The sequence below is a fragment of the Pleurodeles waltl genome, chromosome 3_1, assembly GCF_031143425.1.
Source record: "Pleurodeles waltl isolate 20211129_DDA chromosome 3_1, aPleWal1.hap1.20221129, whole genome shotgun sequence".
Taxonomy (NCBI): Eukaryota; Metazoa; Chordata; class Amphibia; order Caudata; family Salamandridae; genus Pleurodeles; species Pleurodeles waltl.
The window spans coordinates 1,079,599,506-1,079,671,594 of NC_090440.1; the positions used below are offsets into that span (position 1 = coordinate 1,079,599,506).

The 72,089-nt window shown below is 45.4% G+C and overlaps 1 long non-coding RNA gene across 1 annotated transcript; it reads left to right on the plus strand.

Moving 5' to 3' along the window:
• Nucleotides 1-452: 452 nt before the first annotated feature.
• Nucleotides 453-59,069, plus strand: LOC138283312 (uncharacterized). Its single transcript, XR_011201182.1, has 4 exons — nucleotides 453-516; nucleotides 46,370-46,418; nucleotides 46,808-46,911; nucleotides 58,901-59,069. It is a non-coding gene; the product is annotated as an uncharacterized lncRNA (long non-coding RNA).
• The last annotated feature ends 13,020 nt before the right edge of the window (nucleotides 59,070-72,089 follow it).

Consider the following 72,089-nt stretch of genomic DNA (forward strand, 5'->3'; position numbering starts at 1 on the left):
CTTTAAGAGAAATTATGACATACTTAGATATACACTACAAACGGGGGCTTAGAAGTGTGGATTATTCTGTAATTGAAGCTCTGCAACACAGATAGATGTGCATTCACTTAGACTGTGCCATTCACACCAACACACTTACTTATGCAAATACACACAAGGACTTCTGTGCTGTTTGAGCTGACAGTTCCAAAACCACACCTGCTTGGATACAAGCATATGCTGAACAGTGGACCAGTACTTTTAATGGGATGGAAAAATGTTGGGTGTACTAGAAGTGGTGGTGTTGTGATTTACAAAGTTTGTCTAACTGATCTCCATGGGAGACATGGCTTCTGTAACTACGGAAATGTCCTAAGACAAGTGAAATGGACTCCTGGGCTTGACAAAGTTTCAACAGGTTCTTATTGACAAAGAATTATGAAAAACAGCTAACAGTAAGCAATCTATTTAACAGATGATATCGCACCATTGTTCTGGCCTGTAAGCAAGCAAGAAATAGAAAAGGTAAAGTTAACGGTAAGTGGCATCTTGACTGCTTGCTACCACCATGCTCAGAATGTCAAGTGTAAAGAGGGGGTAAAGTGATTATTCTATTGGAATGAAATAGTATCTTAGCCTCCGTGGTATCAACGTTAAATGATAGAAGCTACCACATCACTCCTATCCCAAGTCCCAAAGAGGGCTGCTGATGTCGATGTGCAGATTTGGGCATGTGACAGTCAGGTTAGGACACTTTCTAATGTTTACAGCTGGTGAAGAACTGAAATAGATGATAAAAGGGGCCCTTGTTCAGAGTCAATTTTTTTTTTTTTGTTGCTCTTCCAGGCTTCAATCATTGCAAACTCTGGTCCACTTAAAGCACTGCAGATAACCAAAATACATAGTCCTGCATTACAACACTCACTTGAATGTCTGTACAATCATAAAGGCCTCAATTCACCATTGACTAGCACTGACATTTGAACAATGCTAAGGCACTCTTCACAATGCAAGGCAGCACAAATTAAAGTGGGGATCCATTTTCAGGCACAAGTGGAATTTGTGAAGCCGAAAGTTGATACAACCACAGTACGTAGTGGACCAAACTCTTAATGATCTATTCAAAATGGACATAACAGAGCAGGAAAAGTGCAAATACCACTGAATTAAAGGCAGATCGACAAGCAACTATAACATGAACAGGTTTTGCATGGAATCATAGCACCAATGGAAATCAGTTGAAAACAACTGGAAAGCTGAATTTGGTGTGAAATTTCCATGTGTAACTTATACAATTTCTGAAAGATAACACATCTTACGTGGCTTACCCTTGGGCGATTGACTGTGGGTACACATTTGTAGTGAAGAGAGTCACGCAAGGTACTGCTCGCTCCCATTTGCACTGTGGGAATATATGATGGAACAACTAATTCTGGAACCATGCATGCCTGAACATGTTGTTACCATGAATGCCTTTACCACGCATGCCTTTACAACAAGTATTCTTTGTAACAGCATGCCTAGTAAAGGCATGTTTCTGAACGCCATGCGTGGTTCTAGCATGCAACCCCCCCCCCTCCTACCCTAAGGTCCAGAAGTACCCCACCCCTAATACTAAAACTACCCCCACCCCTAAAACAAAACTGCCTTGGATACCTCCCACCCACCCTGAGTCCTAAACCCTTCCTGACCTCCCACACCTGCCCTGAAAACAACTGACCCCCCCACCGACCCCTAAAAACAAAAGTATCCTGATCCCCAACCCCGCCCCTAAAGCCCTAACTACCTAATCCCCCACCCCCAAAAACCAAACTACCCTGACCCTCACCCCACCCGAAAAACCAAACTACCTCGATATCCCCACCCCAACCCAAAAACCAAACTACCCTGACTCCCACACCCGAAAACAAAAGTACCCCAATCACCCCACCCAACCCCAAAAACCAAACTACACCCATCCCCCCACCTCCATCTCCAAAAACAAAATTATCTTGCACAAAAGTACTCAACTCCCCTACCCCCAAAAACCTAACTACCTCAATCTCCCCACCCCCAAAAGCCAAATTACTGTGTCCCACCCCTAAAACAGAACTGCCCCCATCCCCCACCCCTAAAAGCCATAACTACCCTGATCCCCCACCCCTGCCCCTAAAAAAACAAACTACCCTAAACCACCCCTCCCCAAGCCCTTAACCCACCCCACCCCCAAAAACTACTCCCCCACCCCTAAAAACTATCCCCAACCCTGCCCTAGCCCCACTTACCTGACCGCGTCCTTTCCCGATGCGCTCTCCCTTTTTCTCTGCCTTAACCACGCATGTACGCTGTTCAGGACATAAGTGGTTAAGGCAGAGAAAAAGGGGGTGTTTGTTAATGCAATCATGGTTCAACTTGCGTTTGCAACGTAATTGTTGTTCCAGAGTCGTTGTTCCAGACGTTTCCCACTGTTGGAAAATGGGTTATTGGTAGGGCAGGTAGGTACCTACACCTAGCAACAAGCCACTAACCTCCACCTAGGTACAGTTAGGTCTCAGTAAATTAATCCCAGCTCAACCCTTGGTAGCTTGGCAACGAGCGTCAAGGCTTAACTTAGGAGACAAAGTGTAAAGCATTCAAATATCACAAAACAGTAATTAAATAAAACACAGGAAACAGTTTAAAAATCCAAAACCAATTTATAAAAATAGTTTATATTTTTATCTTTAAAATGACACAAAAACGATTAAAATCGGTTCAGGGGAACCGGAGATATGAATTTTTAAAGAATTATTACTTTTCTAGCGCTTAGAAACAAAAAGCGCCAATCGGGTCATCTGGTTGCACCTCGACCGGGGCAAAGTCAAACTTTCAGGCCGACCGCGATGGAGCCCTGCTCGGCTACAGGTCGCGGGAGGCCTCGGTTAAAAAGTTACCTTCTGACTTAGTCTTTATTTTGAAGTTTTTCTTCACCGGGACGAACCTGCCAGTTGAATCCGACCTCCTGGAGCCCTTGTCCGGATACGCGATGTGGCTTTCCTCAGTGGAGACTTTTACCTTCGGACTTAGTCATTTTTTCGAGATGAAAATCCTTCGACCGGGGTAAACCTGGATCTTGATCCGACGTCCATGGAGCCCTTCTCGGATACGATGGCTGGGAGGTCCCGGTCAACTTTTTACCTTCGGACTTAGTCTCTTTTTTGGATGTTTTTCTTTACCGGGACGAACCACGAAGTCAGGCCGGGTCGCGGTTGAGGCAAGCCGGCTAGAATTTCCGCGGCGGGTCGGTCCCTCTCTGGAGCTTTTTTCCAAAAATTCTCAAATCTTTTCCAAACTTCTGGGGCTTCACCCAGATGTTCTTTTAAGGTTCTTTTGGGGTCCACAGCTCACCCCAAGGGTCCAGAAGTTCTGTGATGGTCCTTGGGGGGTGCGGACTTCAACTCCCAGAATGCACCTGGCGCAAACTCCTTTTTGGCCACTGGACAGTGGGCAGCTGGTCGCTTTCTTCAGGAGTTGGTGCAGGGGACTCTGGTTAGCAATTTTTCACCTGTAGCAAACAGGGAGTCCCTCCTTGAACCAGTTGAAGCCAGGCAAAGTCCTTCTTGTGGTGAAGCCCAAGTGTGCAGCTGGTGCAGTCCTTCTGACTGCAGGGTCCAGGTGCAGGCCAGGGGTCCAGCAGGGCAGTCCTTCTTCTCCTTAAGTTCTTTCTTCTTGAAATTTGGTGGGGATCTGAGGTGTGGGGGCAGGTCTGCCAGTTTTATCCTTGCTCCTGGGTGAAAAGCAGGGGGGCCCTGGTTCTCCAATCAGGGACAGGGTCGTCCCCCTGTGATGACCACTTCCTGGGAAGTGTGGCAAAAATCCATCCCAGAAGGCAACAGTCTCTAAAAATCCAACATGGATGAATCTGATTTTTGGAGGTTACATCTGGCTGAGCCCACACACTGGTGTGGCTAAAAATCATAAACACACCCCTCTCCTGCCCTCTCCTAATCTAATCAAGGGGGCACCTAATTGTCTGGGGTTGCAGGATGTGGGGGTGTTGCTGGGTGCTCCAAATGTCCTTCTCTGCCTTTGAAGACCGGTTTGGCAGCCCTCCCCCTTCCTGCCTCACCATCTGCTGAGGGGAGATTCTCTCCCCCAAGCACATTCCTTTGTGTGAAGCCAGGCCACTTCACACCTCATCAAGGCAGCCTGGCAGAAGCTGCTGCAGGCTGGCCAATCAGAGCACAGCAGCAAAAACAATGCAGAGCTGAAATTGGCAACTTTTTAGGTAAAGTCTAAACTTTTTACCTGAACAAGTTATATTAAATCCAACAACTGGAAGTTGTGGGATTTATTACAACAATTAATTTGATACCAAATTCTTGGTATGTAACATTTAAGGAGACTTTAAAATTTAAAATAAAGTCTGCCCATTCTAGCCTATGAAGGCCATTTACTTCAATGAGAGAAAAACGAATTTGGCTGTTTTTACCTCACCAGGGCTAATAAATCTATTTTTATAAAGTCCCTGCTTATAGTTACATGGCACCCAGCCCTAGGGGCACATAGGGCACACCTTAAGGGTGACTTATATGTAAAAATAAGGTAGTTTAAGACTTTGGAAGTACCTTTAATTCCAAAGTCGAATTTGCATATAACTCTAATTTAAAAGCAGCCAGCAAGGCAGGCTTGCTTTTAAAATGACACTGGGCACCTCAGCAGTGCACCTAGGTGTGCACCACCTATGCTGTGGTCCCTAAACCTACATGCCCTACCATATACTAGGGACTTATAGGTAGGTTAACTTAGCCAATTATAATTAGCCTAATTTGCATATCCATTTTACACAGAGCACAGGCCCTGGGACTGGTTAGCAGTACCCAGGGCACCATCAAAGTCACGAAAACACCAGCAAAAAGAGGAGAATGGGGGCAAAAAGTTATGGGGCCTCTGCAATCAGCCCTGTTTTCTCACACCCACACTGTGTTATTTTAAGTGTGAGCAAGGAACAAGATATCATTTTTGCATGATTCTGTTACGACAGATGTGTGCATTTTTTTATTATTGTAAAGCAACACCGTGAACATCTGTGGAGTGTTACCACTATTGATTTTTGTTAAGTTTGAGCAAGAGAGGATTTTCAGGTCAGGCCTTTGTGGTACTTTTGCTTCTCATTTAAATGTTGTTTTTCTGGTTCAATAAGATTTTAGGATCAACATGGTGACTGGTCAGAGATGACTTAAGGGATGTGGAAAGTGGGCAATTGGCCATAGCCTTTATCTTCAAAGGGGACCCTTGGTAAAGTAATCTTTTTCATTTTCTCACCAATCTATTTCTTTACCATGGCAACTCTCCTCTTGCTGTCTACTTCTAACTCTCACACTTTCTCTCTCTGCTCAGTGTCATCCTAATGAGTTAAGGCCTCTGAGCAAGACATATTACAGCTTTGCAATCTCATTCTTGAAAGTTAAAGTATAATTCAATATTGTTTGGGATCAGGGAGGCTGAAGATGTGTACTAAAAATTCAAAGTTGCCCTGAGCAGCGGGACTTCAGGAATATCTTGCCCAAAATCATAAAAAATCCTTACGATTAAACTGATATCTCCATGGCGTATAGATAGTGGATGAAAACTACAGATGAACAGCCACAGACTAGCCAAATGACATATAAATGAATCATGAAAGTAAGGCTTTCAACTGCACTGAATGATAGGCCATGCATACCAGATATTTGTTAATGCTAGACATTGCCACTTGCTCCACAACTGCAATTCAACTAGGTTATGTCAGTTCCAGTTATGAGGAAGTGCATGGGTCAAAGGGTAAGAAGAATACAAGCACAAAAACTGAAATATTAGATCAATAATCCTATTTGATGTACTATTTTATTTCTGGTGACCTCAATAAAGGAGTTTGTACTATAGTTTTTTGCATCTGTATTGTAGAGAGGAATAACATATCTTTCCTGTTAAAGTCAACTGTTTTAATAACATTACATTTTTCACAAGTTAGGTAATAATTTAAATTATTTTAGATGCTGTACTATGTTCGTGGGTGTACCTCGAGTGATATTAGCAAAATTGGCCCGGGAGCAGCCTTTTTTACCAATCTTTTTTAAGTGAGTATTGAGTTGCCATCCTGTATACATCTTGCAGGGAATGAAATTTAGCACTTATGCACGATTGGATTAGTTCAGGAAATAGGCTGGGCACCAAAATGGAAGTGGCCTTCATTAGTGAGTCCGATAGCTAAAATAAAGAAGTCCACATTTGCAAATCAGGGCAGTTTTGAACTTTGTAGTAAAACATCTCACCAGGCCATAAAACAGGCCTATAAACAGCCAAAATACCAGGCCCAAACTGAACTGTCAGACCATCCCTTCGAGCACTGCTAGATTGGCCTTTAGGGCAATCAAACATGCATCTACAAAATTACCCTATCCATGTGAAGTAGTACCTTTGCACAGGTGCATTCTCCATAATACTAAAACTTTTGCATGAATATGAATATCCCATTGGGACTCTTGAATTATGTACCTCATGGAAAGTGCATAGTTAGAGCACTTCACCTGGGTTTCTTTTGATGTTGAGCCTATGATAAAACATGCTTTACATGGGCTCTCATTTGGAGGCAAATTGTTTATAGTAAAGGGTTTGGTGCCCTTCCTTTGCTTACCATTCGCTGGCTTCATTGTCAATCGTCTTTGCTGACTCCTAATTGACCAGCGCATGCCAAGCTTTATTTCTTTTCCTTTCTCTGGAGCATGGAACAAGCACAGATTAAGTTAACTTAATTTGTGATCATTTGCTGCTTGTGCTGTGATTGATATACTATTGCTTCCCCTGCCACTCATCTTTGTGTGTGGTGCTTGTTTCCCCTCCCACGCACCCCTTATCAGTGTTGTTACCCCGATCTATTGCTTCCTTCCTCCTCTTCCCCTCCTCCCTTGTTTTGTTTTTTTCCCCACACTCTCTCCTTCCGCTGTCCAGTGTTGATGCTACCCCTTCTCCACCGCACTCTAGGGGCACCATAGCCATAGGGTGGAAAATGTCCTGCCCATGGGGTTGAGTCACTCTACAGAACTGGCTGGTGTACTGCTCTAAGGAAACTAGCCTTTCCATAACCATGATATGGCTAGTCCTGTTGTCCCTCAGAGCAGTGACTGGGACCCTATTCACTGTCACCTGGTGGAAGTGATGGCTCCCACCATCAGTGATCAACCATCCACCCTCTGAGACCAGCTCCCAACTAAGGGTGATTACAGATGGTCCTTGACCTGCCCCTGGGGACTACCTCCCCCTAAGGCCTCATTGGCCACCCCTGTAGAGGGGCCACCAGTGGCGTTTTTCTTAGGACAGACAGAGTCCCCTTTCTTCATCCTACGGGAGAACACTTAAAGCAATGGAGTTGAAAATGGGGTGTCCTGGGCCACTACTCATGAGAACCTCCCTCCTTTTTGTCAGATGGAACATGGGAACCTTGTTCTTCCCCCCTTATCATAGGCCCTGTCTGTGCCTCCCTTGACCTCTTTTGTTGGGACCCCTGTCCACCCTTGGCTGAGTCTCCCACATACAACTACTGTTGAATCCTGGTGCTGAGCCAGGGGTCCGCCTTCTTGGCAAGCTCCCTGGGGTCAGTAAGCTTGCTGTAAATTAAGTGCTGGTATAGCTCTAGAAAACAATCACTAGATAAGTGCTCCAATGCAATCAAATTGTACAGCCCCTGACAGTCTGTTACCTTACTGACCTTTACCAACCATCCAGTGCATTCAGTGAATGGGTCTCCAACCTCTCCTGCTCATACACCAGCTCTGCAGCTTCAACTGATGGCTCACAAGACTGAGACATGATTGTGAATCAAACTCAAAAGTTGCAAAAAGGGAAAAATCAAACTAGACTGTTGAGGTGTAATGTCCTGCGATATGGATGTAGTGTACACCAATCACTGTATGTAAAGTACAAATACAAGTTCTATCCTCACCGCTGATCACCGGTGTTAGAAATGGGGTCTCTAGTTTGCAGTGGTGTGTACCCTGTCCAAGTAGGCATCTAGTAAGGGTAAGGCAGACATGCAGCTAAGATAACCCTTGCTCACCCCCTTGGTAGCTTGGTACAAGCAGTCAGGCTTTTCTCAGAGGCAATGTAGAAAGTATTTGTAAACACTGAAAACACTATAAAAGGACTCCAGACCAGTTAAAAAAAATAGCCAATATTTATCTGAATAAAACAAGACCAAATTGGCAAAAATCTAACATACACAAGTAATGATTTCACTTCTTAAAAGTTTCAATGAGACTTAATCCATAGGAATCAATGGTTGTATTTTTTTAGCACAAAGTACCTGGGATGCATCGAAAACAAAGACAATGTAGGCTGCAGGGGATGTGAGGCACCGAAAAGCAAAGCAATGCATCAGTTGATGCAGCAATTTTTTTCTCGCAGGAAGGGTGATGTGCCCTTTCCTAACTGACAAGGGAGGTGATGGGTCGATTCTTTCCTTGCAGGAAAGGCGTAGCATTGATTTCTGGACATGCAGCCTTGGATCCTTACTGCGGTGCGGGATCAATGAGAAATTGATGCCCCAGGGACGATGTGCGGAAAACCCAGACTCTCTGTGTTGATGGCGCTACGGGGAAACAGGCGGTGCAATAATTCTGCTGCCACAAGACAGGTGCTGCATTGATTTTTGTGTTGCTGTGTATCAGTGCATGGATTTTCTCCTTCAGGTCACCAGCTTACACTTCCAAGAGCCCGGGGACTGAAGGTGGCACCACTTGCAAAGTCAGGACTCTTAGCAGTAGAGCCCAGACACTGGCATTTGAAGTAATTGATGTCCCTGACACTTCTTAGCAGGAGGCAAGCTCAGTCCAAGCCCATGGACAACCTTGGAAATCAGGATGTAGAAATCAAAATCCAGTCCTTTCACTACCAGGACAGAAGCAGCAAGCAGCAGGCAAACACAAATAAGCAACAAGCAGAGTGGCAGTCCCTCTTATGGCATCCAGTCCAGTAGTGTTCTAACTTTGTGAGGTCAGAGGTCCAGTACTAATACTGATGTCTGCCTTTGAAATAGGCAAACTTCAAATAAAAGTCTTTGTAGTACCCAAGACCCTGCCTTTCCTGCCTTGGCCCCAGACACACTCCAGGGGGTTGGATACTGCTTTGTGTAAAGACAGGCACAGGTGCAAGTGTCAGCTCCTCCCACCACTCTCACTCAGGAAGACCCCTCAGGATGTGCAGGACACACCTCAGCTCCCTTTGTGTGACTGTCTAGAGGGATTCACAAACAACCGGACTGTCATCCTAACCCAGATAGGTATTCCGCTGACAGACAGAGGCACAGAATGGTTAGGCAAGACAATGCCCACTGTCTAGAATGGCATTTGCAAATTTACAATTTGAAAACCTACTTCACCAAAAAATGAATTTTTTTAAATTGTGACTTCAGGGACCCCAAACTCCATATTTCCATCTTCTCCCAATGGGAAATTATACTTAAAAGATATTTCAAGGCTATCCCCATGTTACCCTGTGGGAGAAATAGGTCTTGCAATAGTGAAAAACAAATTTAGCAATATTTCACCATCAGGACATAGTCCTACCTTCTAAATATACTGCACCCTTCCCATGGGGATGTCTACCTTATGGGTGACTTACATATTGTAAAAGGGAACGTTTGGGCCTGGCAAGTGGGTGCACTTGCCAGTTGAAAATGGCAGTTTAAATCTTCACACACCGGCACTGCAATGACAGGCCTGAGACATGTTTGCAGGGCCTCTCATGTGGGTCACACAATCAGTGCTGCAGGCCCACTTGTATTGTTTGATTTGCAGGCCCTGGGCACACCTGGTTCACTATACTAGGGAGTTACTGGTAAATCAAATATACCAATCATGGATAAACCAATCAATAATACCAATTGGACAGAGAGCATTTGCACTTTAGCACTGGGAAGAGTCCTAAAGCCAGCAAAAACAAAATTCAACACTAAATCAAAATGGGAGGTCAGAGGCAAAAGGTTTATGGATAACGCTGCAAAAAGGGCCATTTTCAATGGAGGACTAAAGAGGCTTGAGTTCAAATTAAGAATAAGCAGCCTTGGCAATAGGTACCCCAACATCCAATAGTGCTTGCATTGGGCTTCGGTGTAAAACCTTGGGTCTCAACACTTTGGGCCTGGTTTAGAACTTGGCAGATGGGTTACTCCGTCACAATGGTGATGGATGTCCCAACTGCCGAAATCTAAAACCCATTATAATCATCCATCACCATTGTGACATAGTAACCCATCCGCCAATTTCTAAATCAGGCCCTTAATCTTTTACAAATTAAGCTCTAGGTAAATAGTAGCATTAACAGAAACAATAGGAAGATAGCTCCACTGTTGGCCTCGAACCACAAATTATAAATCAATGTATCATCACCTTCAAATGATAGACAACATTGCACAATAAACATAGAACTTGTTCTCTGATGTGCAACTTGCTAAACACTGTAGATGCAACATTGACATTGAAAGTAAGGGTAAAGATGTGTTTCAGTACACCCAGAATGACCACTTTGGACTTCCCAAAGACAATGAACATTAAAGATTATGTTAATTATTTTTTTATCTTGGTGCATTTGCTGTGCATTTAAAGACAGAGGTCAAAGGACAGACAATCTTATGGCAAATTGTTGCTTATTCATTTAACACCTAGACTGGTGTTTATTTTTCTTTCTCTTACTGCAAAAAGTTAGGATTTTGTTAAGTGAAATATGTGGCAATTGTGCCTGTGTGAAAGTAAGGGCTAAGGGATGTTGTTTCCTTCTAACACTCAACAAAATCTAAATACCTGATAAAGAACTGTAAACATATTTCAAAATAAATAAACAACTAAGCGCAAATGAAGTGTTTTTTTTCTAATTCTTAAGTGTGATGAAAACAAAGATTTTAAAGGATCAAAACAAATCGAGGCACTTTACTTGGTAATGTGCAAATTGCAAATATTTGCTGAAATACAATTTCCACACATTATCATTCGTGTGTTATTTAGTTTTATCATAAACCTGTATGTCTATGCAGATTTAGTGGTCATTTCAATGGAAAATGTGCCCTCTATCAAAGAAAGTGGCTTCAATATTATGTTTTAGTAATGTATTTTTGATAGTGTGCTCCAAAATGCAACACCAGCTACGTATTATGCCGTTGCCACTCTCCTGCAGAAAGGTTGTGGGTCATCATCATCATCATACTTTATTCGACCATAGGTCATAAAAGTTACATATTAAATTGTACAAAAAAGGTACGTTTTCTTCATTATACTTTTAAACTGGCTGAAAATAGTAAGGTTTAGAATAGGAAAAGCTTCTGTAGGCAATGGCCTACTATAATCCACCATTGATCCCGATACATAACTTAACATTTAGATACCAGGGTTTCTGAGACAATTGCTTCATAACGTTAAAATAGTACAAATATTTAAAACTCTTAAAACAATATGGGGTGATTTCAAAATACATATTTCCCAGATGGTATCATCATCAAGATAAATACAAACTATCCGACCCAAGATGTAAAAATTTAAAGTGCTGATTTGATGTTACATAATAATATAATTCCTTAATAATTTAGAAGGCATACTTTAACAAAAAGAGCCTACTACCGGCGCAATCATTTGGCAAATTTAAGCACTGTCAAGTCGTTAAGACACAAGCACAGTGTGATAAAAAGCTTATATATTAGCTTAAAATGGTTATCGGATTCATGTTAAAATGGCACGAGTACCAGACAGATGCATAAAAAATAGCTCTTTATGGCTAAAACTAGTGTTAAAATGGCAGAAACACATAATGATTACCTAGATAATGTCTGAAAAATCTATTCCAAGCCCTATCCAACCCACTTCATCCAGAACATCTTCATCATCAACTTAGTTCATCAATGACCATAAAAGCACATAAAACAGAATATAATAATTCTTAAGTAAATAAATAAATACATGTCTGTAAATAGGTGTAAAATATTAAAACAATAACTTGATTTGCACATATGGCTCTAAATCTTACCTATATACAGATAAGACCTTAAATAACTTTTTGAAGATGGCAACGTATGCGCCAAGCTGTTGCTAAATACTTACTTACTGAAAGAATTACGTCAGCTGAATTATGGCTTTTTAGAACCCGTAGAGCCAAGGAGCAATTCTTGAATCCCATGTCCCTGCAAATCTTGCGGATCCATTTTGTTCGCGGAATCGCATAGGCTGGGCAGAAGAACATAAAATGCTCAATGGTTTCAAAAATACTGCCACAGGCAGGGCATGTATCGGGAAGATTAATCGACCCCCACCTATGAATAAATGACATCAGGGGCAGTGAGCCAAAACGAAACCTTGCGTATAAGCTCTTGCCTTGCAAGTCCGGTATCACATCCAAATAGGATTCAAACTTTGGGGACCATTTAATATCAGTAAAGGAATTAGTTAAGCGACCATGGGATTTATGGATTATGTAGTTGTCCTTAACATAAGACCAATAGGTTAACTTTAAAACATTTTTGTGCCGTCTCTCTAATTTGTGGGGATTTTCCCAATAGTCGCCCAAGCCCAAAAGCCTAAGCCAATGGGCCACATGGCGAATCCAGGGAAGAGTATTAGCATTTTAGCATTTCAGTAAATCGAGTAATGCGGTCTTATATATATCTAGTTCGGGGGTTGTCCATAATCTAATCCAATAAAGGAGAGGTCTTAGAGTAGCTAGATCTGCTACTCGGCTTAACCCCAGATCTAGAAATAATGGAAGCAAGGGTATAGTGCGTGGACATGCAATTAAAGCCCTTGCAAAGTTGTTTTCCCCCACACTGATCTTATTGCAGTTAGCGTAACCCCATACCTCCGCTCCGTACAGGGCTGCACTTTGAGCCTTAGCCGTGTAAATTTTTATTGCTGGGGAAACAACCTTTGTAAAGGAGCTTTGATAAAAACGCAATATGGATGAGGCTCTATGTTGAAGGAGCCCTGCACTTTTCGTAATCTGCTCTTCCCATAGTAGTTTACTGGTTAACCTAACTCCCAAGTAATCTATAGAGCTTACTTCCTTCAGCGGTACTCCCTCAATGTGGATGGAACATCTTTTCCTAGGTCCCTTGGATAAGACCATCAATTTTGTTTTGTTAATGTTAACCTCCAGCCCATAATCGCTACAGAATTGGTTAAACCGGTCAACAAGGGTCTGCAACCCCATTGGTGTCTTAGAAATGAGGAGTGAATCATCGGCAAAGAGCAGGATAGGGATTTTTTGTGTATTCAGGGAAGGGGCATCATTCTGGCCTGTGGACACAGCCTTTACTACTTCGTTGATAAATATAGTAAACAGTAGGGGGGCTAACACGCAACCTTGGCGAACTCCTCTTCTGATTGGAATCCGTTCTGTCAGTTCGCCTTGTTCACCCCACCTCACTTGGGCATAAGTGTTCTCATGCAGTCGTTTTAACAGGAGTAATAGATCCTCTGGGATTCCCAATCTACCCAGCACTTCCCACAGTTTGGCTCTTGGGACCAAATCAAAAGCCGATCGCAGGTCTATAAATACCACATACAGGCATTGTTTGGCCACAAGTACATATTTCCAATGCAATATGGCCAATCGAAAAACCTGGTCTATCGTGCTTGTTTTTGCACGAAACCCTGCCTGTAGATGGGAAAGGATTTGGTACTCCTCAACCCAATTGATTAACCTCTGTAAAATTTGTTTTGCAAAGATCTTTTGTAGGTTGTCTATAAGGCTAATTGGCCTGTAGTTGGCTGGGAGATTAGCATTCCCTTTTTTATAAATGGGTATGATCTCTGCCCCCTTCCATGTACCTGGAATTTGCCCCCCTGCCGCTATACTATTTGAGATGGCATTTATATACCAGGACCAGATATGTGGTTCTGATCTATAAAGATCTCCAGGAAGCTTATCTGGTCCAGGTGCTTTGCCAGGTTTTAGGCTATTTATAGCCTCAAGGGTCTCTTCTATTTTAAAAATGAGGCAACGCTCAGGGACACACTGAGACTCCACTTGGGGGGCCATACGGGAATTTGGTTCCAACAATTCTGTTGGAGAGTGGACCACATTGGTGTCCATTGGGCCCTCTGGTAGGGCATAGAGAGTAGTAAAATGCTCTACCCAGCTTTCTGGTTGGATATGGTTGCTGGGACAACTCCTACCTCCATTTTCCCTTTTAGACAGAAGCTCCCAGAAACGCTTATTGTTCTTCTCTCTGGAAGCATCTAATAATTCCTGCCACAGGGAATCCTCCCACTGCTTTTTAGCATAAGACAAAGTTGCTTTGTATAGGGACCTGGCTTGTTTAATTTCCCCCTGGGAACCAGACATTACTGCAACTCTTAACCCAGACTTAGCCTTTGAGCACCTCTCATCAAACCATCCCTTGCTTGCCCCTTTCCCTTCATGTGTCTTTGACCGCCTTGTTTTATAAAAAAAAGACCGTAGTTGGGTATACATGTTGTCATGTATTTTGAGAATCGGAATATTCCCCACTGCCTGGTCTTCATACTCTGCCAAATTATTTTAAAAAAATCTGATATATTGCTCTGATATGATGAGGGTTGGACACCACTTTTGGCCATGTAATCTTGGTGAATTTGTTATTCCAACAAGATGGCGGAATGATTGTGACATGGTTATTAAGTGTTCTCCTGAACGTTTCTCCAGAAAGAGTAAGGAGCAAGGGGAAATGGTCACTGTCACATCTTACTTCTATTTTCATATCTACCAATTGGGGCCACAACCTAACATCGACCAAGAAGTAATCAATAGTGCTTGTCGACATGCCCCTTTTAAAAGTAGGTGCGCTGTTCATATCAGATGGAGTTCTACCGTTACAGGCCCTAAGGCCATGATTTAAACATAATGTGTCTAATTGCATGGCCACCCGAGATTTTTTGCAAGGCTGGGTAATAGATAGTTGTGGGATCCCCCACTGCTCATCTTCTTCATCAGTTAAACCACTTGTGAGAATAGAAGGCTCGAAGGTACAGTTAAAATCTCCAGCTATGATTAGAATAGTTGAGGGGTGGAGGCTGCCTACAAATTCAGACAGAATAGCCAGGGTATGGGACTCGGAGCCATTTGGGACCGATCGTATATAAGCATTTACAATAACAATTGATAATCTTCTGTTAAACGTAATACACATGGCTTTTAGATCTACAGAATCAATTCCCAAAAGCTTGTAGTCACACTGCAAATTCTTGTTAACAAGTAATAAGAGCCCACCTTTTGCCCGGCCCCTCCCCTTCTCTGGAGGTATAGCAGGTGCACTAAATGAGAGAAATCCATCTATGTTGGTGGCATCCTCCGCCCAAGTTTCCTGAAACAAACATATGTCTGTTTTTTTTATAAAAGAGGCCCATTCACCATCATCTAGTTTCTTTGCCAGGCCGGCAACAGTCCATGACATAAGTTCTAATGTACATTTATCTTGGTTTGTCACCACGGGTGTGCATCCAGCATCTACCACACTCGAGTCAGTACTACAAGTGTTTGGTGATAATGTTTTGTCATCCCCCTTAAAATGTAAGGCCTTGGAGCAGGCCGTCACATTAGTTACTAGTTCAGTAGTCAGTCATACAGGATTGGGCAACAGCCTGGGATTAACTTCCTTTCGTGCAGCACCTCCGCGGGAATTAGTTAAACCATCAGATCCTGCCAGTCCCATGGCTTGTCCAGTATTTTGTGGGTGTAACATGAGTCTAATTCCCTCCCTGGTTGTTGCATATTCCAAGTGGGTACGACGATCAAAATCCATTAATTGTGTCACCATATACTTGTCTTCAAAATAGATAGTTATTATGTCAAGATTGGTCCCTGTGATGCTGCTTCTCTTGGTCGATATTATGTCAGAACGAATAACAGAGAGACAACTTCGTCGGGAACGTATCCAATGTATGACTTTGTTGATCAAGGAAGCTTGATTCTCAGCTAACCCTGGCGATAGTTTTGGAACATTAGTCAAATAGATTTTATTTGTTCCCTGACTTATAAACAGGTCCTGTTCTTTATTAACTATACTCTCAGTATTGTATCGGGAGAGAGTGATGTTGTTAGAGGGAGTCTTATGTGACTTGTTGGGGGGTTGTGTAAGGCTGGAATCTTGGACAGTTTCCGGTGGGTCGGATTTGCTAGTCCTACCTCTGGCTCTGTCACTAATAAGATTACTTGACCAACTACCTTGACGGTCTCTGTGCCTGGGTACATTTGTAGACCTCCTGGGTCTCATGTTGTCGATATTGGGATCACAACGGTAGTCTTCCCTCCCTAGAAGAGCTGCCCCCCTTCTAGTGGGGAGACAACAATTGTCCCTTAGCTCCGTCCCCATTGGTGGGGCAGATAATGGGAAGGCTTCTTCCCCCCTGACCTCCCCACAGACTTTACAAAGTCCAGCACAAGCACGGTTGCTCTTCATAAGATCTATTAATACTAAAACCAGTCCCTTAACTTCATCAACTCTCTGGAGAACTGTAGCCAGGTTGTCTCTACTAGCTGCTGGTTCTTTGCCTTCTGGCTCGAGCTGGGGGATCGGTGAAATAACACTAGGGTTGGGTTTTCCAACTACTGACTTGCACTTGGGCACACTCGTGGGCACAGGCGAGTCCTCTATTACCAATAGAGGTTCAAAACGATTAGTACAGAATAGGCTAGGGACCACCTTGATCACCGGAGTCAATGGTAGAAGGGTTGGTGTATGTGGTACGTGTGGGAGACCCAGCTGGGATACTGGAGAACTCGCTATGTTATAAGTGGGTAGCGGTAGGGGGCCCTTGCAATTATGCGGGCCCCCGTCTCCATCTACCCCTATTATAGTATCTGTAGGATCCCTTGACCCCTTCTTTTTAAATAACTCTGGGATTTTCCTATCGTTAGGGGGGCCTCTCTTTAAATTAGTTGCCCCTAGAGTTGTTTGTGTACCTAACATAGACTCATCTTCTTTAACTAGGAGATCTATTTCATCCAATGGGTTTAACCCATTGGGTATAGCTGGATTCAAAGGTCTACTTGGGCGTTTTTTTGCGATTTTAGTACCCTTGGATTGTGCTGGTAAATCTATAGCCTTCCTTTTCCCCATATTGGGAAGATGCCCGCAATGGGGTAGCTTAGAGGAGGAATTAATGGGGGAAGGGCTGAGTGAAGAATAGGCTTCTCAATTTAGGAATAGTAGGATGGTGCTATAATCTGTACTCTCTTAAACAACTCTTAGATAACAAGTAATTCTCTTACTACAGGTGAAAGAGATGGGGCCCAGCCCAGCCTCCTCCGGTCTCTGACGGGCTAAGGACGGGCCCGCCCTTGGCCCGGGCTTCGCCCGGGCGCCGCCCGCGCGCGTCCCGCGCTGCGGGAGCGCGAAGATAGTTTAAAGGGCTCCTGCCCTGTTGCGTGACTCTCCTCCCGGCCTCCCGGCTGTGACAGCGCTACCCGCGACGGCGGGAGCGCGAAGATAGTTTAAAGGGCTCCTGCCCTGTTGCGTGACTCTCCTCCCGGCCTCCCGGCTGTGACAGCGCTACCCGCGACAGCGGGAGCGCGAAGATAGTTTAAAGGGCTCCTGCCCTGTTGCGTGACTCTCCTCCCGGCCTCCTGGCTGTGACAGCGCTACCCGCGACGGCGGGAGCGCGAAGATAGTTTAAAGGGCTCCTGCCCTGTTGCGTGACTCTCCTTCCGGCCTCCCGGCTGTGACAGCGCTACCCGCCAGGTTGTGGGTCATTTGCAACACTTGTTCTTTGTATGATGCTTGGATTCCTATGAGTCTAGTGTTATACATGATGGCAGAACCCCCAGTCTGCAAATTGTTCCAGCACCACTAAGTTCCAGATTACACAAGACAGTTTAATTGGAGAAGCAAATGTGATTTGAAAGACTGTAGTTAAAGGTGCCTATTGTTAAAATAGAGCTATCAACTTTTTTATTCAAAATGAAACGCATAAAAATGTAGCCCATATTTAAGAAAAAGTGGTGCATCAGAGCTTATGCGCCACTTTTTCTGCACTCCCCTACTGGCATCTAATGACACTATGGTCATGCCATATTTATGATGCAGCGCACCATGGAGGTCATTAGCACAATAGCGTTACCATTGTTTACGCTATTGTTGTGCTGTGCTACACTATTGTCAAAAATTTTGATGCTAGCATAGGAAAGTGCAAAGAGGTCCATAGCTTTCTATGGGAGCGTCATTTTAATGCCTGCTCTGAGCAGGTGTTAAAAATGATGCCAAAAATGATGCAATGAAATCTGTTAAATTTCACTGCGCCATTTTTGCAGGCCTCCTAGCGCCGGAACACCCCCCCTTGCATACATTATGCCTGGCGCAGGCATAATATGGCGCAAGAGTTTACAAAGTGGCGCAATGCATGCATTGCTAATCTTTATAAATATGTTACGAGGAAAAAGCAACTTTAGGACCGTCTTTGTGTCAAAAAAATTACTCTAAGGCAGCTCTAAGGTGGAGCTTGGGTCTCTTCAATATGGCACTTAGGGGGTGATTCTAACCCTGGCGGTCGGTGTTAAAGCGGCGGCCAACCCGCCAACAGGCTGGCGGTAAAAAATATGGAATTCTGACCCTGGCGGGAACCGCCAACACAGACAGCCACTTTAACACTCCGCCCGCCACGGCGGTACAAACAAACAGCGCGGCGGTCACCGCCAACAGCCAGGCGGCAGACAATGTACCGCCCACCCTATCACAACTCACCAATCCGCCACCTTTTCCGGGGCGGGAGCACCGCCGATAAAAACACGGCGGAAACAGACTACGAACGGGAAAACGACCTCTACGCACTCCACGAGGAAAGAGGACAGCATGGAACCCGAATTAAACATCCTACCTGCTCTCGTCTACCTTCTCATCTACCACGAGTACGAAGTCCGGCGCAGACGACAACGGTGAATACTGCACCTACGACACACGGGAGGGGGGAGGACGAAAGGTTACGGGCACACACATATGCGACCCCCCCCCCCCCAACTATGTACACACCAATGCAGAGCAACAAGTCACAGTGACACCACCCAAACACCCCAGAAAAATGCTAGGACATAATCAAATTTGGAATAAATATTTATGTACCAAAAAGGTCCTGAAAAATATCGTACAACCATGAAAGATATTCACAAGAAAAACAAATGACATACACATCAGTGTATAACTGAAGTAACAAGTCCTGCACATCCTACGAATTCATCATGTCCGTGGGCCAAAGTTTTGAGAAACAAGGGCAAAGCCCACACAGGAGACCTGAGTCCTTTGGAGAGAACACTGCAGGGGCATCAGATGTAAAAACTACAGGCACCTCAGGGGGAAGGGAAGGGGGGGGCACCACAGCCACATGAGTCCACGACGCCAGATCCACGAGGAGCCACCATGCCCACTGGACCATCCTGGGGAGTGCAAAGCCACAGTCTCTCAATGTCTCTACAGTGGGTGGGCTGCCCACTGGACCATCCTGGGGAGTGCAAAGCCACAGTCTCTCAATGTCTCTACAGTGGGTGGGCTGCCCACTGGACCATCCTGGGGAGTGCAAAGCCACAGTCTCTCAATGTCTCTACAGTGGGTGGGCTGCCCACTGGACCATCCTGGGGAGTGCAAAGCCACAGTCCATCAGGTGGATGACAGTCTCCACTGGTCAAGGAGGAGGCATGGTGGGCACAGTGAACCATAAACAGTGATTGAGACGGCGGTGCCCAGCGGAGCGGTGCTTGAGAAGAAGGGCCCAGCGGAGCGGTGCTTGAGAAGAAGGGCCCAGCGCAGCGGTGCTTGAGAGGAAGGGCCCAGCGGAGAGGTGGAGAGACAGCGGTGCCCAGCGGAGCGGTGCTTGAGATGAAGGGCCCAGCGGAGCGGTGTTTGAGACGGCGGTGCCCAGCGGAGCGGTGCTTGAGAAGAAGGGCCCAGCGGAGCGGTACTTGAGAAGAAGGGCCCAGCGGAGCGGTGCTTGACAGGAAGGGCCCAGCGGAGAGGTGGAGAGACAGCGGGGTCCAGCGGAGCGGTGCTTGAGAGGAAGGGCCCAGCGGAGCGGTGCTTGAGAGGAAGGGCCCAGCGGAGCGGTGCTTGAGAGGAAGGGCCCAGCGGAGCGGTGCTTGAGAAGAAGGGCCGAGCGGTGCTTGAGAGGAAGGGCCCAGCGGAGAGGTGGAGAGACAGCGGTGCCCAGCGGAGCGGTGCTTGAGATGAAGGGCCCAGCGGAGCGGTGTTTGAGACGGCGGTGCCCAGCGGAGCGGTGCTTGAGAAGAAGGGCCCAGCGGAGCGGTGCTTGAGAAGAAGGGCCCAGCGGAGCAGTGCTTGAGAGGAAGGGCCCAGCGGAGAGGTGGAGAGACAGCGGTGCCCAGCGGAGCGGTGCTTGAGAAGAAGGGCACAGCGGAGCGGTGCTTGAGAAGAAGGGCCCAGCGGAGCGGTGCTTGAGAGGAAGGGCCCAGCGGAGAGGTGGAGAGACAGCGGTGCCCAGCGGAGCGGTGCTTGAGATGAAGGGCCCAGCGGATCGGTGCTTGAGAAGAAGGGCCCAGCGGAGCGGTGCTTGAGACGGCGGGGCCCTGTTCAGCGGTGCATTTCTGCACCGCGGGCCCTGTTCAGCGGTGCTCTTCTCCACGGCGGGCCCTGTTCAGCGGTGCTCTTCTCCACGGCGGGCCCTGTTCAGCGGTGCTCATCCAGCAGGTCAAGGGAGCCAGACCTGGCCTGGACTCCCTGCTCAGTCGCCCTCGGACCGTGACGTTTCTGGACCCTTCGGGGACGGACTCCTGGCCTCCTTAGTGTCCTCCTTCCCAGCTGGGATGTGGCATGTGGGGTCCACCTTCTCCGCGCTCCTGCTGCCCTTCCGCTCCTTTGATGGGGCTCTCGGGCCCTTGCCTCCCCTAGATGGTGTGGGTGGTGAAGTGGCCGCACATTGCTCCTTGGGGGCAGCCCTGTCGGTCCTCGCACAGCGGCCCTTGTTTTTGCGGGTCCTCTTGCCGGGGGGGGGGGGCTGGACGTGTCCTTGCTGCTGATCGATGTGTCACTGCTGGCAAAGGGTGGGCTCCAGAACCCATGCACAACAGTGACACCCGAAGCTGGGCTGGTGGTGGCTGCGGTGCTCTTGGGACTCTTTGAAGATGGATGGGGGAGCTCATCGGGGTGAAAGAGGTCAAGGTTAGCCATGAAAAGTTTTTTAGGGCCAAGGTAAAGGGTAGGAGAAGTGGAGATGGAAGTGGAGGTAGAGGAGGTGGTTGTAGGAGAGTCAGGTGTGCTGTCATTGGGTGAAGGTGCTGGTGCTGGTGCTGTAGGCTGTCGTGAGGTGGATGGCTGTTGGGTGGGTGGCTGCCTGCGTTTGTGTATCTTGGAAGAGGGGGTGACAGACACAGTGGGAGAGGACACAGGGGACGTGTAAATGGCAGTGGGGGTGGTGACTGCACGAGTGTGGACTGTACTGGAGGGTGAGGTGGTGATGGAAGCACTGGCTGATGTTGGGGTGCATGCAGGTGTGAGTGTAGACGTCACAGGGAGGGAGGAGGGAGACGAGGAGGAGGGGGACACAGGGGTGGCAGTGGCTGTTGGCATGTCTGCATCTGGGTGTTGCTTGGGTGAGTGTTTGTGGGATCTGTGGTGCTTGTGTTTGGATGAGCTGCTCTTGGGTGTTGAGGTGTGTGCAGGCTGGTCTGATGGTGTGGATGGGATAGGCTGAGGAACAGGAGACAGAGAAAGGCTGGAGGCAGTAAGAAGAGGGAGGCTGGAAACAGGGACAATGGCTGCCGTCAGTGCTGAGGCCAGAGCAGTGAACGCTCGTTGATGGGCAGCCTGACCCGAATGAATGCCCTCCAGGTACGCATTGCTCTGTTGCACCTCCCTTTGCACACCCTGGATGGCATTCAAAAGGGTCGTCTGCCCAACAATGAGTGTCCTTACCAGGTCAATGAGCTCCGCACTGAGGGCAGCAGGGGCAACAGGGGCAGGGGCTGAGGTGCCTGGGGTGAAGGAGACGCGCGCCTTCCTGGGCGAACGGGCACGGAGCGAAGACTGAGGGGCTGCTGGGAGGGCGGGGCTGGTGCGCTGGGTGGCGGCTGTACCTGTAGAGGCGGGGGGCACGGATGTTGCCGCCACCGCTAGGGAGCTCCCATCAGAGGACGTGTCGCTTTCGCTGCTCTCACCAGCGGTCCCCGTCGTGGTGCTCCCCTCGCCCTCCGGATCACTGGTGCCCTCGGTGTCTGTTCCTGGGCCCACCGGGGCCTTGTGTCCTGCAGCTCCCTCGTGCTCCGATGCCAAATCTCCTACGCCTGATGATGCTAATGCACACATGCACAAGAAGATGAAGAGAAAGGGTGGGGGGAGAAAAAAGAAGACCAGGTTGAGTGCATGCAATGTCAACACCGTTGGCGGAGAGGACAGACACAGGAGCCTAATGCACTAAGCCGCGCATTCGGGGTACACTACTCAGTACTACTGACTAGGACAACAGGCCAAGAGACGTCAAACGCGCACATGGGAGATGCTGGACCTTCAATGGCTGTACTTGTCACCCTACCGAGGTGGGGGCTGGGGGCACAGGGCCATGCCTAAGGGAGAGGACTACACTACAGAAAGCGCCCTGGCCTAATGTCACCCACAGCCCTCCTCCCCCACCCAGACGCCTCCACTGTGCAGAAAGATAGGAGAATGTGCTGATACTCACCCCCTTGTGTCTGCTGTGATGTCTTAAAGCGCCCATCCAATTCTGGGTAGGCCACCGCCAGGATCCGGGACATCAGGGGGTCATGGTGCGACTGGCACCCCTCCTAGGTTGGGAGGCCATCCCCAGCAGTGTTTCTGCGGTCTTCCTTGTTCCGCGGCGGATGTCCTCCCACCTCTTGCGGCAGTGGGTGCCCCGTCTGTTGTGGACCCCCAAGTTCCGGACTTCCTTGGCGATGGCATGCCAAATCTCGATCTTCTGATGGGCGCTGACCTATTTGACATGTACAGGGTGGAAAGGAGGAAATCATCAATGACCTGCATGTTAGATGTAATTGGCCCCCCCCACCAACTTTGCCATATGGCACATGCTCTCATCTGTCGGGCGTTGCACTCCTCATTCGCCCCCCACCCCACCAACTTACATCCACCCCAATCCACACAGGCATAGCCCATTCCATGTGCACCCGGTGTACTCACTTGTTGGTCTGGAGGACCGTAGAGTAGCGCATACTGGGGGAGGACCCCATCCACGAGCTTCTCCAACTCTTCAGACGTGAAGGCAGGGGCCCTTTCCCCAGTCGCAGCAGCCATTGTATCTTCCAGACCGAGGTCACAGCAGCACTTGCAGTATAGGTCCTCTCCTGTGGATGATCAGGTCTCGAGTGATTAAGCAGATAGAAAATGGCGGTCACGCCCGCGGCGGTGCGTACCGCGGCGGTCCGTACCGCGACCGCCGGCGCACTTCGTCATTGGCTCCTGAAACCCATAGGCTTCAATGTTAACCAATGCGGCTTTGCGCCGCGGTCTTCGACCGCCTACCGCCACGGTGTGCCCCGCCAGCGCATTGACCTCACATCCCATTGTCCCATTTCACAGGTCAGGCAGCCGCCATTTCAAGGGCCTACATGGCTTAATTTTGACTGCGACACACAGGCCTAGGCCTTGCATTGCCACACATACACGCCTTTCAACCCATTGCCATTCTTTAACTGTGCAAGCTGTCTGTACGTACCTGTGGTTTGCCTGACTCTGTGCTCCATGTTGTCCTTCCTAGGCACCGTCCGCTGGGACTTGCGATGAGAAGGAGGAATCCTCGCGTGTACCGACCGCTGGTGGACCTGTCGACAATGAAAGAACGCCATATAATACTTCGATACAGACTTGACCGTGCCACTATCCATGAACTGTGTGCCCAGCTGGAGCCAGCCCTGATGTCCCCCATCCGCCAACCAGCAGGGATTCCCCCTCTGGTGCAGGTTTTGTCAGTCCTCCATTTTTTGGCAAGTGGGTCATTCCAGACCACAGTGGCCATGTCATCTGGAATGTCTCAGCCTATGTTTTCTAAGATTTTGAGCAGAGTGTTGTCTGCCCTGATGAAACTCATGCGGAGCTACATCATTTTCCCAGAGGAGGGTGACTTGCCTACAGTGAAGGGTGATTTCTATGCCCTTGGACATATCCCCAACATCATTGGTGCCATTGATGGGACCCATGTGGCTTTGGTACCCCCAAAAGACGGTGAGCAGGTGTACCGAAACAGAAAAAGTTATCATTCGATGAATGTCCAGGTGGTCTGTTTGGCTGACCAGTACATCTCCCATGTAAATGCCAAGTTCCCAGGGTCAGTGCATGACGCGTATGTGATGCGAAATAGCAGCATCCCCTATGTGATGGAGCAGCTACAGAGACAACGTGTGTGGCTAATAGGTGACTCTGGTTACCCCAACCTGCCTTGGCTACTGACCCCAGTAAGGAATCCCCGGACCAGGGCAGAGGAACGGTACAATGAGGCCCATGGGCGAACTAGGAGGATCATCGAAAGGACCTTTGGCCTCCTGAAGGCCAGGTTTAGGTGCCTGCATATGACTGGGGGATCCCTGATGTACTCACCAAAGAAAGTGTGCCACATCATCGTGGCCTGCTGTATGCTTCACAATCTGGCATTGCGACGTCAGGTTCCTTTCCTGCAGGAGGATGGTGCAGATGGTGGTGTTGAAGCAGCTGTGGAGCCTGCGGAGAGTGAAGAGGAGGAAGACTCAGAGGACGACACAGACAACAGGGACAGAGTAATAGAACAGTATTTCCAGTAGCACACAGGTAATAATCACCCATGCCATTTTACATTTCCTGAAAGCCTCCTGCATCTCAACTTTGTCGGTTTCCCCCCCAGACCTATAAACATGATGTTTGATTTTCCCTTCCCTTTTCTGTGCTGTATGAGCCACTGCGTGACCTCTGCTTGGTTGGCCCATGGACTAATGCTAAGTTACCTCGGTATGTGTAATTCACAATGTTAATTATACGTAATTGATATGTAATGTGTCATACATTTGTAAATAAGACAGGCTGAGTCCTGATTGATTTCAGTGCAATGTGTGATTTATTATTAGTGCATAGATATTGGTACATGATAGTGAAACAGTGATGGGTGGGGGTGGAGTAATGTCCATGGCGGAGTCCAGTTCTCAGTCTCACAGGTGCATTGTCCATATGCCTGTGGCAGGATGGAGCAGGGGCAGTTCAAGGTTGGACAGGGTGGCAATGTGGAACAGTGGGAGGACTTCATGGGGTATGTGATGCTGGCGGGGGACTTGACATCCTACTCTGTCGTTTTTTTTTATCTCAGGCTCCTTTTGCGGGGCGGTTGTTGTTCAGCAGGAGGTTGGGTTCTGGTGGGCTGTCGTTCTGGTGGGGCCTCCTGTCCACTAGCGCCGGCGGAGGTGGTAGGCTGTTCCTGTTCCTGGCTAGTGACAGGGGCCCTGTGTGATGCCACATGGTCCCGAAACGTGTCCTCTATACGGTTCAGGGCCTGGACTATACTCCCCATAGCGGTTGAGATGTTGCTGAGTTGGTCGCTGAACCCCATGTAGCGTTGCTCCTGCTGTGCCTGGATCTCCTGGAACCTGGCCAGTACCGTCGCCATCGTCTCTTGTGAGTGGTGGTAGGCTGCCATGATGGTGGTGAGGGCCTCTTGGAGAGTGGGTTCCCTGGGCCTCTCCTCCCCCCCCCCCGTCGCACAGCAGCCCTCCGAGTTGCCCTGTTTCCCTGGGCCTCTGTCCCCTGGACGATGTGCCCACTCCCACTGCCCCCAGGTCCCTGTTGTTGTTGGGTTGGTGGGTTACCCTGGGGGCCCTGTAGTGGTAGACACACCGCTGCTTGACCTGTCCTAGAGACAGAGGCATGGGCCCGCTGGGTGGGAGCCGTGCTGTTTTTCCCAGAGGGGGTTGGGTCTGCAGTGGCCTGTGTCTGGGTGAGGGGAACCGACTGCCCAGAGGTCCCCAATGGTCCGGGCTGGTCGTCAGGTTCCAGGTCGACAGAGCTGCTGTCATCACTAGGGGCCTGTTCCGGGGGTGGCATGGACATTTCTGGTCCCTCCTGACCGGTGTGTTGTCGTTCGGGTCCTGCATGGGGTAAGAGGGTATGGTTATTGTTTCTGTGTGTGCATTAGCTTGCGTTTTATGGGTGCCCTTGTCCCCCAGTGCTGGCATTCCCTTGGGGGAGGTGTTGTGAGGGTGTTTTGTGGGGGGGGTGATAGGTATGTGCAGTGGTCATGCTTAGGTGATGGGTGTCCATAGTTTGGGGGTGGCATGCAGGGGTTGGTGTTGGGTGGGTTGTGCTGGGGAGACATTCTCAGGGAGGATGTGTGCTGGGGGTTGGGGGTGAGGGTGGGGGTTAGCATGCTGGGGGGGGGGTGAAGTGGTTGGCCTTGTACTTACCAGAGTCCATTCCTCCGTGTACTCCAGCGAGGCCATCGGGATGCAGGATGTTGAGTACCTCTTGCTCCCATGTTGTGAATTCGGGTGGAGTGGGTGGGGGTCCCCCGCCAGTCTTCTGCACTGCGATGTTGTGTCGCGAGACCATCGAGCGCACCTTCCCCCGTAGGTCGTTCCATCGTTTGCGGATGTCCTCTCGATTTCTGGGATGCTGTCCCACCGTGTTGACCCTGTCCACGATCCGCTGCCAGAGCTCCGCCTTCCTTGCTATGGTGGTGTGCTGGATCTGTGAGCGGAAGAGCTGGGGTTCCACTCTTATGATCTCCTCCACCATGACCCGGAGTTCTTGGTCCGAAAAGCGTGGGTGCCTTTGTGGTGCCATGGGGTGGTGTGTATGAGGTGTGGGGTGGTGTATGTGTGATGTGTGTGTTGGTGTGTGGTGCTTTGTGCTTCTATGTGGTGTGTGTGATGTTGCGGTGTGCCTCTGTGTGTCTGGCTATCTATTCTCTGATGTGTCTCTCTCTCTCCTTCGTCTCTGGTTTTTGTTGGTAGGGGTTTGTGGGTGATGTGGGTGTGTGTTTTATATGGTATTGGATGTGTGGGAGTGGTGTGTGTATGTGTTTCAGGTGTGTGCCTTTCAAATTGTCCAATGTGGTAGGGGTTTGTAAAGGTGTGTGTATTTTGACCGCGGCGGTGTGTACCGCCAATGGAATACCGCGGTTGAATGACCGCCGCGTCCATTTGTGGGTCATAATGGGATGGGCGTATTTCTGTTGGCGTGGCGGTGGAGGTTTGGTCTTCTCCAGTTTACCGCTGGCCACTGATGTGGCGGACTGCAGTGGAGGGCGGATTTTCGGAGGTTTTGCAGTTGTGGGTCAGAATGTCCGTGGCGGCTGACCGCGGCCGCGGCGGTATTGTGGCGGCCTTCTGATCGGCGGTAAGCGGCTTTTACCGCCGAGGTCAGAATGACCCCCTTAGTTTCTTTTCAGATATACGTTAACTGTTTAAAATAAGGCCTGTGGTATATAATGCATACAATCTAGTTCTGCAGGGGACACTAGGCTACTACGGTGACTTTGCTTCTAGTAGACAAAAGCTTCGCCCTGCAGAAAAAACTCAAACTCTCTGGAAATTTAGCCTTAAAGTTGTGGCAAGAGATGCGCAGCAACATCGCTTAACAAAATGGCTCAAAGTAATTTTCTTTGTGTTTAGATAAGGCCGAATGCAGGCACATGACTCATCTACCGGTGATTCCATTTAGATGGAAAAGAGATAGTTAAGAAAACAGCCCACATTTCTCCTTCACAAGCATATAGCGCTGATAACGTACAATGACTGTTAATGGGAGTCAGTGGTTATCATTAAAATAACTCTAGGTTTATCGAGATTGCTTGAAATGTGTGATTTGTCATCTTTAGCTGTAACATGAATCCCAATCAGCATTCTGAGTTTGTACCATACAATACTTTCAAACATATTGTATGTACACTGCTTACTTTTTTCATTCAATTGTTTTAATGTTTTAATGTAAGATTCTTTACATTGTGTACTCCCAAAGATGCCTAATTTGCTGGCTCTTTTCATTGTTATTTCAGCCCCAAAGATCTGTTCTCTCGATGTACTGGGTTCAAACCTGAGATAGTAATGACTATGCAACCAGGAAATCAGCAATATGCTGGATTATCAAAATACCTTTATGTGTGAAAACAAATGATATATTTAACTTTGTATTATTTATCTCTGACATATGATGCTGTCAGGATGGTGGGCTTTGGGGAGCTAAGGCAGCTTTTTCAGCCCTACTTCATCACCTCATTAGTTTTCTTAAGTCTTTATTTTATTTTTCGTTTCCATAAATTAACTCCTAACTTGCTTTTAGCTAATGCAGATGGTCATTTTCAGTGGGGTCGAAAAGTTTTGTTATGTTAAATTGTGGGATGTCTGTAACGGAGTAGCTGCTTGTGGCTGTAACAGTGACATTCTCTCAGAGACAAAACACTTCTTTCCTATCACAGTGCCAATTTAGACTAGCCAGGTGCGCGTCTTCTGGGGCAACTATTGTGATAAAACCATAAAACTCTTTCTTGATATGGAAAGGTGAAATATCTGCCTAGGTAAGGTGTAATGAACAGGGTTCTGGCCTAAATTACGTAGTACTACGAGTGATATTTTGATTTACATTAGTTTAATTTGTAATTTTATTTTACCTTTTTTATTTAAAATGTTTGTTCACGTATTTGGAATAATTTCTTTACAGTAAAACTGAGGCCAAGATTTAAGAGGGCCTGGCGCCCTTCCAATGCCACATGTTGACGCCAATGTGGCGTTGGAAGGCCAAAAATGCTGTGCCATATTTACAAAAGGGCACAATGCTTGCATTGCGCCACTTTGTAACCCCTTGTGCCACATTATGGGGCATATTTAAGGAGAGTGCAGCACCACTTTTCTTTGCGCCCCTTAGCGTCCCCCTACCGCCATGATGTGTGCACTGTGCAAGGTGGAGGGCAATAGAGTAATTTTTATTGACACTATTGATGTACTCTGCAGGAGTAGCGCCAGAATTTTGGCACTACTCCTGAAGAGTACATAGAGGCCCATTATATTCAATGGCATGCCCCCTTTTAATGCCTGCTCTGAGGAGGCGTTAAAAGTGCCAAACAAAATGGTGCACAGAAATCTCTTAGATCTGCCCCTGTGCCCTCACCAGGCATAAAGTATGCAAGGGGGGCATTCTGGCATTAGGCGGGCTGAAAAAATGGTGAAAAGAAATTTAAGAGATTTCTTTGCATCATTTTTAGTGCCATTTTTAACACCTGCTAGGAGCAGGTGTTAAAGGGAGGCTCCCATTGTTCCCTGCAAAGCGCCGACTAGCGTAAAAAACTTATAACGCTACTACCCCTGACTACCGTCATGGTGTGGCGTATTTTAAATATGGCGCACACATAGTGGCATGGGGGGGCGCTAAGTGGCACAAGAAAAGTGGATCTGCACTAAGTGCAGTGCCACTTTTCATAAATCTGCCCATGAGTTGTAATATTGCTATTTTCTTGTATATCATTACTTTTATATAGATTTCATACATTAGATACAAATAATTGTTTATAAACTGTTATTGTTTTTCAATTTTGTATTTTGCCATTTACAGTGTGAACCTTTGAATATATTTTGGTCTAATTTTGTGTTTATATTTAAATGTAAAATGTGATGTATTTATTTTATTAGGCAAAAATATATATTATTTAAATGATTTTTTTTACAAACGTTTTTAAAATGTATATATTAGGTATAACAAATTACAACTTTCTATTTTATTATTACATGAATTAATGTGTTATAGCTTTTTATTATTCATTAAATATTGATTTTAACGTTTGGAAATTAGATTGTAAATATTGATTACATGTTTACTTGATACATTTCGGTTTAACATACGTTTTAGATAACAAAATACAGATTTGTTTAATGTTTAGGAAAAGGGTGTGTTGATTTGTATTTTAAATGGTATATAAAAAACATTTATTTTTTAATTCCTAGTTTTGCATATTTGTATTATAGCTATTTGGGCTATATTTTGTTTGTATATCTATCTATCTATATATATTTATATAGTTATTTGTTGTGTTTTTAATGTGCATGTGCTTTTTTTTTAATTGTTCAGGAAGCAGATTCTATTTTACTTATACATAACATTGTTATTGGTGTTATTGCATAATTTGTTATTAATATACATACATAGTTTTGTACATATTTATGCTTAGTTTGTTTAATAAAGTGTATATGAATTTTACTCATTTTTTTTTTTAAATAACATTATTCAGATAGTAATTTATATTTTTACATTTTTATCGGGGTGTTAGATATAGACTGTGCTATTTTTAGTTTTATAGACCTTCCAAAATATATAATTTTGATTGGAGTTGGAATAGTAAATGTCATTACTTTGATGTCCAATACCTTCCTCTAATCAGCTCAGGTTGGAGTGGGAATAGTAAATATGATCAATTTTGTGGTAGCTTGAAAGGAGTTGTGTGAAAGAAGGGGGTCCTGTCTCCTCTGCTCTCAATTGCAGGGGGTGTTTTGCCCTCTTTGTTTTACTCATATTATTACTGAAGACTCTGTGATGGGAGACAGCAGTGGAAGGCTCATTTCTATGTTTGTTGCCTCTGCTCCTGCCAGGGATGTAAATAAGTGTAACATGACGGGGGAGCCCCATGAGTCAGCTCTGTGCGAAGAAGAGAAGGGGTGTCAGAACAAAGAGGGGGTGGCAGGAGGAAGAGGAAGAAAGGAGACAGCCTGATGTGGTAGCAATGGCAAAGGAACCTTTATGGATGAAGCACTGCACTATTAGGAGCTGTCAATGTGATGTTCTGTGCTCCTCAAATTGATAAAAATGGTGATCTTGGTAGGAGGGCCCTGTGCTGAATAGAGAAGTAGAACTACAACCACCAGAAGGCTCTGTGTTAGTGCAGAGTCATGTGATGCTTACAGTGCACTCCAGGAGCCTGCAGCACAAGGCACGCTCTTGGTTGGAAGACCCTGTGCTGTAGATAGAAGGGGCACCACAACCCCCAGAAGGCACTGCTTTGAGAGTAGAGTCATGTTGCACTTATATTGCAGTCCAGGAGCCTTTAGCTTAGGACAGGCTTTTGGTTGGAGGGACCTGTGCCGAATGGAGCAGAGGGGCACTACAAACCCCAGAAGGCTTTGTTTTGGGGCAGAGTCCCGTGGCATATATAGCACACTCCTGGAGCCCACATTGCAGGATGTGCTCTTGGAGGACCCTGTGCTGGAGAGAATAGGGAGAGGGGCACTATAACTCCCTGAAGGGTCTATGTTGGGGTAGAGTCATTTGATGCTTACAGATCACTCCAGGAGCCTTCAGCGCAGTACACGCCCAAGCAGCACCTGAGCAAAGCCCAGGCCAATGGCGGGCCCATCATTGCCCATCGGAGCCGGAAGAAGGCTGGGCCATGCCTTCTGGCTGCACACTGGAAGCTACTGTTTGCATTATACTCCCCTGTGTTCATACACCTAATTGCATGTTCTCTCTTAATTGGCAGTGGTTGTCATTTTGTTACCTATAATTGGAAAGAAGACTATGACCAGGGCATAATCTGTTTCTTTTCCCCCAGTGAAAAGTAATTCTATCAACCGAAGGTTGGAAAGCGCTATGGGGGTTATTAGTACTGATTTTGCCCTGACTGAAAGAAGACTTTCAAGGAGTTTGAGCTCCGTGATAGCTTTCACAAACAGTGACATGATCTCTGGACCGATGTTAGGTTTGCCTTCCAACATTCTAGCTTCAGGTGTCTTAAACTCATCTATTGTAATTACGACTCACAGACCAGAACCTATAGACAAAAATAGGGCAATGTGGGCGACCTGTAATAGGCAAAAAGAAGGATCTAGCCAAACCACGGCCCTGGGACCTGCCTCATACACCTGTTCATCCCTGATAGGGGCTCAGGAGATTTAATTCCAACTTGTCCCTGTATGGTGTACCTTATGGATATCTGGCTTAAATTTTACTCTTCATTAAACAATTGAAAGCCATTAAGTCACAGCTTGCGACTTTTCCAGGGCAGATGCTATAAACCATCACTGTTTCAAATATTTCAGCTGTGGATAATTTAAAAGCACTTGATATTCAGCAAAACCTTTGTAGTTATGTCTCATCTAGGGTAATCCTGGGGGTCAATACCAAGTATGAGCCCCTCAAACCCCATTACTCTGATGTCTGGGCCTAACTTAAATTCTGGGTCACAAGTGCCTCTTATGAGTGAGGTCAGTTGCAGGCTGTTCATTGGTTCATTGGTAAATCAACATGCTGCTGGGCACATTATTAACGAGACAGCCCTGAATCCCATTCGGATTTCCATTACCGGCCCTACTACAGCCTGCCTCTATGTGGTGATTCTCACTGGAGTTCCTCCTCTACGTAAAGGCCAGAGAGAGTGCCACAAGTAACTATTTAATAAAGTTTTAGATTGTCTTCTAGGTAATAGGTGTCTACCTTTCTTCTTTGCTGGTGATATTTTGCTGACTTGAAGGGTTGGCTGGATTTGGACTGGTCCTGTTGAGCCCCCTGTGTTATTGTAACTTTTAGACTGCCCTTTCTGGTTCAAAGCCTGTTATCGGGACCCATGAGTAAACCTTAGCCACCAGTAACATAGCCCTAGGCCCACTAGGATACTTTTAGAAACCTAGTACTTCTCACCACCGATCCACAACTATCAGAAAACCATGCTCAACCATGATGGCTCAAGAAGTCTGTATGTGCCCATGTGCCTCAATACTCGCAACTGATTGGGCTGGCCCCTTACTCTTCCCCACCTTGTGCAGTGGATCAGTTTTCTTTATACCTGTAGCAAATTGCTATGAAGTTTTATCCAGTGGTTCACATGTGAATTGACTTTCTGAAGCTGTTAAGGTGTCCCTCCCACTGATAATGCTATGAGAAATGGGACACTGACAAATGGTTACAGTTCATCAGAGTTAAAATCCCTGTTAAGCGAATACCCGTTACAAAGCACTACAATGATGTCCTTAGGCTTGTCTGACATTGGAGGGAAACAGAGAACACCCTTAGTTTACTTTTCAAGAACCATTGAAACAGTTTTTTGAACTGTCTGGCAGAAGTGAATGGGGACATCATGTTAGCCCATTACAAAGATCGGTGGTCATGTATCAAAAGCAGTCTGTGAAGTCCAATGAGTGTGCTCAGGAGTGCCGTTGATAGTTTGACAAGCATTCCTCAGCCGGCAACTGCTGGCTAAGGAAAGCGCACTGAGCCACACAAAAAATCCTAATACGGTCAGTGAAGCCTGCAAGTTATATTATGAGCACCCTGAAGTCAAGGAAGGAGGCACTCAATGAAAGGTATTTGGAACTCTTATAAACTACAGTATTCTTGAAAAATAGAAAAGTGCTTTTGGATATGGTCAAAAGGATAAGGAAAAGGGATGCCCCTGCCTTACTCCCTTTGAGCTGTAATGTACCAGGATTCAAATGGGTTAGGCATTTTAGAGCCATCTATCAGCTTGTAGAAGGAAGTAGCAGAGGCCATCAGGCCGAGCCCCGGTGGCAAAGCCCCAGGGCCGGTTGGGGTCTCTATGAACCTCTTCAAATGGAACATAAACTTGACGGGCCCCCATTCATGAACATATCTAACAATTCAAAGTGCACCAAGATCCCACATTTGCGGACCCTTTCAACCATAGACCATATATTTAAAAAAAGACAATCATATGTCACCCAAATGCTATTATCATATTTCCCTTATCGACAGCACTGTCAAGATTTTGGTAAGGGTGAATGTAATTGTTGGAAATGGCCCTTCTGCAGGGTTATCCCCAGACTTTTTGCCTTCCTCCTTCTCTTTTTCTGACCTCATTTTTGCTGGTTTTTAGACTCTGCACACTTTACCACTGCTATCCAGTGCTAAAGTGCATGGTAGTGTAAAACACCTAAATTTGTTTTTACACTACTGTGAGGCCTGCTCCCTTCATAGGCTAACATTGGGGCTGCCCTCATACATTATTGAAGTGTTAGATGCTGAACTGAAGGAGTAGGAAGGTCATATTTAGTATGGCCAGAATGGTAATACAAAATTCTTTTGACTGGTGAAGTTGGATTTAATATTACTATTCTAGAAATGCCACGTTTAGAAAGTGAGCATTTCTTTGCACTTAAATCTTTCTGTGCCTTACAATCCACGTCTGGCTGGGCTTAGTTGACAGCTCCTTGTGCATTCACTCAGACACACCCAAACACAGGGTACTCAGCCTCACTTGCATACATCTGCATTTTGAATGGGTCTTCCTGGGCTGGGAGGGTGGAGGGCCTGCTCTGACACAAAGGACTGCCACACCCCCTACTGGGACCCTGGCAGACAGGATTGAACTGAAAGGGGACCTGGTGCACTTCTAAGCCACTCTTTGAAGTCTCCCCCACTTCAAAGGCACATTTGGGTATAATACAGGGCCTCTGCCCTACCACCTCAGACACTTGCTGGAGAAGAAACCTGAAACAGAACCTGCATCCTGCCAAGAAGAACTGCCTGGCTGCCTAAAGGACTGACCTGACTGCTTTCTACAATGGACTGCTGCCTTGTTGTTGCCCTGCTGCCTTGCTGAACCTTTGCCTTGCTGCAGAAGTGCTCTCCAAGGCTTGGATAGAGCGTGCCTCCTGTTCCCTGAAGTCTCAGGACCAAAAAGACTTCTCTTTTTCAACTGCCCAGGATTCCACGCACAGACCCTGGGACATCTGGTAATCCTGCGACCCACAGAAGGAGACTGTCTGCACGCCGGAAAACGACGCACGTCTTCCCCGCGTGAAAAATAATGATGCAAGTCCGTGTGTGAAGGGGCGAAACCGGCGCACACACCATTTTTTCCACGCATATCCTCCTCTGCGGCCCTTTGCAGAGATTTTCCCTTCCAAACCAGGTACTTTGTGCTTGAAAGAGACTTTGGGGGTCATTACAACATTGGCGGGCGGCGCCCACCGGCCCCAGCCGGGATGCGGCCACAACATAGGAGCCGGCTCCTAATGGAGCCGGCGGTGTTGCGGCCGTGCGACGGGTGCAGTTGCATCCTAGTCACGCTTTTCACTGTCTGCTATGCAGACAGTGAAAAGCTGCACGGGCCCCAGGACTCCCCTTACCGCCAGCCTCTTCCTGGCGGTGCAAACCACCAGAAACAGGCTGGCGGTAGAGAAGTCATAATCCCCAGGGCAGCGCTGCCATGGCGGATTATCACTGCCGGGGCTAAAACGGCGGGAAACCGCGGTCAAAATACGGGCCCTTTGTTTGCTTTTTAAAGACTTAAGACACTTTATATCACTTTTCGGTGATATCTCTACAATTTCATATTGCATCTTTTATCGTTTTGACCTACAAATACCCAGATAAATATTATATATTTTTCTAAACACTGTGTGGTGTATTTTTTTGGTGCTATATTGTGTTATTGTATGATTTATTGCACAAATACTTCACACATCGCCTTCTAAGTTAAGCCTGACTGCTCAGTGCCAAGCTACCAGAGGGTGGGCACAGGATAATTTGGATTGTGTGTGACTTACCCTGACTAGAGTGAGGGTACTTGCTTGGACAGGGGGTAACCTGACTGCCAACCAAAGACCCCATTTCTAACAGTAATCATTCAGGATATTTAGATAAAACAAAATATTTTTCTGTGTCTTCTTTAATTGGGGTTTCATCCAAGGCTGGGTACAGTGGAATATTGCCTGAACCTACACTTCATTGTTGGCAAGTATACTTTCACCAATCACTGCCCACTGTACCTGGCCTTTATGACCCTCTTGACAGCATTTGATTGTGTTGACTAGACCAAGCTTTGGCTGATGCTGATGGATTTGGGTGTTTGGGTTGTAATGGTGAACTTTTTGCATAACTTCATAATAATCTAGCCTCTAAAGTCTGATTTGGTCAGGCAGGAGAAAAGTCCCTTAGCTAGAGGTGTGGCCAAGGTTGCATTTTGGCCGTGTGGTTGGCTATCATCTACATTAACTTCTTGAGTTGCTTTTTGGCTAGTACCACCAGTGACATCTAAAGGATTGAAAATGCCCAAGTTCCAGCTCTGTTCTGTGCAGCTGACACAGTACTTATGGTATGGACCACGAGAACACTTTGCATTAAATTACACTTGACCGCCAATTTTGGGAAGTCTCATATCATGGGTTTACCCAGGAAGGTAAACTGTTTGTAAACTATCGGTCAGTAGCCAATCCCTAAGAAGCATGAGTAAATTATGTTACCTGGGTGCTGTCTTTGACCCCACAGGCTGTTGGCAGCAGCAGGTTGGCAATTTACACCTGAAGCTAAATAGGTCAGCTGGAGAAATATTGGTGAGGTGCTGAAAAAGCAAAGCGTTGGTTTCTTACTGTGCGGGTGAGGTGATGCATTGGATCCTTACTGGCAGGGTAGGTGATGCATCGATTCTTTCCTCACAGAAAAGGTGATGTTTTGATTTCCTGACAGACAGTCTTTGGTTCCTTACTGTGGTGAGGGGTTCATGATAAATTGATGCCCTGGGATGATGTGTGGAAAATCCAGATGCGCTGTATTGATGGAGACGTGGGGAAAAAAACACTGAATAGTTTCTGCAGCCACAAGTCGGGTGATGCATCAATTATTCAGCTGCCGGACAGGCTCTGGGTTAATATTTCTGCTGTGGCACATTGGTGCATGGATTTTCTTCTTCAGGTCACCAGCTTATATTTCCAAGGGCCCAGGGACTAGAGTTGGCACCACTTGGCAAGTCAGGACTCTCAGCAGAAGAAGCCAGGCACTGGTAGATGAAGTCTTTGATGAAGTCTTTGATGCCCCTGAGACTTCTTAACAGAAGGCAGGCTCAGTTCAAGCCCTTGGAGAACCTTGGAAAGTAGGCTGTTGAAAGCAAAGTTTAGTATTTTATTCCCAGGACAGAAGCAGCAATCAGCAGGCCAGAACAACAAAGCAACAGGCATCCAGCTCTTCTCCCTGGCAGAATGTCCTTAGTCCAGAAGTGTTCTAAATTTGTGGGTTCAGAGGTCCAGTGGCATTTTCAAACTTAAAATTTAAAAACAAACTTCACCAAAAGATGAATTTTTAAACTGTGAGTTCAGAGACCTCAAACTCCATATCTTGATCTGCTCCCAGTGCGAAATTATACTTAAAATATATTTCAAGGCAATCCCCATGTTCATCTATGCGAGAGATAGTCCTTGCAACAGTGAAATCTAATTTAGCAGTATTTCACTATCAGGACATGTAAAGCACCCCAGTACATGCCCTGCCTTTTAAACACACTGCACCCTGCCATGTGGCTGCCTTGGGCCTACCTTACGGATGACAACTGTATGAAAAGGGAAGGTTTTGGGCCACTCACTCAAGGATTTGTAAAGCCCAGCTAATCACCCATAGGTTCTCAAGGCACTGAATGTAGGCCTGCTGATCAGTAGAAGAGCCAGGTCTTGAGGCACTTCCGGAACTGCTTCAGTTATTGCAGTCTGCCTGAGCGGAAGTGTGTTCCATGGGCGGCTACTAGGTAGGAGAAGGATCTTCCTTTTGCTATACTTTTCTAGATCTTGTGGACATCTGCAAGGGCGAGCTGGGAAGAACGGAGCTGTCTGTTCGGTGCATAAAAGGTGAGGCTGTGGTTGAGGTATGCTAGTCCTAAGTTGTGCAGTGCCTTGGAAGTGAGGATCAGGAGTTTGTATGTGATATGCTTGTCGACTGCGACCCAGTGTAGGTCTCTGAGGTGGGAGGAGATTCAGCAGTGTCGGGGATGTCCATGATGAGTCTGGCTGCTGCATTCTGGACTTGTTGTGGTCTTCATTGAAATTTCTTGATAATGCCACATAGAGTGCATTGCTGTATCCCAGTTTGCTGGTGATGAGAGTGTGGGTGACTGTCTTCCCCGTGTAGGGGGGGAATCCATTTAAATATCTTTCACAGGAGACGGAGGGTGTGGAAGCTTCATGAGAAGATGGCGTTAACTTGCCAGGTCATCAATAGAGTGGACTCCAGGATGATGCCCAGGTTGCACGTATGGTCAGTGGGGGCATTACCTAAAGTGGCGGGCCACCAGGAGTCATTCCAAGCAGAAGGGGTGGAGCCAATCAAGAGGATCTCTGTCTTGTCTGAGTTGAGCTTGAGACAGCTGGCCTCCATCCAGGTGGAGACTGCTCCCATCCCGTTGTGGAAATTCCTCTTGGCTTACGAAGAATCCTTGGACAGGAAGACGATCAGTTGGGTGTCATCAATATAGGAGACTATGTTTTGCTTGTGTTGTTTGGTAATCTTACCGAACAGGTCATGTAGATGGTGAAGTGCGTTGGGCTGATTTAGGATGCTTGGGGCACTCCGTAGCAAGTGTCTTTAGGTTTTGATATAAACAATGGTAGTATGATTCTCTGTGTTCTTCTCGTGAGGAAGGACCTGATCCAGTTCAGTGCTCTGTCTCGGATGCTTGCGTCATGCAGTCTGTTTCAGAGGGTGGAGTGGGAGACGGTGTCAAATGCAGCGGAGAGGTCAAGGAGGATGAGTGCAGCAGTGACTCCTGGTCTAGTTTGATGCGTATGTCATCAGTGGCTGCTAAGAGTGCAGTTTCAGTGCTGTGGTTGTTTCTGAAACCAGACTGGGAAGGGTCTAGGATACAATGTGTCCCAAGGACCTCAGTGAATTGTTGGTTGACACTTTTCTCTGTTACCTTGGCTGGAAAAGGGAGAAGAGGGATGGGTAAGTAATTCTTCAGCTCCTTAGGGTCAGCACTGGGTTTTTTGAGTAGTGGGCTGATTTCGATGTGTTTACAGCCTGAGCAGTATGTGGCAGTCTTGAAAGATAGGTTGATGGTTCAGCAGAACTCCAGTGCTATGGAGGCACTGGCCAAGTTGAGGATGTGATGAGGGCATGGATCCGACGGTGCTCCAGAGTAGATGGAGTTCATCAGTCTTTGGGTGTCATCTATGGTGATGGAGGTGCAAGTTCCGTTGTGGTGACAGGTTCTGGAGGTCCTTGGTTCCTAAATCCTTTGTAGATGTCCTGGATCTTCTGGTTAAAGAAGGTGGCAAGGTCTTTGCAGAGGTCTTAGGAGGGAGAGATTGATGAGGTGTCTGCCCCGGGGGTTGAGAACTCTTTGACGATGGTGAAGAACTTTTGATGTTGAAAGTGCTGGTGTTGAGGTGTGCTTGAAAGGCGCTTTTTTAGAAGCTCTGATGTTCTGATGGTGTGAGTTGACTGCTTTTGTTGAATGTGTGGTCTTCAATGGATTTTCTGAGCCTCCATTTACGTTCCAATCATCTGCAAGCATGCTTGGATTTCTCTAGCTCTGTTGATTCCCTGCTGATTTCCTTAGAGGGGCTTTGTTGTCAGCACAGTTTGACACTCAGCAGTGAAGGTTGCTTGTGGCATCTTTAGCGTCTGTTGAGTCCAGTGGGAGGGAGTGGTGGAGAACGTTGGTGAGCTGTGCTTCTGTGACTTTGCCCCAACGTCCGCCGAGGATGGGGCAGTGGTGGCGTGCGGTGTTCTTTGTGTATGTAAAGTGGATGCACTTGTGGTCGGTCCAATGGTGTTTGGAGGTGTGGGAGATGGTGAAGTTGTCCCCTGCTGAGAAGACAGGGTTGAGAATGTGTCTGGCTCTGTGGGTGGGGACGTTGACGAGTTGTTTGAGGCCGAGGTTGTGAGGTTGTCCAGGAGGTTTGAGGTGTTGGGGTCATCAAGGGTGTCAAGATGGAAATTGAGGTATCCGAGTAGGATGTAGTTGGAGTAGGTGAGCACTTGGGGGCGACAAGGTCAGCAATGTCTTTTCAGGGCTTGGATTGGGGTCCAGGCAGCCTGTAGATAAGGGTGCCATGTAGGGAGGTGTTAGGGTTAGTCTGGTTCTGAAAATGTAGGTGCTCGTGCGTTGACTGAGACTCAGTTGTGGTAGTCAGGTGAAGGTTGTTCTTGTAGATTATGGCAATGTTTCCTCCAGGCCAGTTGGCTCTATCCTTGTGGATGATTTTGCAGTTGTCTGGGATGAGTGTGGCGATGTCTGGAGCAGTGGTGGGGGTGATCCAGGTCTCCATGAAGAAGGTGACGTCCAGGGCTGTTAAATCGAGGAGGTCCCAGACTTCTACTGCATGCTTGACTAGGGAGAGTGTGTTGAGGAGTATGCATTTGAGGTGGATGTCTGTGCTTGGTGCAGGATCATGGGGTGGTCCTTGGAGGGTGCTGTAACAGGTGCAGCAAGAAAAAGGTCCATCGGAGTTCCTGGGCTCGGCTTGGTGGCAGACTGATGATCTTCTCGGGTTGAGGGCGCGGAGAGTGTTGGGGTTGAACCGGCGGACGAGCTGAGAACCAGGGTCCGAGGCACTGGTTGCAATCCAGGCACGGACTGACACAGACGGGCTTACCATTGGAGCGCCAATGGAGTGCCAGCGGCATGCCAGCTGTATTCAGCTGTGCTTCACCTGCTAATAAGTGGAGGAGGGAGGTGGGAGGTCCGGTCAGGTGGTAAAAATGCTTTCTGAGGAGGGGGCAGGGGCAACATCAACATGGGGAGAAACAAAAGGGTAAAAAAGAAAAAGAGACAGAATAATAAAACAAAGTAAAAACAGAAGTAAAGGCAGAAGTAAAATGCAGGAGTGAAGAGAGACAGAGTGAGACAAAAAATACTTACTTGCAGAAGGCCGCTAGGCCACCAGGGATGAGATGAAGGCAGGAGCCTGCGGGTGGAGGAGGGCCTCAAACTGACAGTCAGACAGGCTCTTAGTTCATTCCAAGAGGAGGCAGCAGCAACAGCAGCAGGAGGATCTGGGGAGGGCAAGAGATGCTGACCAGGAGGTCAGAGGAGTCACCCTCCCACAGTGCTGCGGCCGCCATTAAGATGGGAAGTGAGGCGGGGTGTCCGATCAACTGGGAGTTGGGAGAGCAGGAAAGTGCTTCACAGGGGGGAAAGGGGCAGGGCTGCAGGGGCAGCAGTGGCACATGGAGAACCCTGGAGGGAAAAGAGGCAAGGGAGTGAAAAATAAAAAGTCACAATAGTAAAAACAGAAGTAAAGGCAGAAGTAAAATGCAGGAGTAAAGAGAGACAGAAATGTCTTACTTGCAAATTTCCACTAGGCCACCAGGGATGAGGCACAGGCACAAGCCTGCGGTTGTAGGAGGGTCTCGAACTGAGAGTCAGACAGGCTCTCAGTTCATTCTAAAGGCAGAAGCAGCATCAGCAGGAGGAGCAGGGGAGGGCAACGGAAGCTGACCAGGAGGTCAGAGGAGTCACCATGGAAGTGGGTGCACTTGCCAGGTCGATATAGCATTTTAAAACTGCAAACCCAGACACTGCAATGGCAGACCTGAGACACATTTGCAGGGCTACTCATGTGGGTGGCACAATCAGTGCTGCAGGCCCACTAGTAGCATTTTATTTACTTACCCTGGGCACACCTGGTGCATTATACGAGAGACTTACTGGTAAATCAAATATGCCAATGATGATCAAACCAATCACCAATACCATTTAGACAGAGAGCACTTGCACTTTAGCACTGGACAGCAGTGGTAATGTGCAAGTAGTTCTAAAGCCAGCAAAAACAATATTTAGCACAGGATCAAAAACAGAAGATCAAAGTAAAAGGTTTGGGGATAACCCTTCAAAAAGGGCCATTTCCAGCAGTTGTTATTTATTTATTTTTTGGGTTTCTTTATAGTCCCTCATGACTTTGGATTAGTTCAAAGGATTTATCTTGTACTATTTTATTTTTGCATCTTTTTGAGCATTTTTGGGCTTCATTTTATCTTTTTTGGTTGATAGTATTTTGACAACATGGGCCTAGAGGAAGATGTACAGCTACAGGACTGTTGGTATAATTTATTTATTTTGGGGTTTAAAATGTTATATTTTCTCATCTATATATTTACTGTACTTATAATGAGATATTTTGCATGTCTATATGTTGAATTTATTTTGTTCAATGTTGTCTTTATTTCTAATGTGATTTGTGGTTATATTTATTTACCTGTCTTCTTTTCCCTGTTTGACTGAAAAAGTTAACAATTGATAAGTTGTGGGGGGGTTTCTCTTTGTTAAGGTTTGTTGGTTAGTGTGTAGGAAGCTAGATGTTATATAAAAGGAATTTTGCTATTGATTCTAAGTAGGGTACTCCCTTGATGTTTGTAAAGATTCTAACTTTCCAATGTTGTGTGGTGTACATTCTTCTCGCTTGTTTACTTTATTTAGGTTTTATTTGGCTTACTGATTGGTCAATTCTTAGTTGTTAGTAGCTTCATTAGTTATTTTTTTAGGGCTCCCATATATTTGTAGAATATAGGTTGAGTTCTCCCTACTGTGGCTTGGAAAGCATTGTGTCATCCTTCTACTGCTTAGTTGGTTTTTCGGTTCTTGAGCCACGTTGTAGTCCTAAACATTCCACCATAGTATTTGGAAATAGGGTTGGTGGGTGTCTGTGTCAAGAGCAGTGCAGTGCACTCTGCCAACCCAAGTAGCTTCAAAGTAGTCAATTAAGGCACTAAGGCCCTGATTTAGAGTTTGGTGGCCTGGTTACTCTGTCATCACATCCGCCATATTTCACGTGCCAAAGGAATTGTAGTACAGTGGATGGGATATCAGTCACATTAGTGACAGAGTGTCCCTGTCCTCCAAACTCTAAATCAGGCCCTTAGCCTGTGTTTGCTTTGTTTGTAAAATGGACTATCAATAAGAGAGCTGTTATGGTTGTAGTGGTTAGCTACCTCCGTTTCAAGGACATAGGGCAGTGCAAATATTTTTTCATTCCAAAGGCAAGCTTGGTGTGTGTTGCATAGTTTACATTTAGCTGAAACTGTTGAAGAATTTTTCCTTCCAGAAAAGTAAAAGAAATTGTATGTTTTAGTCAAAGTTTGAGGTTTGCAACAGACTCTTAATAAAATTACCTGGTGAGAGCCACACATGTCATGCAAACCCCTGGACCCATCTTGAAGTCTAGGTTTAAAGAATGTGAAGGTTTGCTAGGTTTCTCCTACTTGCAGGCTGAGCTAGGACTTAAACTCCACAGCTACCCACATTGCAAAAAGTCACTTTTCAGTAGAAAAATTTGATGTGTCCATGTTACATTTGAGTCCTTTCGTCTTGCATGTATTAGGCCTATCCCCACAAGTGAGGTATATTTTTATTGGGAGACTTGGGAGAATTCTGAATGGTAGAAAATGTGTGGCTCCACACCGATTCCGAAAGTTTTACTCACAAAAATGTGAGGAAAATGTGTGATTTGAGTCAAAGTTTGAAGTTTGCAAGGGCTTCTGGGTATTAAAACTTGGGAGAGCCATGAAAATCGCACCACCTTGGATACTCAAATGTATCAAGTTTTGAGAAATGTGCAGACTTGCTCAATTTTCCTTGGTGCAGGCTGTGCTAGACCCAAAAATCCAGAGCTATCCACACCGCAAAAAGGGGTTAACTTTGACTGGAAACATGTGATAAATCCATGTTGTGATTGGGCCCTTTCTTGTTGCAGGCAGTAGTCCTACCAACACAAGTAAGGTAGCATTTTTACTGAAAGACTTCGGGGAATACTAAGGAGTAGGAAATGTGTGGCTCCAAACAGATTTCCAATGTTTTCCTCACAGAAATGTAAGAAAAATGTGTTTTAGTGAAAGGTTGAGGTTTGTAAGGTCTTCTGGGTAAAGTTCCCAGGTGAATGCCACATGTGCCATATTCACTTCCACCCTCCTAATTGTTCATATTACAAAACTGTGCAGCCTTTTTAGGTTTTATTGGTAGCTGGCAGAGCTAGGGCCCAGAATCAACAGATACTCACATTGGGAAGTGAGCCAGTTTTAAGTGGAAAAATTTAATGTGTCCTTGCTGTGTTTTGGGCCCTTGGGCACTAGGCCTACCCACACACGTGAGGCACCATTTCTATCGAGAGAAGTGGAAAAATGCTGTGTGGTAGGAAAATTGTGGCTTCTCACAGATTCCAGACATTTTCTTCATTGAAAGGTGAGGAAAATTTGTGTTTTTATTCAAAGTGTGCGGTTTGCAAGAGCTTCTGACTTAAATTACCTGGAGAGAGTCAATCATTTCTTGTCATGCACCTCTGGAGTCTCCTCATTGTCTAGTTTTCAAAACTGTGCAGATTATCTAGGTCTTCCTCTTTGCCGTCTGAGCTAGAACCTGAAATCCGCAGCTACTCATGTTCCAAAAAACAGGGTGGGTTTTCAATGGAAAAATGTGATGTGTCCATGTTGTTGTTTGACCCCTTTCCTGTTAAGGGCACTATGCCTATCTACACAATGAAGGTACAATTTTTCCCAACAGATTTGGGTGGATGCTGAGTGGTAAGAAGTATGTGGCTCCCCACAGATTCCAGGCATTTTCATCACAGAAAAGTGAGGAAAATGTGTGTGTTTAATCAAGGTTTGAAATTTGCAAGGGCGTCTATTTAATAAAACATGGGTAGAGCCATTCAAGTCACCCCACCTGTAATTCCTCTAGATGTCAAGTTTTCAATAATGTGCTTGTTTGCTAAGTTTACCCAGATGGTGGCTGAGCTAGGGCCCAATAGCCCGAGCTACCCACATTAAAAAAAAAAGAAAACAGTCCGTTTTCAGTGGACAAATTTGATGTTCCATTCTGTGTTTTGGGTCCTTTCGTATCACAGTTACTACACCTACACAGACAAGTGAGGTGTCATTTTCATCAGGAGACTTGTGGAAATACAGAATCATATAATATTTGTTATTTACCAATTGGAATATTGTGCATTTGTGCCATTTCAAATGTAAGTCAGTGTGTAAGAAAAATACATTTTGAAAAATGCCCACTAAATCATATGCTTACATGGGTACCCACAAAATTCAGAGATGTAAAAATACCCAGTACTCCTAATCACTACATCTAGTATCCATTTCAGAAATACATAAGTTTCCTTTGCATTTTCTCTCTTTATATTTTACCATTTTAATTGCTCTATACTCGGTACAGAATGAAAATCAATTGTAAGGTGCAGCTCATTTGTTGTCGCTGGATACCTCAGGTTTTTGGCCAACCTGCAACCCTATATATCCCTCCAACTAGAAGAGTCTAGTGGACATAATGGTATACTGCTTTTGAAAATCAGCCATGATGAGAAGACGTTACTGATTATAACATCAAAAATGGCCACTTTTTTATACTTATTTTCAATATTTTTACTTTCAACAGTTAGTTTCTTTAAGAAAACCTTGAGGGATCCACACAAATGACTCATCGGTTAATTCAGAATTGTGTCTACTTTTCAAAAATCTATAGCTTTCTGGGATTACCCATGGATTTCACACTGGTTTCCACCACAAACTGGAATTAGTTGAAGGAACAAAAATTACGAAAAATTTGCTACTGCTTAGAAAAATGCAAAAACTGTGGTAAAAACAAATGGTTTCTTGATTCAACTCTGCTTGTTTCTGAAATCTGAGAATAAGGTGACTTGAGCACAGAAAACATGTTTTTTGTGGGGCATGTGTTTCCTTTTTCTTCCAAAATTCCTCAAAATGTAATTATGTCTATTCATACTTTATCTGTCCCATCCAAAGGAATCCACAAACCCTTTTGGTAAAAAAAGACACACGTTTGACATGGATACCTTATGAGGAAAAATAGTTATAGAGACCTAAGCACAAAGTAGCTCAAAAAGACAAAAAAGATTTCAGCACTGGGGTGAAAACACATCATGAGTTAAGGGGTTAGTGCCTAATATATATTTCGGCTTTTTTGTGTTATTTAGGATACAATATTCTTTTTATTAATGTTCAATTATTATATTGTATTAATTGTGATAAGTATTTATTATGTGCTAAATATTGTATGCATTGCTATAAATGTTAATTCTGTGTTATGTGTTTAAAGTTTTTTTAATGGTATGATATTTAAATAATGTAGTTAGATGATTTAATAATATATCTTGAATATTTTTTCAAGTACAATGGAGTAGATGTTTACTATATTATTATACATGATATTGTGTATTTCTAAAGTTTTTACATTTTAAATAATTATTTGAAAGTAACAACATTTTTATCTCTGGTATTTGTGATTTTGATATTATAAGAAATCAATATTTTCAGCTGTGATATTGTGGTCTCTGATATTAGTGTTTGTGTTAATTAGATATAGGATGGCAATATAAATGATTTTTTTGTGATATTTTTGTGACTGATCTGGCAGTGGGATGACGCTTAGAGGGCAATCCTCTGACTCCTAGTGGATATACATGCTCTCGGTAATTAGTAAGGAGGTTGGGGGCTTGGAATGAGCAAGCAGGGAGTGTAAACTTCCTTGAAGGCCACAACATGCTACTAAGAAGAACCATTGTCCAATGAGAAGTACTGGGGACATAGGAGCAGGTCCTGAAAAAAGTGTGTGTGAAATGTGAGTGATGTGCTTTCACATAATTATGCAAAACATTGGTAATATTATGCAAAATTAAGCAAAATTAAACAAAATACTGTGATTGTATAAGTTGTTGGTGTTGGGAGTGTGGGGTGTTGCTTGCATAATAATTGTGATAACTTGTTTATGCTTGTTATTTGCAGTGGAAATCCAACTATGTATTCTATCTACTTGTTGAATTTCAGACCTTTGGTAAGTAGGTGAAACCAATTGATATTGATTACCATCTGCAGGGATATAGCCATCTAGTGATTCCCACTGCTCTATGTTTGAGTCTTGTTTCTCAGTAATTTGATTGTTTGAACAGCTCCGTTTTCAGCATTTTCTTGAAATTAAGTAAAACTAGTTATTGCTCTCATGTATGGATGGAAGTTGTTTGAGAGATTTGGCCTCAGTGCTACCAGGTACCTGGCTATGCATTTTAGTGACTTGGAGCTTCAATGGAAGATAATGTGTGTTTTGATTTATGAGAAGATTCTAATTGGAACATAGAACAAAGTACTGAATGCATGCTTTCATGACAACCTTTTTCTGTTTCCGAACTCTGTGAATAGTATTGTTCACCTGTCTTACTTTTTCAGTTTTGATGGAATGTCATGAAGGTCAAAGTGGAAGTCCAACTGACACTTCAGAGAAATGACAAGCTCACTTTCACCTTGAAAAAGGTTTCATCTTATAGAATGAGGTAATGGGAGGCAATCACAAAGTCATGCTTGAACAGAACTCATGGTTTGTTAAGAAAGAAGTTTTGAATTTATGCCTTGCTACCAAAATATGATATACTCTAGTTATATGAATATACCATCCCTACATTCTTTGATCAAGTCCTTTAATTAAAAGGATGAGATATAATCTGCATTTCTGAACCCTTTTTAATGATTTTTAACCCCTTCGCTGCCAGGCCTTTTTTTGGCCATTTGGGGAAGTTTGTGCTTAGGCCCTCATTACTTTTTGTCCACATTAGCTACTCACACCAAATTTGTGTCCTTTTTTTCCAACATCCTAGGGAATCCATGAAGTACCCAGAGTTTGTGGGTTCCCCTGTAAGAGAACAAGAAATTAGCTAAAATACAGCAAAAATTTGGTTTACAGTGTTAAAATCACCATCTTCACAGATTTCAGGAACAGGCAGACTTGAATCTGAAAACCCAATTTTTCAACACAATTTTAGCATTTTACTGGGACATATCCCATTTTCACTATTTTTGAGCTTTTACCCTCCTTCCAGTTAGTGACAGAAATGGATGTGAAATCAATGCTGGATCCCAGACAGCTAAATATTTCTAAAAAGTAGACAACATTCTGAATTCAGCAAGGGGTCATTTGTGTAGATCCTACATGGATTTCCTATAGAAAATAACAGCTGAAATAAAACACAATATATTGAAATTGAGGTGAAAAAACTGCAATTTTCTCCATGTTTTACCCTGTAACTTTTTCGTGCGATGTCAGATTTTTAAAAGCAGAATACCGTGATATCTGCTGGACTGTTCTGGTTGTGGGGATATATAAGGCTTGAAGGTTCATCAAGAACCCTAGGTACCCAGAGCCAATAAAGCAGCTGAACCTTGCAAAATGGGTTTTCATTGTGTACTCGGTGCACAGCAAATCATTTGGTGAAATATAAAGAGTAAAAAATAGGTATATAGGAAACCTTTGTATTTACAAAATGGGCACAAGATAAGGTGTTCAGAAGCAGTGGTTATTTGTACATCTCTGAATTCTGGGGTGCCCATACTAGCATGTGAATGACAGGGCATTTCTCAAATAGATGTCTTTTTTACACACTGCTTTCCATTTGGAAGAAACAAATGTAGAGAAAGACTAGGGGAAATAACACATGCTCTTCTATTCTGTGTTCCTCCAAGTCTTCCGATACAAATGGTACCCCACTTGTGTGGGTATGCCTAATGCCCGTGACAGGAAATGCAACATGGACACATCACATTTTTACATTGAAATCTGACGTATTTTTTTGGAAAGAGCCTAGCTTTGGATTTTGGCCTCAAGCTCAGCCGGCACCAAGGGAAATCTACCAAAACTGTGCATTTCTCAAAATGAGATACCAAGGGGAATCCAGGATGGGGTGACTTATGGGGCTCTCACCAGGTCTGTTACCCAGTATGCTCTGCAAGCCTCAAAATGTGCCAAAAAAATACGTTTTCCTCAAATTTCGGTGAAAGAAAGTTCTGGAATCTGAGAGGAGCCACAAATGTCCTTCCACCCAGTATTTCCCCAAGTCTCCTGATAAAAAAAATTACCTCACTTGTGTGGGTAGGTCTAGTGCCCGTGACAGGAAATGCCCCAAAACACAATGTGGACACTTCACATTTTTCCAAGAAAACTGACCTGTTTTTTGAAAAGTGCCTTGCTGTGGATTTTAGCTTCTAGCTCAGCCGTCACCTAGGGAAACTTAGCAAACCTATACATTTTTTTTTAAACTTGACACCTATGGAAATTCAGAATGGGGTGACTTCTGAGCCTCTCACCAGGTTCTGTTGCCCAGAATCTTTTGCAAACCTCAAAGGTTAGCAAAGAAACACTTTTTCCTCACATTTCGGTGATAGAAAGTTACGGAATCTGGGAGGAGCCACAAATTTCCTTCCACCCAGCATTCCCTCAAGTCTCTCAATAAAAATGTTACCTCACTTGTGTGGGTAGGCCTAATGCCCGTGACAGGAAAACACCCGAAATGCAACATGTACACATCACATTTTCACATTGACAACTGGCGTGTTTTCTGAAAGTGACTGGCTGTGGATTTTGGTCTGTAGCTCAGCCGGCACCTAGGAAAACCTACCAAACATGTGCATTTTTGAAAATGAGACACCTAGGGGAACCCAGGATGGGGTAACCTGTGGCACTCTTGCTAGGTTCTGTTACCTAGAATCCTTTGCAAACCTCAAAATTTGGCAAAAAAAAACCACTTTTTTCTCACATTTCGGTGATAGAAAGTTCTGGAATCTGAGACGAGCCACAAATGTACTGCCACCCAGCCTTTCCCCAAGTTTCCCGATAAAATTGGTACTTCACTTGTGTTGAGGGACCTAGTGCCCATGACAGGAAATGTCTCAAAACACTATGTGGACACATCAAAATGATCAAATACAAAACTACCTGTTTTTGCGGGGGGCACCTGCATTTTGGTCCTGGACTCACCAGCCATCTAGGGAAACCTAGCAAACCCAGACATTTGTGAAAATTAGACACACAACGGAGCCCAGGGAGGTGTGACTTGTGTTGATCCCCCAGTGTTTTTTTTTTGCCAGAATCCTCAACAGACTTCAAAATTTTGCTAAAAAATCATATTTTCCCCACATTTCTGTGTGGGATCACCACACCGGCACACATTTCCTACCACCCAACGTTCCCCTCAGTTTCCTGATAAAACTGATACCTCACTTGTGTAGTGGGCCAAGTGCCTGTGACAGGGAAGAGCCAAAAACATGTTGAAATTGAGGGGGAACCAAAGCGGGTCCAAAACGGCAGTTTAAAAGAAAAACATTTTTAGGCTGACAAGTGGGGTATAATTTTAATCAGTATAGATGCAACAATGCTGGGTGGTAGGAATTTTGTGGATTCCTGCAGTTTCTGGAAGGTTCCCTCACAAAAATGTGGGTAAAATGTGGGATTTTTAGCAAAGTTGGAGGTTTGCAGGGCATTGTTGGTAAGAAAATGGTTAGGGGTGCATGTGAAGCACACCACCCTGGACTCACCCAGATATTTAGGGCCTGATTTATACTTTTTTAGCACCGCATTTGTGTCATTTTTTTACGCAAAAGCGGCACAAACTTACAAAATATCATTGAATTTTTTACTTTTGTGTCACTTTTGCATCCAGAAATGATGCAAATGTGGCGCAAAAAAAGTATAAATCAGGCGCTTATTTTCAGATGTGTCTATGGGGGTGATTCCGAGACCGGCGGGCGGCGGAGGCCGCCCGCCAGTCTACCCCCGACAAAATACCGCTCCGCGGTCGCAAGACCGCAGAGGGTATTTTGAGATTTGCCCTGGGCTGGCGGGCGGCCGCCAAAAGGCCGCCCGCCAGCCCAGGGCAAATCTACCTTCCCACGAGGACGCTGCCTCCGAATGGAGCTGGCGTAGTGGGAAGGTGCGACGGGTGCTGTTGCACCCGTCGCGTATTTCAGTGTCTGCTTTGCAGACACTGAAATACTTTGTGGGGCCCTCTTACGGGGGCCCCGCGGCACCCCCTACCGCCATCCTGTTCCTGGCGGGAGACCCGCCAGGAACAGGATGGCGGTAGGGGGTGTCAGAATCCCCATGGCTGCGGAGCGTGCTCCGCAGCCATGGAGGATTCACCCGAGCAGCTGAAAGTCGGCTGAACCGCCGCGGTCAGAATGCTCGAGGGAGCACCGCCAGCCTGTTGGCGGTGCTCCCGTGGTCGGTGACCCTGGCGGTCACCGGCCGCCAGGGTCAGAATGACCCCCTATGTCTCTTAGATGTTTCTACATGGCAGTGTCCCAAAGTCCAAAAAGTGCAGCCCTCACCATTCCAAGTGGGACAACTTTGAGAGTTTAGCAAGTTCTCATGTCCCAAATGTAAAATCAAAATCCAAAATAATCAAAATAATAAAATGTCCTCTTGCTTGCCACTGGGATGAGATCTCTTAGTGAGCTGAAAGACTTTTACCCCCTTCAGTTGGGGGTAGGGGCATAACCATGCCCATACTGGTTAGTAGCCACCACCCCACAATATTTTGTTTTACAATTTCCTGATATGTAGTAGGCTTACTGCCCCCCAGTGAGTGGATCAAGGATAATTGCTCCATCTGCTCACTGGTGGGCAGAACAACTTTGTCCCCATTTATTTGGTGTGGGGGAATGGCCATGCCCCCACCCTCTTTTTTGAAAAAAAAAATCTTCCCTGGTCTCTGCTGGGCTTTCTGCGACCCTTGAGGGGAGAAGTGGCCAACAGTAATGTGCCCACATCGGGAGCGACCGTTGCCCAAGGGGCTTCCCCCCCAAACAAAACACACACACCAATCCCTGGTGCCTAAGTGGTTTCAGCCTAATATAAATAAACCAATCTGCCCCCAAGGGAGGCAGAAATGGACTAAAATAAATTTGCCCCCCAGGGGAGCGGCCCTTGCATAAGGGGTTGCTCCCCATCTATAAAAAAGTTTTAAAAAAAAATCCCTGTGTCTAGTGGTTTCTGTCCCCCTTAGGGGCAGATCGGGCTGATTAAAATAGTCTGATCTGCCCCCAAGGGGGGCATAAATGGCCTAAAATAAATTTGACCCAGGGAAGCGACCCTTGCTTAAGGGGTCACTCCCCGTGCTCGAAATTAGCACCAAAAAAATGAAATCCCTGGGGCCGTATTTATACTTTTTGGCGCACAATTGTGCCAACGCAGTTGTGCGTCAAAAAATTTAACGCCGGCTAACGCCATTCCAAAGCACCATGCAGGCGCCTTATTTATGGAATGACGTTAGCCGGCGGAGCTGCCTGGTGTGCGTAAAAGAAAATGACTTACACCAGGCAGCGCCGGCGTAGGGGAAAATGGAGCTTGGGCGTCAAAAAATGGGGCAAGTCAGGCTGAGGCAAAATTTTCGCCTCAACCCGATTTGAGCCATTTTTTTGGACTCCCAACCCCCATTTAAATGACTCCTGTCTTAGCAAAGACAGGAGTCATGCCCCCTTGCCCAATGGCCATGCCCAGGGGACTTCTGTCCCCTGAGCATGGTCATTGGGCATAGTGGCATGTAGGGTGGCACAAATCAGGCTCCCCTGTGCCACCCAAAAAAAAAAAATATACTTACCTGAACTTACCTTAAGTTCCCTGGGATGGGTCCCTCCATCCTTGGGCGTCCTCCTGGGGTGGGCAAGGGTGGCAGGGGGTGTCCCTGGGGGCATGGGAGGGCACCTCTGGGCTCCTTCCGAGCCCACAGGTCCCTTAACGCCTGCCCTGACCAGGCGTTAAAAAATTACGCTAAAGCGGCTGGATGTCATTTTTTTTGACCCGCCCACTCCCGGGCGTCATTTTTGCCCGGGAGTGTAAATACGGCGCACATGCCTCGGAGTCATTTTTTAGACGGGAACGCCTACCTTGCATATCATTAACGCAAGGAAGGTGTCCACGCTAAAAAATGACGCAAACTCTAAGATCTTTGGCGCTAGACGCGTCTAACGCCAAAGTATAAATATGAAGTTAGTTTTGCGTCAGATTTGCGTAAAAAAAAACGACGCAAATCCGGCGCAAACAGAGTATAAATATGCCCCCTGGTGTCTAATGGTTTGGGGCAGATTGTCCTAGGAAAAATACCCATCCTCCAAACTCTAATTATTTCCTCTCCCTTTAATAACATGAAAATAAAGATTCACATGAAAACTATATTAAGTTTGAGCTCCACTTTTCCACTCTGACATATTCCATTCAAAACAGACTTAGACCACTGCAGTCAAGCCCCAACCCTCACTCACTGACTCAAATGACTGAGCAACCTGTCAGTGACTTGTCTCTTTCATTTACAAACGAAATGCTTTACCTCTTTTGAGACTCCAATTTGTTCTTACATCAAAATGCCTTCCCTGCACTTACGTGGCTAACATTTATCCTCACTCTGCCAAGCCTTTAAGACCTTCCCTCCACCCTTTGGGCACTTGAGTGCTCTGGACAATGACCTATCAGAATCCATTATGCCTAATTACTCACTTTATGCACTAGCCTAGTTGTTGCAATTACCTAATTGCTGGGTGTATATGCACAGACAATAACTTCCCTTTGTCCACTGAGGCCGACTCTATCTTTCTACAGGATCCTCCTTCTCTCTATGCCACCAACCATGTTTGAATCTTCATCTCTTAGAGATCCTTCCATTGCCTTAAATTCCTTTTTCAGCAAAGTTTATTTCCTCTCTAAAACCTTGACCTTCAAAAAGCAAGCTGCTGCTACATTTGTATCCCTGGATTTTCATGTACTTAAGGTATGTGAGAAAAATCCATCACTAAGATATTTATGCTCAGGATAATACGGCTGTCTGTCCCAATTTAGTCAGTTACCATCTCCATGGAGAACTACACACCGATTTCTCAGTCAAAAGTTAAATGTGCTGTTAGATGACTATAACTCAGATTTGCACAGTGGACAGAAATAGTGTTGACCATTACTTTGAAACTGATGGTTCCTCAGAGAAACATCAAATCCACAATGTCAACCAAATCCTTATTTTGTTTGGCTGACATCATGCACTTATTCCAAAGAGAAGGTTTGATTTTAAATGTCTTATAAACATTTGCCTGCACCCCATAACACCTCACCTCTTTTTCCATCTTAAGCCGTATGCTCCATAACTACCACTCAGCAGTTAAAACGTGTATAGAGATTGTGACCTCTATGGGGGATATGAACCATGATCTTATTCTGCTTACGCAAACTTGGTTTAAGGAAGGATCTCAATCTGTCATGGATTTACTCGTGTCACCTGACTACTCCATCTCAATAAGGAGGGTGCTTTCCTAATCTGCCACCTTGGAGCCTCAGACGTTCTCCTCACTTTTCAATACTGCACAGCTGAGCTTAAATTCAATGTCACTAAATCTACTAACGTCTTGGAAGCAAAAATCCCTTTGTTGTTGATTTTACAGATCACATGATATCAAAAGTGATGTTATCTAATAACAACCACAGGCATGTTGGATACTTAAATTTCACTCAGACACCACCCTGATGACAGATCATCTTCCTTATTCACTTTCTACCTGTGTGAGAATTCATTACTATGCAAATAGGGAAAACCGACACACACTTTAGGAGCTACTCTTCATCTAATTACAATGAAAGATAATTCCATGTTAGTTGAGCAACACATTATAGTAGACTGGTCTGATGATTATCAAACTCCATTTTTATTGTCTTTCTCTAGAATTATCACTGAGGGACAACCCAACAAAAACAAAAAAAGTTGGTCCTAGATGGGAGGGGCTTTATTATTAGTGACATTACCTCCAAATTCAATACAAATCTTGATTTTTATTTTAATTTTTTTATTTTAATGATGTTAGAAATGTATTGAATGATGTTCTGCCTGAAAGTATCATTAACAAGGTGTAGGAGGCTAACCTGGTTGGTAGTGGGTACCAAAGGTACTTTCACCTTATACCAGGTCCAGTTATCCCTTATTAGTGAAATATAGTCAGTGTCTAGCAGCTAGGCTGACTAGGGGTAGCTGTAGCTGAGCAGCCAAGGCAGAACTAGGAGACATGCAAAGCTCTTGCAGTACCACTGTAGTCACACAGTACTCACACACATGAAAGAAAATACTAAGGGGCTCATTATGAACACAGCGAGAAACTCGGCCATGTTCATGTTTGCGGTCTTTTCATACAAACATTCTGCTGGGCCAGCGAGCGGAAACAGTGTTTCCTCCCACCGACCCAGCAGAATGCAGGGCAGGGACACATGGAGCCGTCGTCAATGCCTCAGTGCCCCAGGTGCAGAAGCACCCGTCGCGCATATCACTGCCTGTAAATTGAGCGACGGTGCACCGCATGGGGGCCCCTGCACTGTCCATGCCAAGTGCATGGGCAGTGCAGGGGCCCCCAGGGGGGCTCCAGAGCTCCCATCCGCCAGCCTTTCCCTGGCGGGGGAACCCCCCAGGGAAAGGCTGGAGGAAACAGGGATCATTATCCCTGTTGGATAATGATATCCGCCATTGTTAGGCTGCCTGTCAGCAGTAGCCTGGCAGAGGGCCCTGTGTTCATAATATGGCAGTTCAGACTGAGCCGCCATGATGAGGGCCTAAGTGTTACAAAAATAAAGGTACTTTATTTTTAGTGACACAATGCAAAAATACCTTAGAGAGTAAAAATACCTTGTGTATATTACTTACTTAGGAGGTAAGTAATATACACAATGTACACAGTAGTATTCATAAACAGGTAAGTAAACAGTTAGAAAACTGAGCACATAGTTAAAATCAAAATAGGTTGCAATTGACCTGGGGGAACACAAACCATATACTAAAATAGTGGAAAGCGAAAGTAGGTTTCCCCACTTAGTGTATTGTGTAGACGGGTGCTGGGAGCATAAGAAAACACCAAGGGTAAGTAATAGACCCCACCCCAGAGCCCAGGAAAACAGGAGTAAATCACAGTAAGTTTCCTGAAACACACAGGAAGTCATGATACAAGATTATGCAAGAACCAGAGAGAATTCAAGACACCAACAATAGATTCCTGGACCTGAAGACCTGTGGAAGAAGGGGACCAACTCCAAGAAGCACTGAAGAGTCCAGGGAGAATAGGAGCCCCAGCTAACCCTGATGAAGGTGCAAAAGAAGAACCGCCTGTGAGATGACAAAGTCAGATACGCACCCAAGAAGACAGATGTGAGTTCCTGGTTGGTGGAGAAGATGTCCCATGCTGGATAGATGATTGCAGTCTGTTTTGCGTCGCTGGATACCACCAACAAGCCTAGGCACACGCACACGCAAAGTTCGAGGTTAATGGTAAATGGCGCTGCCTGGGACCAGGAGGGACCTTGTGGCCTCTATCCAGGAGGGGGAGACAGAAAGGGCTCCCAGCAACTCAGAGAGCCCTCAGAAGACCAGGCAGCATGCACAGGAGTCTCACCTCACAGCACAGGGACATAGAAGGTGCAAATTGAGGCCCACGCAGCACAACACAAAGGGATCCGACGCGCAGGAGAACCACTCAGGAAGCTGTGCATTGCAGGATGGAGTGCTGGGGGTGTAAGCTGTGCTGTGCATGAAGAACTTCTTGGAAGGTCGCAAACAGGCCTTGGCAACTGCAAGTCACGTGGTGCATGGGGGTACTGTCTTGCGTGGGGAGGCAAGCTCTTACCTCCACCAAAGTTGGACATCTGGACCTTGGGACTGTCAAGGTCACTTTAGTCCAGCACATGTGTTGCTGGATCCAAGCTCTTCATCAGGAAAGGGGGCCCAGTCCACCTGTCATCACTGCAGATAGGTGCCTGCTGAAGCAGGGAAGTGACTCTGTCAATCCACAAGTGATTTCTTTGGTTCTTCTGGTGCAGGACGAAGACAGGCAGTCCTCAGCAGATACACGACCTGGAAACTGGTGTAGCTACTAGCAGGATCTGAAGATACAATGTTGCAGAAGTCATCTTTGCTTCTTTGATGCAGTTTGTAGAGTTCCTGGAGGGTTCAGCTGCAGATCTGTTGGTAGAAGATGAAGTAAAGGAATTAAAAGACCCTAAATAGCCCTGAAAAGGAGATTGGCTAGCTACACAGGTAAGCACCTATGACGTCACCTGCTGGCACTGGCCACTGAGATGCTCCCAGAGTGCCCCACCACCTTGGAATCCAGGATGGCAAAACAGAGGGACACTCTGGAGGAGCTCTAGGCACCACCCCTGGGGTGGTAATGGACAGGGGAGTGGTCACTCACCTTTCCTTTGTCCAGTTTCACACCAGTGTAGACTAGATTATGCCAGGGGGGCACCATATGTGTGTTTCAAAGCATTTCCAGGGGCTCAGTGAGGCTACCCCTCCCATGCCTGTAACACCTATTTCCAAAGGGAGAGGGTGTAACCCGCCTCTCCCAAAGGAAATGCTTTGTTCTGTCTTCCTGGGTTTGAGCTGCTCAAGCAACAGGAGGGCAGAAACCTGTCTGTGAGGTGGCAGCAGCTGGGGCTGCCTTGAAAACCTCAGAAGGCTGGTATAGCAGTACTGAGGGTCTACTGTGGAGCTCCCAGAGTGCATGGGATTGTACATCCTATACTGTAATCAGTATTGGAGTACAATTCCCAATTTTTAAACACCTCATGACCATATTCAGAGTTACCATTGTGAAGCTGGACATAGGTTTGGACCTATGTCCAGTGCACGTGTAAAATGGCATCACTGCACTCTCGAAGTCTGGAAAAATGGTCCTGGACAATGTGAGGGTACCTCTGCTAGTGCAGGGGTGCCCTCAAATAAAAGGTACTTTGCACCCACCCTTCAGGGTTGGAAGGCCTGATATATAGCTGACTTATAAGTGACCTGGTGCAGTGTAAATCGCTGTGAAATGGTGCATGCACTATTTCACACAGGCTGCAATGGCAGCCCTGTAGAAGCCTTTGCATGAGCTCTGTATGGGTGGCAAAAGTAATGCTGCAGCCAATAGGGATCCCCTGGAACACCAATGCCCTGAGTTCCTAGGTACCATATAATAGGGACTTATATGGGGGCACCAGTATACCAATTTGGAGTGAAATACTGGGTTACCAGTACGTAGTGACAAATTTGGGAAAAGGGAGAGCATAAGCACCGAGGTCCTGGTTAGCAGGATCCCAGTGACACAGTCAAGTATGCTGACAAACAGTCAAACATACTGACACACAGGCCAAAAGCCCTAAGCAGTGGTGTCCTGGCTATCAGGATCCCAGTGTCAGAGTCAAACACACTCACAAACGGGCCAAACATGGGGGTAACCATGCTAGAAAGAGACTACTTTCTCAAACAAGGTAAAAAAGTATTAAAAGTGGGAACAACAAGGTAAAAAAGGATTAAAAGTCTGAGGTCTGCTCATTGGTACACTATTCACCTAAATGAGGAAAAAACTTCCACAAATGCTCCTGGCACCTCAGACATGGACATCTAACCTTGAACTTTTCCATGCAACAAGAAGCTCATATACAAATAATATTTTTCATGTCAAATATTTACATCTAAAACCTCAAATCAAACTGGCAATATGTCAGCTGAAAATCCTCTTTGATACTGGCAAACCTGTCACAAATCACCCACTTTTTCTTACTGTTGCTGAGCCTCAAACTTAATGTGAAGACTTCAGTCCATTTGTTTGACAACAAAGGTAAAGCTAATAAATTGCCACCCACCCCTCTCAACTTCCTGCCTTCTAATATTTGTGGAACATCTCTGAACAGTTTAGCCACTTAAAAGGGATATCACTGAGCATCATTGTTAAACCTATATCAAATCATCCTTCCCTCTCTAAAGGAGTATTTCCTGGTTGGTTAAAAGTATGTGAAGTCACACCTCTTCAAACATCCTGTCTGCTGTCTCAGGAAATCTTGTCAATTCCTTTCTAGTCTTCAGCCTAAACTTTCTTGCCAAAAAACTGGAATGTTTTGTGAATAATTTGTAAATTATAGCAAGCTCACTAATGTCTAGCATTCTGTATCAATACTAGATATTGTACAAAAACACCATTAAACTATCAACGATGCTCTGTGTATTCTTCAAAAAGGGAATCCTTCTTTACTGATACTACTGGACCTTTCTGCAGCCTTTGAAACTATTAACCACAATATCTTCATCCATACTTTAAATGAGGCTTCTAACCACTGAAAGAAATTATCACACAAACAAGGATCTCATATTATCAGTCTGCTAATGGAATTCATCTTTACCTGATGATCATTACACCCAAGTATGTTTCATTGGTGCCTTCCAAACTGGATAACTTTCAAGCCAGGAACAATAGTCATCACCTAAAAATTATTATTGATAAAACAGAACTGTTTGTCATTCTCTTACAACCCATCCAGTTGTATATGCTGAATACCTAAATTGAGCTAACATTTTAGGCTGCACTCAATTATTGTAAATTTGGGATGCATTTTAAACTCTTGCCTCACTGTCCATAAACATGTTAGTGTGACTGCTACTCTTGTCAAGCATCAGTATTGATTGATTTGGGGAAATAAACCTTTTTTTCTTCAAACAGGAGGCTGGCAAGAACAGTGATAAGAGATGATGAAAAAGGCAGTCAAATGTGACATAAACCATTGCCCTGTCAACAGAATCTGCTCCTGGCTTAGTAGTGCAGTCTCCAAGGGACAAGATTGAACAAGTCAAAGGAAGAGATGGAGACTTCATCCGTGGCTGGCAGAAAATTGCGACAGTTCTTTGCTTGAGATGAGCCTTTGTAGCATCTCATCTTGTAAATGGTACTCCTTGAGATAAACAAATGGAATCCAGTATCACGTGCAAAAATTAAGTACAATCAGAATACAATAAAGAGTAAGGATTCACTTGCCAGACTGTGCTTAAAGACAAATTGTATACACCTGCAGATTGGAACAGCAACATAGCACAAAACAACCAGTCAACAACTAGGTAACAAGTAACAGAAAAGGACAGGGAAATGGGAAATGTGACGGACTGAGGAGGGAAACAAAACAACAAAGGTGAGGAAGCGCAATTGCTAATGAACAAACTAGAGTGAATAGCTGGAGCAAAAAGACCCCAATGTTTCCAAGCACAATGGTCATAAATCTCAGTCTATTTAATCTTCTATTGCGTAGCACAACACAGAACTATTGTTTAACTTAGGGCCTCATTACGAGTTTGGCGGTCGGACCGCCAGACTTCCATGTTGGCAGTACTAAAAATGTTGGTGGTCCTCCAGACCGTCCAATTATGACTTACACAGACAGGACCATCGAACAAAAAAGGTAGACCGGAAGTTGTGGGAGGCCCAGAAATAGGGGGTTTGAGCTCCAGCCCTAATAGCCCCACAACCAACTACTGACTGTATTACAAGTCCAAAGTCACAGTGGCAGGCATCCTTATTGATCAGCCATTGGTGGTCCAAACCACAGTGGTCCACGGTCACTAAAGTAAAACACAACTGCACATTGGATGGATTTGAACACATTACAGCTGACACACATTGCACACTGGACACACCTGCAAAGGACACTAAAATTACAGACCGCAGACATCTGCATTTTCACAACAAGAGCCAGCAAGACAGGGCGCTTAAAAAATTAAACTCTATTGAAAATTTACCCCTTCAATTTTTGTTTAAACATCCCTGCACACAAGTTTGTCCAGTCACACCCTTTTGCATTTCCCCTCTTTGGTAAGTCACTGTCAGCTGAAATATATTTTTCCTTTTTTTAAATCATGACATGTATCAAAACTCCACATTTCACTGATGAAGAGTTAGAAGTCATGGTGAATGAAATCTTAAGAGTAAGCCACAGTGGTTTGAAGCCCAAGTCCAGCACACTACTATCAGTAGGAAAATGGAAATGTGGGATAGAATGGTCGACAGAGTGAATGCTGTAGGCCCCACCTCGGACACAAAGGAGGACATCAGGAAGAGGTGGGACGACCTTAGGGGAAAGGTCCATTTCCTGGTCTAAAGGCACCAGCTGCAGGCCAAGAAGACTGGCAGTGGCACTCCCACTTCTCCTTTACAACTCCATCCCTGGGAAAATAAGGTCTTGGCCATTCTACATCCTGAGGGCTTGACATGAATACCTGTGGGAGTGGAGTCTGTTAAATCACAACACAAAAATATGTCACAAAAATGTTATGTCATAAATGTTCACTGCTTACATTTTGCCACCTTCACTGTTACTCAATTCACCATCCCAGTGTCTACCTTTCCATAGACCCCTGCCTGGCATTTCACAATTGAAGTAGACTCACCTGGGTGAGCAACATCTGAGTATAGTGTATGTTGTACAGGGACTGACATGGCTCCAACTCCCTGCAGGCATTGTTCCTGTAACTCCAAAAATCAGACTTGTGTCTTCTGCTTCAAAGAACCCTGTTTGTCAACTCCCAGTTGGAATGTACTCATCTGGGAGGATAACATTTGTACAGTGGGTGTAGTATAGGAACTGACATGACTGCGAAAGCCAGGAGGCACTATTACTTTCACTCCATGCAGCCAGCTCAATGTCCTCTGCTCCAAAGACCCCTGTTTGTCAATTCCCAATTGAAGTAGACTCACCTGGGAGGATACCATTTGTGTAGTGTGTGTAGTACAGGGACTGGCATGACTACAACTCCCAGCTGGCACTGTTTCTGTATCTCCAAGCACCAGACCAGTGGCCACTTGCTCAAAAACATGTTAGTAAACTCTCAATTGAAGTGTGCTAAGTAGGGGGAGAACATTGGTCAATTGTGTGTATTAGAGTGAGTTACATGACTGCAATTCACAAAAAGCCCTGTTTCTGTAAACCCAAACACCAGCACAGTGGTCTCTTCTCCAAAGATCACTGTTTACCAATTACAAAATAAAGTTAACTCCCCTGGGGGGATAACATTTGTCAAGTAATGGGGGGTAGTGAGAATAACAGGACTGCAACTCCCAGCAGGCGCTGCTCCGCCAACTCCAAACACCAGACCAGTGTTCACGCCTCAAAAGACCCCTGTGTCTTAACCCGCTATTGAAGAGTGTTCACCTGGGTGAAACCATTTCTGAAGTGTATGTAGTAGAGGGAGTGATCTGACTGCTAATGCCAGGAGGACCTGTTTCTGGAAAACAAAACACGAACACAGTGTTTTATTGTCCAAGGACCCCTGTGTCTTAACTGTCAATTGAAATGTACTGACCTATGCGGATACCATTCATACACTGTATGTAGGACAAGGAGTTACATGACTGTATCTTACAGTTGGGTCTGTTACTGTCACTCCAACCACCAGTCCAGCGTGCTCTTCTCCAAAGACTCCTGTTTGGGAAATCACATAAGAAGTATACTCACTGGGGATGACATTTTTCAAGTGTATGAAGTAGTGGGAGTGACATGGCTCCCAAGGCCAGGAGGGTTTGTCTCTCCAATTCCAAAAATAAGCCCAGTTAACTCACAATGGAAGTTCACTCTCCTGGGAGGATAACATTTATCTCATGTTGGGAACTAGTGGGAGTGACCTGAATGTAAATTCATATGGGCCCTGTTTTGCTAACTCTAATCACCAGCCCAGTATCCACTCGCCCCAATGCTTCAGTTAGTTAACTCACAAAGGAAGTTTACTCACCTGGGAGGATAATATGTGGCTAGTTTTGGGAACTAATGGGAGTGACCTGAATGTATAGCCTAATGGGCTCTGTTTTGCTAACCCCAATCACTAGCCCAGTGTCCACTTGTCCCAATGCATCTGTTCATAAATTCACAAAGGAAGTTTAGTCACCCGGGAGGATAACATTTGGCTAGTGTTGGGAAGTAGTGGGAGTGAATGTAAAGCCTGTTCTGCTAACTCTAATCACCAGCCCAGTGCCCACTTGTTCCAATCATCTGTTAGTGAACTAACAAAGGAAGTTTACTCACATGGGAGGATAATATTGGGCTACAATTGGGAACTAGGGGAGTGACCTGAATGTAACTCCCAGGAGTGGTCTCTTGCCCAGAAAACCTTGCCTGATCACTCTCAAATGATATTTACTCAACTGGGAGGGACCAAGATACAGATCATGCTCAACTCAGAGACATAGCTGGCCACCTAGCTTAATCTTGGGATAGGAAGTACAGCTCACCCAGTGGGCAACAGAAATGAACAACAAAGCCACCAGAATGGTACTGGCTGCGGACACATTCACTATGCACTGACCACATGATGACTCCAATAACATTTACAACAAAGTCCTGATTTAGCCTGCATAAGAATCACCTAGGCCTCAAAATGGTCTAAGCCACATCCTGCCCAGCCACTGTTTTCCCTGCACTGGTGGCAAGATGTATTTCTCTGTCCATTCTCACAAGTACTAATGAACTATTAAATTCAGCAGCCCCTTGTTTCAAATGGAATCAGCATGCTCTACAAATGTCAGGTCAATACAACCCATAGCATGGGTAACTGTCACAATAGGATAACCTGCAAATCAATTATGTACAAAGACTTTGCAAAATGTTACTGTAAACTTTTGGAGGTAGATGTCACAATACCACCAGTAATATTGTATCTTTCACATCAACAAGTCGAGCTACCACTGGGCACAGAGAGCCCACAGAACCCCACGGATGAAGCCCTCCGTGATGACGACACTACTGGATGTCTGGATATGGAGGATGGCCCAGGTCCATCTGGGCAACCCTGTTCAGACCCCTATAGTGAGTTTCACTGTGGCCACATCAACACTTCCCAGCCCGGTTGCCTCAACCTCACAGGCAACCATTCGCCCCCTAACCTGTGTCCCTAGGACAGTGGTGACCATATCATGGCCCCCAGTCCAGGATCCTGAGTCACAGGACAACTTGGACAATGATGGTCCTGGAACCAGTAGTAGGGGCTACCCTGTGGCAAGAGCACAGGCCTGTGGGAGTAGAGTACATGGGAGGAATATTGTAGGCTACAGGGCTGAGGCCACTGGGAATGTTCCTGGCCAGCACCCCATCAGCCAAGTCTTGGGGTTCCATCAGGAGTCCCAAGGTGTGATGTGCCTGGTACTTGCTTCAACAGTCAGAGGCCACCAACACCAACCTGGCCTCCCTAACAGGGGTGTTGAGGGACATTGACAATATCCTGAACAGGGATCATCAGCAGCATTCTACCTCTTTCTTTGGTGCAGAAACACCAGGCCCTTCATCTTCGGTGCCAGCCACTGGAGGGGAGGCCCCGTCAGGGGGAGAACCCACCCCAGACACCCCTGCCTCTGTAGCAGCAGCTCCCCCCATGCACGTGGGGACATCCAGCTAAGAATCAAGGAGGTGCAGATAGCCAGACAGCGACCACTGTCAGCAAGTAACCACTTCCTGAATGAACTTGTTTTTGTGCCACATATTGACTGTTCTTCAAGTACTTTCTATTTCCTATGGGAGTAGTACACTGGAATTTGGACTTCCAATGCTGTGGCATCAACTGCAATGATTTCATCCATCATGACTGAATCCTTCACTTTATCTATTTCGTCATGTCCCTTATTTTAATTCTATGCACAAATTCACAATAAATGCCACAAAGTTTGTATCTGCTTGCTTCTGTTGAATTGTTGCTATGTAGAAATGTGTTGGAAATGGCCATTTTTGCAGGGTCATCCCCAATCTTTTTCCTCCTTCCTCCTATATCTTCTGACCTGTTTTTGTTGACTTTTGAACTCTGAGCACTTTACCACTGCTAACCAGTGCTAAAGTGCATATGCTCTCTGTGTAAATTGTATTGTTGATTGGTTTATCCAGGATTGGCATATTTGATTTACTAGTAAGTCCCTAGTACAGTGCACTAGAGGGGCCCAGGCCTGTAAATCAAATGCTACTAGTGGGTCTGCAGCACTGGTTGTGTCACCCACAATAGTAGCTCTGTAAACATGGCTCAGACCTGCCACTGCACTGTTTGTGTGTGCAGTTCTAAACTGCCAATTCGACTTGGGAAGTGTAACCACCTGCCAGGCCTAAACCTTCCCTTTTCTTACATGTAAGACACCCCAAGGTAGGCCCTAGGTAGCCCATGGGCAGGGTGCGGTGTATGTTTAAGGTAGGACATTTACTAACGTGTTTTATATGCCCTGACAGTGACATACTGCTAAATTTGGTTTTCACTGTTGCAAGGCTTATCCTTCTCATAGGTTAACATGGGGGCTACCTTTAAATATAATTAAAGTGTAGATTATCTTTGGGAGCGGATAGACATGTGGAGTTTGGGGTCTCTGAGCTCACAATTTAAAAATGCATCTTTTTTTAAGTTTGTGTGTTTGAAAATGCCACCTTTAGAAAGTGAGCATTTTTCTTGCTTAAACCATTCTGTGACTCTGCCTGTTTGTGGATTCCCTATCTGGGTCAGTTTGACTGTTGGGCTGTTTGCACCTCTCTCTAGACAGTGACATAAAGGGAGCTGGGGTGTAGCCTGCATATCCTGATGAGCCATCTGTGGTAGGAGGGAGGGGAGGAATGGTCATGCACACCTAAAAAGGGCTGTGCCAGCCCTCACACAATGCAGTCTCCAACCCCCTGGTGTGTGTCTGGGGCCTGTCCTCGGCAAGGCAGGATTTCACAATCAAGAGAGACTTTCCTTTGAAGTAAGCCTACTTCAAAGGGCAAAATGGGTGTAAGAAGGGCACCCAAAACCACAGACTTTAGATCACTTCTGGAAACCAAGAGGAACCTCTGCCTGGAGAAGAGCTGGAAAGCTGAGGAAGAAGAGCTGCCCTGCCTGTGACTGTGCTTTGTGGAGCTATCCTCCAGTTGCTGCTTCTGCCTGGTGAAAGGGGACAAAGACTGGACTTTGTTGTATATTTCTGCTTGTGAAGAAATCTCCAAGGGATTTTTCCTGACCCTGCCTCCTGTTGTTGAAGTCTCAGGGTCATCAAAGACTTCCCCTGCCAGCACCTGGACTCTCTGATGAGACTCCTGCCCTGCCAAGTGGTGCCCTATTGAGTTCCAGGGGCCTTGACAGGTGAAGCTGGCAGACCAAGCCTCAAAATCCATGCACAGACCGACGTGCGTGTAAATTTCTGATGAAACCTCCGAGAGTGGCTGAAGAAACGATGCTCCGCTGGCTCCGCTGGCTCCGCTGGCTCCGCAGCTGAAATCAACACAGCCCTTGCAGTGCAGCTGGGAGCTTGACGCATGCGACCGGAGAAACGCCGCACCACATAGCTGACGGAGGCTGATATCCTCGCAACCCTCACAGTGCGGTTTTGCTTTAACCGCGTGGCAGGATTTTTGATGCAAACCTTGTTGGGCGCGAAAAAACGATGCAACGACTGCCTGGACCCGAGTGCTGCCCAGATCAACTCATCGCTCCCCTGCGGGGAGAAGAAATAACGCACGCCGGTCCGACCGGAGAAGGAGAAACAATGCACTAACTAGCTTGCGGGTGAGAAATAGACACACGCTTACCTTTTTTGACGCACACTCACCCGTGCGTGTTATTTTAATGCAACCCAGGTACTTTTCAACACTAACAGTGTTAGCATTGTTTCTAAAGGATTTAAGACTCTTTTTGCATTTTAATTAATAACTTGACTTGTGTATGGTGTATGCTTGTTGTGTTGGTCTTGGTTTGTTTAGATAAATATTTTCTATTTTTCTAAACCTGTGTTGTGTCATTTTGTAGTGTTTTCATTGAGTTACTGTGTGTGTTGGTACAAATACTTTACACCTAGCACTCTGAAGTTAAGCCTGCCTGCTCGTGCCAAGCTACCAAGGGGGTGAGTGGGTGTTAGCTGAGGGTTATTCTCTTTTACCCTGACTAGAGTGAGGGCCCTTGCTTGGACAGGGGTAACCTGACTGCCAACCAAAGACCCCATTTCTAACAAGATGAAAGATTATGTGAAGCACATGATGAAGACACAAGCTACTAATGCAAGGGGGGATGTTACAGGTACAGTGTCCCCCTAATCAATATAACCAACACACACAAACACATTGGTGCAAGTGTCTGGTGACACCAAGCATTTTATTTCACAGTACAACACATAGGCTGTCCATATGTCTGGACGGTCACAGACAAGAATGGCTGATTCATTGTGACAAGGTAGATATACTGAGGTACATTTCACCAGACCAAAGAAGGAAAGGCCTTGTCAGACATTGTCCTATAGATTAGACAAACAAACAAGTGAATGGTGTCACCAGCTTGAACCTTATCACATACCAAAACCAACTCATCCAACATCACATAAACCAAAATACAGACAGAGGGCAGTACAAAAGTCCCTTATCACAGATCAATCTTAATCCAATGAGCATGCATCTGGTGATATGATACAAACATGTCAGTGTTGTAGCACAGGCACTGTGGCCTGCAATGATGATACATATGTACAGCTAAATACAGGTCAAACAAGAAGAGTGTTTAGCCTACGTGAAGGGTGACCCACATTGCCTAGGACAATGCATGTCTACTGCCTATGTCAAAACAGCATCAGATACCAGCCAATGTCACAACTCTGAAATGCCCACTGAGGATATCATGGTGAAGTTTACCTATACAAAGACAAAATAAGGAGTATAGATTGGAAAACATACCTATTACTCAAATCACATAGCAAGCATCTGGCATTGTGTTCACATTGCAATGAGACTGAAACAAACAAGGCAGCTACATCAAGGTGGGGATATGTCAAAGGCTAACTCTTTAAGCACCTGTTTGCTGAGTATTGCAGAGCATTAGCTCCACAGTGTTTGCCAAAACACTCTACTCCACACATTCTGACAACTACAGTTCTTCGTACAGTAACAGCCATTATATCACATGACATACTTACACTCAAGAAATGTAGTTGTTGATGAGATCTTCCCGCAAGCTAGGTCCTTCTTCTTCACCACTGTAATCCACACTTGGCATTTCAGGAGGCTCACCTGGTGGCACTGCAGGCTCCCCCTCCTCTAGGATATATGGGATATTCCTCTGCAGGCAATGTTGTGGAGCATGCAGTAGGCCATAATGATCTGACACACTTTACTGGGTGAGTCGAGGAGGGCTCCTCCACTGCAGTCCTGGCACCTAAATCTGGCCTTTAGGAGCCCAAAAGCCTGCTCCACTACCCGCTTTGTTCTTACATGGGCCTCATGGATGCGGACTTCCCCTGGCATAGGTGGACCCTATTGTTTGACGATTCAGACGATAGGTAATTATGATGTGGAATATTTCCATGGTCTGAAGGTCTGGCAGTGGATGGTAGACAGGTGGTTGTAGCATCTTCACTCTCTCTGGGTACCTGTACATGACAAGACATGAGTTCTGACATTAGTCATTGTGTCTACAGCAACCTTTCATGATGCATGTCAAGGATGACATGTGACAAGACAATTTAGAATGGATTTCCAATCGCAAACAACACACATAACAGCTGCTAATGACACAAGGGCCACATATTACTCTATTGGTTTGCCAAACATGTGTACACATCATATATCTGGACCTAAATCAAAATTGTGCTTCACAAATGTCACTTGTAATGTGACTGGATGTCCAGAGCGCAAAAATGTCCTTTGATAGGGGTGGAAAGTACCCAACTGTAAATTGCCATCTGTGCCCTCCAACATGTTACAATGGGGTTTGAGTAGCAGAACCAACATGACAAAACAAGATAGCAGGTTTTGTGTTCTAAACAACATTTTCTGAGGTATGATGCAGTTTGTAAAGCCCAATCCTGCATTTCAGGCCTTTAAAATGGTGGCTTCCTGACCTACTTTATCAGACATTAAGAAACACTCCGGACCGCTGGCGGAAGTCGTCACAGTGGTAGGTGGTTGCAATCGCAGCAGACACAGCCATAGGCTAATGTTGTTGCCAGTGGCAGTTGCGGGCCAATGGCTATTTCTGCTGATGATAACAACTGCGTACGTGGTGGACGTGACTGCCATATTCTGCAAAATCCCTCACGTGACTCTGGACAGTGCTGCCAGCAACCCCTCCACTACCGAGCTGCTGTGTACTAGCTCTGGGAGCAAGTAGGTTGAGAGTAATGTGAGCTATGTGTATGTTGCCACAGAGATTTCTTCACACATCTACCCTTGCTAGACTGTTGTTTGTAAGGCATTTCATCACTCTCTCTGCTCGTCAGGTTGGCACACACACCACATGCCAACTTGCTGCTGGCTACATGATGTACTGTAATGCATGAAAGTGATGAAAATGTGGGGCCTTGTAGGTTATGTCTGCTCAGCCTGCAGAGACCAAGGCTTGTCAAATGTATCTCGCAGTATGGGTCCTAGGTTAGGCTGGGGAGGGGAGTCACTGTGGTTATGTAACTGTGGCATTGTGCCCAATCCCTGTACCCCTGCAGTTCCTGTAATGTGGCTAATGTGATATGCTGCCCAGAATGCCTAATTCGTTTCATCAGATTGGGAATAGGTCCAGGTGTGGGTTACTGATCTGTGAAAGATATAAACTTAGCATCATTGTCAATGTGGGTCTCTGAATCCTTGCAGGTCCCTTCATCCAACAGCCCTGCTGTCACCTTCATTCACCCCCTGAAGTTGCATGAGTCTGCATTTGTAATTGGAAATATCCACACATGAACAGGCTAAACACTTTCCATACCCACCAAGCCAGTCCCTTCATTGTCACCCATGTGTGATATTTGAGTTTTTACTCTGGCAGTAGCCTTTAGTACTGTATACAGGGAGTTATTCTCACAGAGTGTGGATGTGTTGGTCCATTTATGCCTAAGGGGTCTACCTTTTAGAAGTCACAGAGGTGTGATGTCTCTTATAGTGGCTCACATCTCAATCAGTTTGCTAAAGCATGTCCCACAAGATGTCAGTAAACCTTCCTAGTGAGTGTAGGGCCTTAGCAGGGTAGTGGGTTAGTCTTCTGGTTGGGATATGTTTGTCTGTAGTCGCGGCCCTGAACTTATTGGCTTGTATGTGTCATACTTGAGGAGTATTGACACATTTGGAAAGATCACGCTTGATGTAACTGACATGTATGTGACTAAACCATTTGTGTTGAAACTTGTAATCATGATATCTTGATTTGTCTTTTGCATCCATGCAGGTCAATGCTCATAAAAAAAAGGGATATGAAGAACCATCGCCAAGAAGGTGCTGACCCTGCGGTCCACAGCCAGTGGAGTACCCACTTCAGAAAGAGGGGGAGGGCCTGAGACACAGGGGCTGTCCTCCCATTGTGGTAGGGTGCCCTTCAGACCATGACCCCGTGATGGCCTGCATTGTGGCAGCGACTTACCCAGAGCTTGATGGGCATTCAAGGCTGCACAGCAGCCACAAGAGGGTGAACACAGGACATATTCCTGCCAGTCATATTGCCAAGTGATTGAGTGAGGTTCTGACGGCTCCCCCTGACAATTAGGGATGAGCAATGTGTCACACAGTAGATGTGAGATTGTTTGTTTTGACATGTCATGTGTTTTATACTGATGTGCCTTGCATTGTTGTACCGGGGTCCTAGGACAAAACTGGGTGGAATCCACAAACCTCTTGCTCTGAATGGACCACATATGGCTGTGTACAGTTATCAATCATGTACTGTTTATGGTTGTAGTGTGTGTATTTTACATGCAGCCGATGACTACTCCTCAGTGTTCCAGGCCAAAGGTAAGTAGGTGATGGATCACTGACCTCAGCTATGGGTCTATATAAATGAGTATGTTGGCATCTGCCACCCAGAAGCTTGTTTTCCTCAGTGCATGATGTGTGCCGGTGCCCCAATGCAGTCTGTAATGTGCAGGTGTCCAACATACATGTGACAAGGCTTACGTTGTTCTTTGTATGCAGCTGCTAACGCGTCCCTTTATGTCAATTTTATACACATTAGGACTCGTTTTAGGCTGATTAATCTTTTGACCCAGTGGTGAGACACCGTAGAACGAGATAACTGATCAATATGTCAAGCAATATGTCAATGATGTGATCAACATATATCACCACAATATACTTTACTTTAGATGAAGACATTTATTAACTGTCGACGCAACCGTGACCTTTCAGCCATGAATAACCACACCTTTATTGTAGTTTTGTGAATTTTATTCCCTATTGATTACAATCTAATAATAGAAGTGTCAATCTCAAAACCAAGAAGCATATGAGCAAAGTCATAACACGACAGCTATGATAAGACTTCAATAATGCAAAGATCACAAACATAAGGGCGCCAACATAAGATTTGCATAGGTCAGAGTGCATAGAATATCATATACATCTCAGTTCAGCATAGCACAATGTCAGTCACGTCTATTTGCGTCAGTCAAAGTGATCACCAAACCTAACCACTAATTAGCATCAGCATATTGGGCTTCATGCAAAATAATTTTGAACACAAATTTGGAAAACATCTGACTAAGGTCTCTATTCAAAATACAGCAGTTGGTACCTAGAAAGGAAAAGCAAACAGACAAATTACAATAGCATTGTCATAATTACCCTCCTCGGTATAAGTCAGCATACAGGATCAGTCTTCGTCTTCAGGACATCAGTTAGATCGCCAACAGTTTATTTCGTCTAAGGGACAGGGGACACTTCCCTCATAAGGAGGAAAAGTGTAAAGGGGCAGTCTATGGATGAATATGGTTTTATCTAAGTCTCAAATCACCAAACAGAGTGACAGAGTTTCTGGATGCAATCAATATCATTCCCTACCTAATACTAATGACTGTTCTGTGTCACAAGTTTTTATCCCTTTTCCAAAATACATTCCCCCAAAATTCTATTGGATAATCGCTATACCCCACTATCTTTAGCCTATCAAATTATACATTAAGTAATCCAAATTGTCACCCCACAATAATTTATAACGTTTTGATTGGTCTTCATAATTGACGTCTTCGTAGGTGGCACATACGGGGTTACTTCATCCTCTGGCACGTTCTTCAGGTCAAAAGTTCTCTTTTCCAGGGTAAAACGTCCTTGAAAGTTTCCATATTTGTTGCAAAGCGTATAATACTTATACTAAGGCAGCTAGCATGCGGATGGGAATAAGGCATAACTTGCAACATAAAACAAAGAAAAGAACACATGCTGGGTCATGGCCTTTTACGAATCAGTACACTGGAAAACAGAAAAATATGCTACACGGCTAAACTTCGACTCATGCTAATTTAAGGCCTATGAGTTCTAATGCAATCTTCGTAGGTGTTAACATATTCAATTGATTATAATGCAAGCAATTATTTCTTACAGTCGACATTAGTTTATGTGCACAATAGTAATTTCACACTTATAATCATGTTAAAATCATGTTAAAATACGTTCAAGCAAATAATATTTTATGATAGTTTTATATGCAGCTTTGTTAGGTATAAGCATTTCACATCTAATATATGTAGGGGCATATTTATACTCCGTTTGCGCCAAATTAGCGTCGTTTTTTTCGACGCAAAATCGGCACAAAACCAACGCCATATTTATACTTTGGCGTTAGAAAGAGGAAAGAGCGTCATTTGTTTGCGTGAACGCCTTCCTTGCGTTAATGAGATGCAAGGTAGGCGTTCCCGTCCCAAAAAATTACTGCGACACAAATGTGTCGTATTTATACTCCCGGGCAAAAATCACGCCCGGGAGTAGGCGGGGCAAAAAACCCCGCATTTGCGCCTCTTTTTAACGCCTGGGTCAGGGCAGGCGTTAAGGGACCTGTGGGCTCAAAATGAGCCCACAGCTGCCCTCCCATGCCCCCAGGGACCACCCCTCCACCCTTGCCCACCCCAGGAGGACACCCAAGGATGGAGGGACCCATCCCAGGGACATTCAGGTAAGTTCAGGTAAGTATAAATT